The sequence below is a fragment of the Borostomias antarcticus genome (assembly GCF_949987555.1).
Source record: "Borostomias antarcticus genome assembly, chromosome: 30".
NCBI lineage: Eukaryota > Metazoa > Chordata > Actinopteri > Stomiiformes > Stomiidae > Borostomias > Borostomias antarcticus.
This window is the reverse complement of record NC_140263.1, coordinates 5297980-5368552: the sequence shown is the minus strand read 5'-3', so window position 1 is coordinate 5368552 and position 70573 is coordinate 5297980. Positions and strand designations below refer to the sequence as shown.

Here is a 70573-nt window from a genome sequence, read left to right as displayed (position 1 = left end):
TTACACAGAAACAGGAACCCATAAGAGGAAGTTTGTGTAGGCTAGTCATTAACATTTTACATGACATTACAGTCATTTAGCAGACACTTTCATCCAAAGCAACTAACAATAATTGCATTTAATGTAGGAAACCCAATGTACTACTACTTGCCAGCACTCAAAAGTGCACCTCCTTTCTAAAACAAGTGTACAAGTGGTTAAGTCCATAAACAAAAAAATAATATATAAACGCTATGGTGTAGTACATTGAATTGGTTCAAGTTTTTGTTGTTTATACACTAAATAATACATGCTAGTGAGTTTCCTCTTCAGCTACATTATGTTAAAGGTGCAGTGGAGTTTGGCTCAGAAGCACTTTTTGGTATATTTTTTTCAATTCTCATTACATCCTGACAGCAATCAATAAATAAAGTGCTCTGACACTAAAATGAAATAAATCCGTAATCCAAGTCGTAGGACTGTAATAAGTGCAGCCAATCATTTTAAGTTGCCAACTTGAAATGTTTGGATGGTTTACCTGCCTGCCAGCCTACCTACCCGCCTAGCAAGTGTCATTTGTTTGACCCCAGTTTGGAGGAGTGGCTTTAAGGGAGGGGTGGGATTTTGTCAGTTTTCAAAACCTTTTCAAAATGTTCCTAAACCTAACCGGAAATCACAAACCGCATACAGTACCTTTAAGTTGTATGGATTTCTCCTACTGTATATTATGTATCCCAAATTGATGCTTAAGTCAAAGCACTACTGTTTAACCATGCACTTTATCCTACACTGTTGAGCAAGTAAGCAGCTATGATTGTTCTCTACACCTCCTCTATTCCCATGTCCAGACGCAGTGTGCAGCCTGCCGGTCGACCACGGTAGCTGCTTCGCCCTGCTACTGATGTACTACTACAACACAGACGAGAAGAACTGCCGTATATTCCACTACGGTGGCTGCCAGGGCAACGGAAACCGCTTCGAGAGCAGAGAGCAATGCCAGGAGATGTGCATGGGTCAGTTGTGTCTAATAATAATAATATATAATATAATCTGTGGTCATGGCCTTTGAATTTGAATTCGAGAGTTGTGAGGTGTTTCAGTTTTAGACTTTCTAAAAGAAGACATTCTTGACTGTATCAGACCTGTTAATTACATTGATCAAATACTTGAAGGTATTTGAAAGTAATTGAGGTGCATTTGTTGCACAGTTAACACTTATGACTGGTTTATTTGTTTCATTGAACTGGGCAAGATAAATCCCAAGTATTTGACCGTGTTTGCAAACAGTATTTCACCCAGCTATCTGATTTAAGTATGAATCAAAATATGATACAAGCCAAATCATGTTGGTATTGTGAGAAATACCATGGCCCATGGCCACTCACATGACTGCAGTTCTTATTTTGTCCACTAGAGGTCAGACCTTAAGCACGGTATGTGTTTGACCTGTCCTTCCTTCCTTATTAATTGATGTGAGGTTTGTTTGTTTTCCAGCCAGATCAGGCAGGTTGGGTGGGGCCAGTGAGCCAATCCCTAACCCAGATGTGTCCACCACTAATGCAGGTATGAATACATTACATAGTCTTCAAGTCTTTCAACATCAGGTAAACTACTTGTAATTGGCGTGTTCTAATTGAACATTCATTATATTCATAGAGTAGTTATAATTTAATTCATACAGCTGACTTTAACCTCTGTTTTTTTATCATGAGAGTATATTTTCTGCTTTCTGAGTTGTTTTACTTCAGTTTAATGTGAGTTTTGTATTTGCCCTCTCTCAGGGCTGATTGTGGGCATTCTGGGAGGTGTAGTCTTCACTGTGGCGGTGATTGCCGCCATTGTTGTCTTAGTCAAACAAAGGTAAGAAAACAAGTAAGAATTAAAAGCATTAAGCAGTTGAAACTTTGATTGTACAAACTCAACCATCTTGTATTTGTTAGTTGATTAGATCCAGGAATTCAAAGATGTCGTTCTGTTCGATATGACATTCTGTGCATCATTCCAGGAAGCAGAAAGACAGTCGAGGAGAGAGGGAGCCAGTACCAGACATCGAGATGAAGTGAAGACAACTCCTCACACTTCCCCACCGCCTGTTTGGAATGTTTAATCTGTTTTAAACCTGTTTTTCTACCGTTTTTGTTTATTTTTCAATACAAATTAGATGTGTCAGTTTTGGATTCAACCTTTCGTCTCACAAACTGTGGGATATGATTCATAGTGTAAGTTTAGAGACCTTAGAGCTTAGATAATGTTTTATTCTGTAGGGTGGACTAGACATAAACAGGTGTTGTAAGCGCTGAGGTTCACACTGTGAAGCTGAAGGGGATGAATGGACACCTCACAACTCCACTGTAAATATATAATGCATCTGAGAAACATCTGGGTATAACATGACGTTTACAGTGCTAGAGTGCTCCCTGTGCTACTGTATATTTTGCACGGTCTTGTCTCAGCACTGTCATTTGAACTGTCCTGTCTTTGCACTGTCATGTGTGTGTAATGTTGTTAGTGCACCAACTAACCAGAACAATTTCCTAGTATGTGTAAAAACCTACTGTACCAGGCTAAATAAAATCTGATTATGAATCTGACAAATTATGTGTAGTTGAATTGGAGTTTTGTTGGTCTCTTGGCAGAAATGATGTGTACAGTACTTTAAAATAGTATACATCTTATTGCAGTGCAAGAATGTATGTTCCTTGTTTTAACTTTAAAAAAAAAATCACATACAATACAATCACAAACAAAATCACATCACAAAGCTCAATGAGATAACTTTTTTTATAGTTCAATATTCACCTTTACTTGCTATTAGTTTATGAATTGAATATCAGGAAGACAACTAACACTTTGCCCTGCGAATTTATCTACATGCACATAAAAGAAAGAAGACATACAGTATACTGTAGTTTCACTGAATCACTCATAGTCCATAAAACATCATACTACATTTGTAGCCAAATTCAAAAGCTATGAATGAATTAATGAATATTAACAAAATGTACAGTGTGTTACACTGTCGCCTCACAGCAAGAAGGTCCTGGGTTCGATGCCCTTTCTGTGTGTTCTCCCCGTGCTCACTTGGGTTCCCTCCACATACAGTAGAACCCCAATATGAAAAACATGCAGAAGAACAGATGCTCTTCAGTCCGGTCCCTGACCAGGACCTGGACTGAGCACTTGGTGCCACTGATGAGGCTGCCCACTGCTCCAGGCTGCCCCTGGAGGAGGACTGCTTGGATGGGTAAAATGCAGAGGACAAATTCCACTGACGACCACTGAAGGTGTGTGTGTGTGTGTGTGTGTGTGTGTGGCCACTCACGTGTGTTTGTGTGTCACGTGTGACTAATAAAGACCCTTGAGCTCCAGTATTAATTTAATTAATAATTAGCGCATGTAGTTCGTCAGTTTTACTCTTCGTCCACAAATAATCATACTGTACTACATTTGTTCTGTACACATCTCACACATAGATACTGTAGCTGTGAATGAATGAATGAATGAATATTATTAACAAAATGTTCAGTTGGCTATCGCACTCTGCTGTTTGAGAAAATTATGTGAATTAAATTCATGGACGCGGAGGGGAAAGGGTTAAAGCGCTCTTTAAGAAAGGGGAGGGGCAGATGAGCCTTCAGCTGCAGTTGTCCCCAGAGAGAGAGAGAGAGAGAGAGAGAGAGAGAGAGAGAGAGAGAGAGAGAGAGAGAGAGAGAGAGAGGAGAGAGAGAGAGAGAGAGAAGAGAGAGAGAGAGAGAGAGAGAAGAGAGAGAGAGAGAGAGAAGAGGGAGATAGAGGGAGACAGAGAGAGAGAGAGAGACCGTACTGCGTGTGCTGCGCTGCACCGATTCTTTCTACATCTGAACATTGTTGTTCTAGGGGGGAAAAGCTCACTCGGGAATCACGTCCGAGTCTCGTTTTTAATCAACTTTCGGGATTGTGTTAAGTGTGTTGTAGCCTACAGTTTTATTCACTTGAAGCAATGGAGGAGTCCCTCCACGATGACTTGGCAGACTTGTCAGACTTGGATGAAAAGAGTTTGTTGGAGTCCCTGAGTCAGCGTTTCAAACACGACCGCATCTACGTGAGTGAAAGTTCAACCCTCAGTATGTGCATGTCAATAAAGACAATTGAGATTTCAATTGATTTTTAGGACCGAGGGACATGCACTGAACTCACCGAATAAAGACAACAATTGCAAACAATTTCTTAACACGACAGTGGCCACATCACTGTCGTGTTGAGAAATTGTTTGCAATCTTTCTCTTTATTTGCTGAGTTCAATGCATGTCCCTCGGTCCTATTGGCACTTGTATAGGTCTTGATTGAGGTTGAGAAGGGAATTTGCCCGTCAGCATGTTCTCACCTGTCCTGTTTAAAACCTGTGGTTGCTCAGTCATTCATTGAATAGCCGACAGTAGGCTATAGCGTAGAAAGAAGGACAGACAAATTGCTGCACTTCCCACTGAGCAAAAACACGTCTAAAACACGTCTTTTAGATGTCTTTTTTGTCTTTTTCGGACGTGATCTGAACGTCTCCCTGACGTTGTGTGTTTGCTGGGTTTGCATCCCTACTGTATCTCGGCAGTAAATAAGTTGCTTTGTTCTAACACTGGTTTACTTAAACAATGCAAGCCAGATTTATGCTTGTTGTGCTTAGGATTGTTATACCTTGAACAAAAAAGTCCTACATAGACACAAGATAAAACATTTATTGTCAAGGTTCAGTTATGTCAGTTGAATAATAACTGAATTCTTTGCAAACAACGCCTGTCGTCAGGTTTGGCAAACAGGTTTTGATCAGCTGATGTTCTGCTGAGTTCCTCTCCTCCATAGGCCACCTCATGCCCTCGCATGTGACTGAGACTTCGGTGAAAACACCCATAAACAAGTCTAACATCACGCTTGCTTCTAAACCTTTTATACCCCTGTCTTCCAGACCTACATCGGGGACATCTTGGTGGCCATAAACCCGTTTAAATACCTGCCTCTCTATGAGAAAGAAGTAAGTAAGTTTTGTCTCAGATGGTCGGCTTTCTCCACCAGGCTGCTAGGATCAGTGACTCACTGTGACCTGTGACCTGTGACCTGGCCGTCTGGCACGTCTGCGGAGAACCACAAACGAGGCTGAGCAGCGCAGAACCTCCCTGGTTACACACACACACACACACACACACACACACACAGGTCCAAGAGAAGGCGAAAGAAAGGACGAGATGTTTTGAATCTTATCTACCACAAATAAAGCTTTGATTGATTGATTGATTATCTGTTTGTATCCGTCCAGGTGTCTGACCGGTACAAGTGTGGGGAGAAGAGCTCTCTGCCCCCTCACATATTCGCGGTGGCGGACCGCGCGTACCAGGCCATGCTGGGACGACTGGCCACAGGACCGCCCAACCAGTGCATCGTCATCAGGTGGGTCCCATCACACAACCGCATGGGTGTGACCCAGAATGTTCAACCTTGCGTAGTTATGACCAGACCAGGCCAGGCCAGACCAGACCAGGCCAGACCAGGCTAGATCAGACCAGACCAGACAAGACCAGGCCTATACCATCAGTTATGACCAGACCAGACCAGGCCAGACCAGACCAGACCAGACCAGACCAGACCAGACCAGACCAGGCCAGGCCAGGCCAGACCAGACCAGGCCAGGCCAGGCCAGACCAGACCAGACCAGACCAGACCAGACCAGACCAGACCAGACCAGGCCAGGCCAGACCAGACCAGACCAGACCAGACCAGACCAGACCAGACCAGGCCAGACCAGACCAGACCAGACCAGACCAGGCCAGGCCAGACCAGGCCAGACCAGACCAGACCAGACCAGACCAGACCAGACCAGACCAGACCAGGCCAGGCCAGACCAGACCAGACCCAGACCAGACCAGGCCAGGCCAGACCAGACCAGGCCAGACCAGACCAGGCCAGACCAGACCAGACCAGACCAGACCAGACCAGACCCAGACCAGACCAGACCAGACCAGACCAGGCCAGACCAGGCCAGGCCAGTCCTGTACCATCAGTAATGACCAGACCAGGCCAGTCCTGTGTCATCTGTTATTTCACACCAGTTCTGGGCCTCAATCCCGCCTTTCCTTCACCATGAACCTCTCGTCATAATATTCATAATGTTTAACAAAGATTTCCGGTGCTTGTGCCAACTAGACAACCGTGTCTGATTTGTGTTCCTCCTTGGCAGTGAAGTGGCAGCATGTTCAGTATCAAGTCATGTTCAATATCAAGTGTGTTTTTTTGGCCTGAATGGACTCAAATTTGACAGACACACAGTCTGACACACAGTAAAAAGTTTCTCTTAAAGCACAATCAATTATTCCTCCAATCTCGGCGAGACATATGCTAAGGCTACTTCCTGTACTAACCCTAAAGACGTCGCTCGTTGATTGGTCGTCTCGGCAGTGTAGCAGCTGAGCTAGCTAGTGTGTGTTGTGCGTCCGCGGCGCCGCAGGCGGAGGTGTGTGTCGCGTCTGCGGCGTGACCCCTGGGTAGTGAACAGGCGCCTGTGTGCGTAGCTGTCGAGGAAACACTGTTTTCCTTGCGTGCCCTTTAGTGACCGGCTGCCGTGTGTGCGGTGTGAGACGGGCTGCCGTGTCGCTGCACACCGACGTCTCGTTTACCCGCTCTCTTCACCTCCTTCCTCTCTTTCTCTCTGGCTTACTCTCTTTTATTCCGTCTCTTTGAACCTCCTGTTCCCTCTCCCCCTGTCTCTCTCTTGATCTCTGTCTCTCTTTCTCTCTCTCCAAATCCCTCCATCCAAATGTTATTTATACTGTAGCTCGCTTTCTTTTCCATGCTGGTGTGGGGTCCTGGGTTTCCGTAGTACAGAGTGGAAAAAAGCTCTCCCGGAAATTATATTTCAGCAATTTTGGGGCACTGTAATTACTATTCCACTGTTGGGTTGGAACTTGGTCGGGGTTGCATGTGACTCCTGCATCTGGTCCGAAGCACCGAGGTTTTCCACTACCGTAGGAGGATTTCTCCCCAAGGACTTGGGTTGACTCTGAAACTCTAACCTCACCTAATCTCACCTCAATGTGTTTAGCAGAAGTGAGAGGTTTGGTTGTAGCTTGCTGTCAGGAGGTGAAGGATATTCTTAATCTCCTATCCTGCTCTTGGGTTTTAGAAACACTTTTGCAGATTTTTTGCCTTTCCTCTGTTTTGAAAGATATCAACCCAAAATGTTCCTCTCCTGGCTTCTGTGTTGCTGTATAAATAACTTATGATTTGTCAGTTTTATTTTTTAAGTGCTCCAGATGTTCGCCTGCAGCGTTCTGAACTGAAGGCTGAAATGCAGCAACGACAAAAAATCAATATTGACCCATATTGTACAATTACGAATGTCCTCTTTATCTTCAATATTGTTTTCTTTTAGAGGCTTGGAAAGCTACTGTATGCATTGTGGTTTCTGGAGAAAAAAAACAGGCACTTTGGATGCAAATTACCGTTCGACAAGATGAGGGACAGTTCTGAAATCAGTCAAACTGATTCATCAGGCTACTCCTTTTCTTTGTGTACTGTACCGTATGTGCAGTTGTCTTTGTGTACTGTACCGTATGTGCAGCTGTCTTTGTGTACTGTACCTATGTGCTCTTTGGTGATGTGGTTTCTTAGAATTGGGAAGAGAAGGGTTGAGTAAGAATAGACTACTCTTATCATGGTTGGTATGGTACTGTGTGTGCTTGTGTGTGCTTGTGTGTGCTTGTGTGTGCTTGTGTGTAAGAGTGGATGTGTCCTTTTCTTCCATCCATGCCTCTTGCTTGCCTGTACATGTAGTATTGTACTATAGTCTTGCTTGTATAGTATTGTAGTATAGTACTGTAGTATAGTCTTGCTTGTATAGTATTGTAATATAGTCTTGCGTGTATAGTCTTGCTTGTATAGTATTGTAGTTTAGTCGTATAGTATTGTAATATAGTCGTATAGTCTTGCTTGTATAGTATTGTAGTATAGTATTGAAGTATTGTTGTATAGTCTTGTAGTATTGTAGGATAGTCTTGCTTGTATAGTATTGTAGTATAGTATCGTAGTATTGTTGTATAGTCTTGTAGTGTAGTATTGTAGGATAGTCTTGCTTGTATAGTATTGTAGTATAGTATTGTTGTATAGTCTTGTAGTGTAGTATTGTTGTATAGTCTTGTAGTGTAGTATTGTAGGATAGTCTTGCTTGTATAGTATTGTAGTATAGTATTGTAGTATAGTATTGTTGTATAGTCTTGTAGTATAGTATTGGTCCCTATAGTTGTTGGTCTTTCCGCCTCAGTGTCCATTGAATAGGGCCTGTTGCCCCAGGTTACGGCCATGTCACTGAGGAATGAACCAGATGGGGGGGGGTGGGGGGGGGCTGAACGAGGGCGATAGTTGCCCCTGGCGATGAGCAAAGAATGTGATTGACAACCTATAGAATGACAGGGAGAGAAAACCAAACAGGTCCTTTTGCGTAGATGTATGTCAGTGTTATAGCAGCACATAAATAACCATCTATATTTAACATGGGTCTGGGACAGACAAAGCCTTTTTAATTATTTTGGTCTTTAACTAGCTTCATTCAGACCTTTAAAGATGCTGTGGACCCTAGATTCTGTTGAAGCGGATAAGAAACGCCAGCAGGAAGCCTTATCTGCCTTCTCAGGATTTTGAAATACAAGTGTTGTGGTTTTTGGATTTAAACCTGCAGGTGATGCTAGATTTGGCGTGACGTTGTCATGCTGAAAGACGAATGTTTTAATGGAGGAAGAACCCTAAATGGGAAATGAGAATCAACGAAAGACTAAACATCTCACAGTCCTGTACTGTATCAGTGTCACTTGCAATCAGAGCTTATCAGAAGTGCCCTGTGCCATGGTCAGCTTTCTTCCCTAGGAAGTGCAATAGTAGCCTATGTTAACAGTGCTCGTGCAAACCAATCAGGGCAGCAACACGTGCACATTTGCAAGCCTCATGCAAAATCTTTTTTTAAGATTCCAATGTTATCAGTTTGCTAGGGAGGCATGTCCTCGCTCTGGCAATTTGTTTGCCAAATATCCCTCTGATTCTGGGTCAGTAGCAATCTGAACTTGTTTGTATACAAACACGTCCTGGTCTGGCTAGCCTAGGACTGGGTGGGTATAGTCGTTTTTATTTTATTTTATTACTCTTTAACACAGTGGAAACAAATGTTAGTCTTCCACTTTTAGGCACTACATTGTATAACTATATAACTTACCCAAGCTAATGTAAAAATGTTGTGTGTGTGTGTGTGTGTGTTTTTGTATAACTATATAACTAACCTGATGTAGGAATATCCTGTGTCTGTGTGTTTGTGTACAATATAACTAGCCTGAGCTAATGCCGGAGTGTCCTGTGTGTGTGTGTGTGTGTGTGTGTGTGTGTGTGTGTGTGTGTGTGTGTGTGTGTTTGTGTATAACTATATAACTAGCCTGAGCTGATGCCGGAGTGTCTGGTGTGTGTGTGTGTGTGTGTTTGTGTATAACTATATAACTAGCCTGAGCTAATGCCGGAGTGTGTGTGTGTGTGTGTGTGTGTGTGTGTGTGTGTGTGTGTGTGTGTGTATAACTATATAACTAGCTTGAGCTAATGCTGGAGTGTGTGTGTGTGTGTGTGTGTGTGTTTGCAGTGGAGAGAGTGGAGCCGGGAAGACAGAGAGCACAAAGCTGCTGCTCAGACAGATCATGGATCTGTGCAGAGCTAACTCCCAACTGGAGCAACAGATACTGCAGGTAAGGCTAACTGCACTAATGCTAACTTATACTGCAGACCTACCTGTGCTAATGCTAACTCATGAATGCTGCAGGCCTACCTGCGCTAATGCTAACTCATGAATGCTGCAGGCCTACCTGTGCTAATGCTAACTCATGAATGCTGCAGGCCTACCTGTGCTAATGCTAACTTACACTGCAGGCCTACCTGTGCTAATGCTAACTCATGAATGCTGCAGGCCTACCTGCACTAATGCTAACTTACACTGCAGGCCTACCTGTGCTAATGCTAACTCATGAATGCTGCAGGCCTACCTGTGCTAATGCTAACTCATGAATGCTGCAGGCCTACCTGTGCTAATGCTAACTTACACTGCAGGCCTACCTGTGCTAATGCTAACTCATGAATGCTGCAGGCCTACCTGTGCTAATGCTAACTCATGAATGCTGCAGGCCTACCTGTGCTAATGCTAACTCATGAATGCTGCAGGCCTACCTGCACTAATGCTAACTTACACTGCAGGCCTACCTGTGCTAATGCTAACTCATGAATGCTGCAGGCCTACCTGTGCTAATGCTAACTCATGAATGCTGCAGGCCTACCTGTGCTTATGTTATCTTGTACTGTAAATGCTGCAGGCCTACCTGCGCTAATGTTAACTTGTACTGTAAGTTAGGCCTACAGTACCTGCACGAATGCTGATTAGCTGATTATTAGCAAGCACTATAACGACGTGTAGTACATGTAAGACTGCACTATGACCAAACAACAGGTAAGGCGTTGGCACTGCTATTCGTTTACTGTTCTAATACTCAGTAAGCAAGAGATACTAAAGGTGTTGATGGCCTACTTATACTTAAGCATATCTAACAAGCAGATACTGAAGATAATACATAATGTACACTGCTGCCTGTAGCAACTGACACTGCAGTTGAGGGTGTGGCCTCGGTTTCTTCCTAATCCCGTACTCCTACTAAAACAAACAATTTGATTGGAAGAGCGATACTAGTCTACATTCCTATACTGAAACTTCAACAGTCAAATCAAGGGAGGAAACGGGTCTCAGCCCAAACTGTAGCTACCAGTATCTAGCTGTCAGCCTCTGAGGTAAAATAAGATGAAATCCACCACAGAGGCGGACATTACAAAAGCATTATACATATAGGAGTCCCGGGCACGCCTTGATGACATCATCCCCTTGATATCCACACATGCTGTTGTCACAGAAGGATTGGGGAAGGTGACATTGTCATTCCAATGTTCCAGGGCTAACCTGGTGTGACTCACTCGGTGGGAAACGGGTGGTTTCGTTGTACTTTGTTCCTTTCAAGTCACACGGTGATGCCTAGTCTGACGTGGCTTTTATGTCAAGAGTAACAATGAAATGTCACAGACGCTAGAAAAAGGTTCAGCTCGGCGAAAAATATGATATGATTGCGCGTGCATGCGCCTACATGTTTTTGGGAGCGTTGTTCTCAAGTTTGTTGACCTAACAGGTCCCCGTTCGCCATGCTACACCAACCGACAGAGCACACCCTGCTCTACGCTCCACACTGGGGAGAAGATTTAACGACCCCAAACCTCCGGTCATTACACGTCTACTCAGAGGGTCTACAGAGCTACGACTCAGCACTTTCACATTCCCTCAAGGCAAACTGTACGGTGCTGTGTAACTGACAGTCCAACGACAGTACCACACACACACACACACACACACACACACACACACACACACACACACACACACACACACACACTCCTCAGAAACGTGTTTTTCTGGTTGAATTGCTCGTTGTTTGCACTTTTGAGGGTTCAACCTCGCCCAGCTAGTCCAGGAATGCAACACATGAGACTGTCTACATTAAAAACCTTGACTTCATCACTGACACGATGCTGCCAAAATGATTCTTGGGTAGAAAAAGTGATTTAAAAAGTACAGTCAATGAGGTTTCCAGTCAAATTAATACACACTGAGCAGTATACTGTAGCATTCTGAACTTATTCAGTCAGATATTTTCTAGGGAACGGTTTGTGTAGTTTTAATAAGGATATCCGACATTACTCAGAAGGAAATTTGATATCCCAGAGACAAGACGGGATCCCAAGATGGAACCGTTAATTTGTTTTGTCTGGGCTGTTAGCCTCCTCGGAGGAATCCTTGAGCTATGAAAACAAACTCCAAGTTTCCATGGATTGAGTCTTGTAATATTTTCCTGTTCTCTCATATCTTAGTGGGATTTTTTTCTCTTCATCTCCGAGACGATGCTCAGTTGACGGTTGAATGTTTGAACAGCTTGTTAGAGAACGACAGCAAGAGAAAGGTGCTTCATCGTGTCTCGTGTCAGTTACACTATGCTGTGTGTTGACAATAGAACATACAAAATAATGGTGTTTTTCACAGATATGACATGGTGTTCAAAATAATAACAGGATAACCTTAATTGGCTAGCAGGTTGGTAGTTCAATCCATCAGTTGGGGATACGATGAAAATGCTTAATATATAACATGGAAGAATGTTCTTTCCTTCGCAACATCTTTGGGCCTAGCTCCCTTATAGGGGAGTAAAGGGAAATCACATATTAGGCTTGTTTTCTGAAATTGGACACTTGTTCATAGTTCTCTCTCTTGACAGTTGTTCTTCCTACACTTCCTGTGCTTGCTTACGTTCTAAACTCCTGTATAAAACATCACTAACCCCCCCGAGAGAGACTCAAGTTCCCACCATTTTGTAAAACGCTACCATGATATTCTAACGCCAACTATTCTCTCTTCACATCTCATCATCACCCACTCTGTCCTCTCTCGTCGACCGTGGACTTTACGGATGACTGCGGTGTCCGTTTTCTCATGGATCTCTCGCGTGGGGAGGTCTGTCTCCCGGCAGGAGAGGGGAGGGGGGGGAGGACAAGGCCCCCCCCTCCTAAAACCTGAAGGAAGTGTGGGAAATTCCTTTCAAGTCTTCCGGGGAATTGCATCACTCCGACCGTGGGAGTGACTGGGAGTTGGCTATGAGCTGAACCAGGGTCAGGGAAAGGGCTGTTTGAGAACTCGTGTGTGTGTGTGTGTGTGTGTGTGTGTGTGTGTGTGTGTGTGTGTGTGTGTGTGTGTGTGTGTAAGCGACTTCATGTCATGTGTACTGTACATATGGATGTGTTTAGTAGTACCATAGACAGAGGGCCCATTCTCCCATGAGGCTCTGGCTCAGTACACAGCCATACAGTACTAACCCTAATATCATGGACTGCTGCTTATTAAAGATAAACTCTCTTACCGCATGAACTCTAATCAGTGTCCTGAGTAAATACATAACAGACCCTCACATGGGCAGAGCCGTGTACGGTTACCTCAATCAATCAATCAATCAATCAATCAATCAAAGCTTTATTTGTATTGCGCATTTCATACCCAGAGGCAACACAATGCGCTTTACAGAGAACAAGGGAGGTGGGCATACGACCCACTCTCTACATATTCCAGAGCCTCAGTACGAGGTCACTGTCAGAGGGTGGTCAGCTGTGTCTGCATACACCCCCCGTCCAGATGGTAGCATCCGTCCTTGTATAGTAGTGGATGTCTGCGTAAGGAGTGTAATTATGGGGTGGTTGCACAGCAACTGGGAATAGCCAGGCTGGTCGTGAAGAATGCAGTGGTTGTTCCAAAGGGAAGTGATCTTCTGTAGTGAGGGATCTGAAGAAGCGTTTAAATAGATGTACGGTACAAAAACATTTCACGTGTGGTTTTGACACGGTGTGTGAACTCCTGGTGTTCAAGGTTGCTCCTTGCGGTATGCCAGACAATCCGATCGCCAAGGACAGAAATGCATATGGAGAGCAAATGTGAGTGTACAACTAGCGTGTGTGTGTGTGTGTGTGTGTGTGTGTGTGTGTGCGCGCCAGGACAATTAGAGAGGGTCAAAGAGAGTTCCAGCAGTCAAAACAAAATATATTTTCCACTGAAGAGTTTTACGTCCACCATTTCCTCCATGTCCTCTGGCGTTCTTCTGGTCTGAGCCCAGGGGCGGACTGGAAGTTTCCCGGTGGCCTGGCGCGTCAACTGGGCTGGCCCGCGGTGAACGGCCTGCCCCCCCCGTCAACAAATCGCGCAGGCCAGCGGTGAATGGCCTGCCCCCCCCCCCCACCGTCAACAAAACGAAACTGAAGGTGTTCCATTGCGTCGGCTCGGCTCGTGGCCTGACTGGGGCTACATTTCCCAGCATGTAATATTCACCCAGTCCGGCCCTGTCAAGCCGAGCCTAGGAAACAGCGTTTGGGTCAGCCTGGCCCATACAGACCAGCTCGGAGGAAGCCAGTGGGGAACACCTTCCTCACCAGAAGTTCACTATTTAAGCCGACATGTCATCCCAGCCTAAGTGGGCCTTGGTTAGGTCAACGATTCACAGAGGGCTTTAGACCTCAAAAAACAAGTCAACCTTGCAATTCAGAGAATTATAGAGAAGTGAGAAGTTTAGTCAAGAGCTTTGTGATGTTGAAAGACGAAGAGGAAATCCTGTGTTAGCGGCTTCACTGAGGGCGTGAAAGGATTTCCTGCAGACCAAGGACATGTTTACTGTCATAAACTTTACTATTTTGTTTAACTGTCACACTCAATAAAGGCAGTTCTGTGTGCGTCACTCAAGACGTTATGTGGCTTCGGAAGCGTGAACATATTTTTGCTCTTGTGCCTTAGCGAAGATAATGCTGTTTCTCTCTAGTTAAGAGATTCTAGTATCGCCCTGAGCATACTGGCATGGCTGTAACCCCCCAAAAGTGTGGTGATGATGTCGTAGCTCATTCGCATGTCATTAGTGTGGTGCTGATGTCATAGCTCATTCGCATGTCATTAGTGTGGTGCTGATGTCATAGCTCATTTGCATGTCATTAGTGTGGTGATGATGTTTCGGCTCATTAGCATGCACATCACACTTATTTTTCTTACCCACCAAATGATTAGATGGATGGATGGATTGATGGAAAATGTATAAAAAAAGTATTTTGAGTGAACTGATGTTGAGTGAAACACCTTTTTAAAGTTCCCTTCATTGTTTTCACCTCAAAAAGTGTTTAATTTCCTCATTATTATTCGAATGACCTTTGACTGATATTAATTTCCTACCTTGGAAACCGAAGCTCATGACCGTGCCGATGGTGGTATTATATGATGGTTTGGTTTCCGCGTATCAACGTCCGAACCTTCGAGGCTCTCCTGGCGAGGTGATGAATGGAAGGCTTCCCCTTGCGCGGTCATGGATTCTGTATTGTGCGGCGTTGGGGGAGGAGACAGTGTTATCATTGTTATCGTGGTGGATCTGAGGAAGCTGGCCTGACTCGGCTCGCGTGCCGCCCATCTAGGCTTTCCTCTCAGGGTGGCGTTGGCGTGTGATGGGGGGGGGGGAAGGTCACGGGTTTATTTACCCTCTGGTTCAAGATACCTGTGCTCTCAGGACATGTAGACAGTGCTCTCAGGGTCTGTAGACTGTGCTATCAGGGTCTGTAGACCGTGCCAGATGTGTGTCCTATTCCAGTCAGTGCTGGTATTGACATGGCCTGTCCTAGGATGTGTGTTGATGTTTTGTTCTGGATCGTTCCCAAGGTCAACCCTCTCCTGGAGGCCTTTGGCAACGCCCAGACCGTCATGAACGACAACAGCAGTCGCTTCGGGAAGTACATCCAGCTGCGCTTCCACAACTCTTCAGGTAGGTAGGTGTGTGTGTGCATGCGTGGCCATGAGTGTGTGTGTGTGTGGGGGGGGGGTAAGAGTATTTGTATGCGTGTTGAATTTAATTTGAGTGTGTTTGTGTGTGACCTGCATAGTAAAAGGAGCCAAGATCAACGAGTATCTCCTGGAGAAATCCCGGGTTGTCCACCAGGACGAAGGAGAGAAGAACTTCCACATCTTCTATTGCATGCTAGCAGGCATCTCCCCGGACGACAAGGAGATGTACGGTCTCCTGGACCCCGCGCAGTACAGGTACGTCACCCTGTGATTTCATCACCCCGCGACATTACCTCAACAAGTTTCATGGAAGTTACAGCACTTGGCCTTACATTTATTTTTTTTCTTTTACTAAAACACTTTTAGTTCTCAGACCCAACGTCCTGTGTTTCGGTCCAAAGTCCACATTGTGTGTCATCATTAATAGCTGTGATATCATCGCCATGTGACCTGGTTTCAGCCTATTACTGGTCTCCGCGGGGAAGATAACGACTTGATCTCTTCCTGTAAAAACACCTCTCCTTCCCTTATCTGTGCGTTGGCCCGTGTGGTACTTTAAACTTGAGTCAGGGTTTCTAGAACGATAGACACACCTTATCTCGGTTTCACGCCAGTTTGACCACGTCACTTCCTGGCCAGACATTTGCTTTGGAGTTGGGAATATATTCATGTAGTTCTAACGTTCCTGATGCCGATTCATAGAGAAATGTTTGAGCCTGTTCGGAAAACGATCTCGCCAATCAAGGAAGGAATGTCAAGGAAAATCCCAATAAATTATCAATATAAAATATAACAAGCTTTTATGTGACTGACAAAAACTATCTTAAGTCTTCACGGATATTTATTTTTGACAAAATATTCCAGCAGATTATTTCAAGGTTAGAGGGTCTGTTTGCCCCCCCCCTGATCTGGGACCCGGGGACAACTGCCCCCTTTGCCCCCCCCTGTCAGCGGCCCTGCTGATGAGACCTTTTCAGATTTTTTTCTAATTGCTCATCTAGAACCTTCCCTTTTCCAAACAGTTGCCAACAGACATTTCCCAGGTCCAGCACCATGGCTCCCGGACTCTCGCTCTTACCTGTTCCTCATTCACGAAGCGATTCTGTGTCGTAACATCTGAAAACACGTTAATATCTGTGCCCCCCAGGTATCTGAACGGTCGCTATGGCTCCGAGGAGACGGTGCGAAGGTGGAGTGAGAAGTACAGTGAGGTGTGCAACGCCATGGACATGGTGGGCTTCGAGGAACAGGTAAGACCTCACCAACTCAACCATCTCCCTGCTGTCTCACTGAACCAAAGACCCTGTTTCACCTCAAGAATATGAAATACAATAAAATGTATGCCAAGCACATCCACCACGCTGGTGCAGGACAAAATGACATCTGATAAAGTAGGGTTGAGGTCCGCACACAGCTACTCCACAGGGCTATTTATTAGGTAAAAGGTGACAACGTTTCGACCCGTGTGGGTCTTCGTCAGGTCTGGTGACAACGTTTCGACCCGTGTGGGACCTGACGAAGACCCACACGGGTCGAAACGTTGTCACCTTTTACCTAATAAATAGCCCTGTGGAGTAGCTGTGTGCGTACCTCAACCCTACTTCACCTCAAGAATATGCCATGAGGTATCGACAGTGAATATATTGCTACTTTTTATAGCTTATTCTATTGATAGTTAGATTGAGCAAACGGTGTGGTTGGTTGGTATATTTAATCAAGTGACCGATTGATGTGTGATTGGGGTTCTGTATGGTGTCATCTATCCAGGAGAAGGTGGATATGATGACCATCCTGGCTGGCATCCTGTCCCTGGGAAACATCATGTTCGAACCCACAGACACCGACGCTCTGAAGGTCACGGACGGCTCCGTGGGCTGGCTCAAGGCTACCGCAGTGAGTCCCTCTCTCCACGTCCTCCACCTCTCTCTCTGGTCCCATATGGGTTGGGTGGTTAGTTTGGTAGGTTGGTTGGTTAGTTTGTTTGTTTGGTTTGGTTGGTTGCTTTGTTGGTTTGTTGGTTGGTTCGTTTGGTTATTTGGTGGGTTGGTTGGTTGGTTGGTTTGGTTTGTTAGGTTGGTTGGTTGGTTGGTTTGGTTTGGTTTGGTTTGTTGGTTTGTTGGTTTGTTGGTTTGTTGGTTTGTTGGTTGGTTCGTTTGGTTATTTGGTGGGTTGGTGGGTTGGTTGGTTGGTTGGTTGGTTTGGTTTGTTAGGTTGGTTGGTTGGTTGGTTTGGTTTGGTTTGGTTGGTTGGTTGGTTGGTGGTTAGTTAGTTAGTTAGTTAGTTAGTTAGTTAGTTAGTTAGTTAGTTAGTCAGTCTGACTGACTGACTGACTGACTGACTGACTGTCAGTCAGTTAGTCAGTTAGTCGGTTGGTTTGGTTATTTGGTGGGTTTGGTTTGTTGGTTGGTTGGTTACTGCTGCGAGTCATTATTCTCCAGTCGAGATTCTCTTTATGTGCATGACGCAACCCGATTTCGAAATCAGTTAGATTTTAAAAATCATGTAGTGTGAGTTCTACATTACTCTCAGCTTCCTCATTCCTGTTTACCAAAGGAAAACCAGACACTCCTTTTTTTATTGCGACATTCAGTCCATTTAGTACTGTAGTTCCGCATGCTTTAATAGCCTAGCTAGATTTTATTGGTTTTTATTGGCCGACAATAATACATTGTGACATCACACATCACACTTTACAACCAAACACTCTGATGTCCGATTGGTTGCAAAGTGTTCCTTTGTGTACTTTCTCAAAAGTGCTAGTTTTGTCAACGTTTTGATCTGAACCATTGTATATGATCATAAGTAGCCTTAAAACAGGGCTAAACATGCATTTTCCCTTTACTACTCCTTTAACAAAGTGTAACTTATTTATTTATTATTTAGTTTCGTTGAGGCTGGGTATAGTTCTTACTGGACAGCGAGAAGGAGCTAGCGTTAAGGGACATAAACACTGTTCTTATCAGTCCTGACACACTGGCACACACCAGTTATGTAAACATGGTGAATGTTGACCCAATCACTACAGTCCTCCCTTCATACATTGACCCCTGACCTGTGTGTGTGTGTGTGTGTGTGTGTGTGTGTATGTTTTTTGCATTGATGTGTACACACACGCTTGTGTCGAACTTCCTTCTGTGTACATACAGTACCTGTTGTAGGTACGTCTGCCATTGTATCTTGCACTGGAGAACGCACGCACATGTATTTGAACAGGTGCCTTTGTTTGTGTGCGATGGAGCATTACGTGCTGGCTTCAACCCCTCTGGACAACCAACCCCTCTACAACTACCCCCCTCCACAACCACCCCCTCCACAACCACCCCCTCTACAACCACCCCCTCTACAACCACCCCTCTACAACCAACCCCTCTACAACTACCCCCCTCCACAACCACCCCCTCCACAACCACCCCCTCTACAACCACCCCCTCTACAACCACCCCCTCTACAACCACCCCCTCTACAACCAACCCCTCTACAACCACCCCCTCTACAACCACCCCCTCTACAACTACCCCCTCTACAACTACCCCCTCTACAACCAACCCCTCTACAACCAACCCCTCTACAACCAACCCCTCTACAACCAACCCCTCTACAACCACCCCCTCTACAACCACCCCCTCTACAACCAACCCCTCTACAACCACCCCCTCTACAACCACCCCCTCTACAACCAACCCCTCTACAACCAACCCCCTCCACAACTAACCCGTCCACACCCACCCCCCTCTACAACTACTGATGAATCACTGCCCTCCTCCTCCCCCACAGTCCAGCCCCCTGCTGGGGAGGGGGGCAGCTGGGGAGGGGGGCAGCTGGGGAGGGGGGCAGCTGGGGAGGGGGGCAGCTGGGCAGCGGTCACATCTGGTAGAAGCTGATAAGATTCCCCATTAAAGGTCATAGGGGCTATATTTGGAGTTTAATGGAGGGGCACCGTACACCAGAGCTCTTCAGATATATTAGGAGTTTAATGGAGGGGCACCGTACACCAGGGCTCTTCAGCTGTATTTGGAGTTTAATGGAGGGGCACCGTACACCAGAGCTCTTCAGATATATTTGGAGTTTAATGGAGGGACAATGTACTTTTTATTGTGGCCAGATTTTTTCCTCTCATTAAATCTGGCCTGGATACGTTTTGAATAATGGGAAAACTACAAAAATCTTAATAATCAACTAATTTAGGAGACACTACAATTGAATAGGATTTTTTTTCCTTTAAAGATATCCTCATGATCTTTTACCAGTTTAATCTTCACATCAAGAGAAATATTTTTTGTATTGCACTTTCTCAAAAATAAAAGTTTAGGTATGCAAATTAGGCATGTGACGTGTGTGTGTGTGTGTGTGTGTGTGTGTGTGTAAATGTGTGTGTGTATATATGTGTGTCTGTGTGTGTGTGTGTGTGTGTGTGTGTGTGTGTGTGTGTGTGTGTAGGGTCAGTTTGGGGTGCTGGAGGAGGAGCTTCTGAGGAGTCTGACCTGTACTCTGTCAGTGACGCGCGGGGAGGCCATCCGAAGACTCCACAACCAGCAGCAAGCTGAAGGTGAGAACAGACACACACACATATACACACACACACACACACACGCACACACTTACTGGACCTTTAAAAAAAACCATGACTGGCCCGGGAAAAACCCAGGCAGGTTCTGCCGGAGTTCTGGTTCAGACCGTGCTTCCAGACAGATGACACACCTGCACCACGGCGTCCTCTGCCTGTCTGCCTGTGACCGGCGCCCCGAGGGGAACGGCCTCCTCTTTCACGGGGGGTTGGAGAGCAACACACTTCTTTTGTCAGACACACGGCTGGGGAATAATGTCAGAACCTGTTTTGCGCCCACATCACTGCATCGCCGTATCATAGATGACTAATCCCAGGGGAACGGGGATGAAACCAGGACATGAACAGAAATGTGGAGGACCTGGGTTCAGATGACCCCAGAGAGTGATCTGGTGTTTGATTTGAATAGTCCTCCCTAGTAGGAAGAGTGACATTTGAAGCCGCGGCCATGGTCTGTGAGCTGGCTCTCTTGTTGTCCATGGGTAGGTTTGGTCCAGAGCTGTTTAAAAAGTGTGTGTGTGTGTGTGTGTCCTTGTGCATGTTTGTGTAAATGTGTATCTAAAAGTGACGTACAAAGATATGCCGATGTTGTGTGTGTACAGAATGTTGTTTGTGTGTGTACAGGTGTACAGGTGAGGTTTGTGTGTGCACAGATGATGTTTGTGTGTTGTTGTTTATGTGTGTACAGATGCCCGGGACTCCATCGCCAAAGTGGCCTACGGGAGGGTGTTTGGCTGGATTGTCAGTAAAATCAACGAGCTTCTGGCTCCCAACGTTGACTTCGACGTTGAGCTGAACGAAATAGGTACTTTAATATGAAAAAAAAAATCACAACTTTATATACGTTCCTTCCTCAGAGCTGTGTGTGACACTGACTGCTCTAAACCTGCTATTTTCCAGGTATCCTTGATATTTTCGGGTTTGAGAACTTCGCCGTGAACCGTTTTGAGCAGCTGTGCATCAACCTGGCCAACGAGCAGCTGCAGTACTTCTTCAACCATGTAAGTGATGACTGCCGCGCCGCAAAGAGGTCGCCCTGGCAACAGCGGCGTCGCTAAGAGTTCGCCCTGTCATTCCGGCTCCCTTAGAAGTCTGGAGTGTCTTTTCAAGTTCCTCAAAATGACAGCCTTCACGTTTTAAGACCCAAACAATAAAAAAAACAAAAAAAACAGCCAACTTAACTATTTCTGTAGTGACAAATGTTGTCTAAGAACAGGACATTTTTATAGTTGAAAAATGGTGATTTAAGAATTTTAAATCACGCAGGTGATTTAAGAATTTTTGTTGAAAAATATTATCTGTAGTCTGTATGAATGTTTTTCAGTGTCTGCAACAGAGTGTCTAAAGGAGTCATTTAGTGAGTGAGACTGTAATAAACGGCACACATGGTGTGTGTGTGTGTGTGTGTGTGTGTGTGTGTGTGTGTGTGTGTGTGTGTGTGTGTGTGTGTGTGTGTGTGTCGTCTTCAGCACATCTTCCTGATGGAACAGAATGAGTATGAAGAAGAGGGGATTGAGTGGGAGACCATCAGCTTCAAGGACAACAAGCCCATACTGGTAAATAGACCTTGACCTTTAACCCTAACCCTAACCCCCAGACCCGTTCTATTACAACAAGCCTATACTGGTAAATAGACCTTGACCTTTAACCCTAACCCTAACCCTAACCCCCAGACTCGTTCTATTACAACAAGCCCATACTGGTTACAACAAGAGATAATACCTCCAATACCAGGAGGTCAGAGTTCATCTCTGTGCTGTAGTCTGTACCCTGTCTGTAGAGAGGAGGTCAGAGTTCATCTCTGTGCTGTAGTCTGTACCCTGTCTGTAGAGAGGAGGTCAGAGTTCATCTCTGTGCTGTAGTCTGTACCCTGTCTGTAGAGAGGAGGTCAGAGTTCATCTCTGTGCTGTAGTCTGTACCCTGTCTGTAGAGAGGAGGTCAGAGTTCATCTCTGTGCTGTAGTCTGTGACACCCCCTGTCTGTAGAAGATGCTTATTTCATTTGACAAAGACTGTCGTTTCTCCCCATAGATGAAGGCATGAAAACAGCTGCTCTGTAATACGTTATGGGACAATATGAACACATAAGAGATGGTCTACATCTAGGATGTACTATAGATTGTACTTAAAGACTGGCTTATATCTTTACATTGTACATATTTACATGTGGTTTCAATATGCTATAATGTGACTATTAGACATGTAGCTTGGGAAGATAATCTTGCTTTGATGTTGAGTTCAAAGTCATAAAGTGAAAATATAAGTTGTATATATGTAGGTCTGATGTTAGAAGTGAGTTCAGTAATGAACATGTTATACTGAAGCTCAGTATGTAGCCACATTCTGTCATAAAGCCAACAGAGCCCTATAAAAACGTTTTACAGTTTTGGGGTCTTAGTCCATAAAATGTTTCTATGTTATTGTGGAAAGTTTAGATGGAAAAAACGTTTCCTCCTTGCGTTGTGGAAAGTTTTGGGTGAAACTAGTAAATTCATGTACTGGAGTTAGATGTAGGGGTTCATCTTTTCCCAGGCCTACCTAGAGGCTGTAGTCTGTGACCTCTGAACCTGAAACGTGTGTTTGTCGTCTGCAGGACCTGTTCCTCACCAAACCCATCGGCCTCCTCTCCTTCCTGGACGAGCAGAGCGCCTTTCCTCAGGTAACTCGGAGGACGGTGGTTTTGTGAGAAGAAGTGCTGCCTCGGATGAAGAAACTCATGGTTGAAGAGTCGCGACACTCTCTCTGGACAAAGCTTTAGTCTGGCAGAGGTCACGGCAAAATACCTACCTCCGACCTGTGTGCATTCGAGCTATATACCATTATATCACAGTTACCTAGTTATATCTATATACCATTATATCACAGTTACCTAGTTATATCTAGTGCATTCGAGCAACTGGGGGCTGAGAAACATATCCGAATTTGCGACGAGGAAGTGCGAGTTCACGCGGTGTTTTATTTAATTATTCCTAGTAGCAAGTCGTAATTTCCCACCTCCCAGTTATAAACGAACGAACTTTTCCCTCATTTTGTTTTCCTTGTCAGGCCTCAGACAGAGACTTTGTGGACAAACTGAACAACAAGTTGAAAAGCAGCCCTCACTACGAGGTGGTGCGCAGTCACAACCCGCTCTTCACTGTGCTGCACTACGCCGGGAAGGTGAGAGTCGTAGTTGTAGTTCTATGTTCTACAGTGTTCTATATTGTTGTGCGTGTTGTGGTTCTATGTTCTACAGTGTTCTGTGTGTGTGCGGTGCTCTCCCCAGGTCCAGTACACTGGCGGAGGGTTCCTGGAGAAGAACAGAGATACCATCCCTGCCAGTATCAGAGGTCTCTTCATCAACAGCGTTACGCCTCTCCTCAGCGTGCTGTTCGCAGGTGAGCCAGCAGGGGGCGCCAGAGGATGTCACAGTCCATGTAGCTAACACTTTAGAAGCTAAACGCTTATGAGCTAAACGCTTTGGGAGCTAGAAACTTCTAGTATCTAAAGACAGATAATTCCTGTGTTGTGTTTAGCGTGTGTCATTTTGTATATGTTCAGTTCAGTCTGACATTTCATTAAGTCTGTGTCAGAGGCGTCTTTGATGGAGAGGTTTTCGGAATATTTTCAGATATTTACTGTATCTGTGTTAAAACCGTCACTTATTATCTGTGAATTTGTATTTGAATTATCTGAGCCCCAAGTGAAATTCAGACAGCAGTCAGTTTCAGCGCTCTTCTCTGTTGAAACAATAGCCATGTTTCCATCCACACGTCTTATGCGAATTAAGTTATATCGAATTAAAAATGCCTTATGGTAACGTAACGGAAAGTAAAATTCGATTAAAAATCATGAAAATCGACAAAAAGTTTGTACTGTCGATCTCATCGGATTTTCTCTTGTTCGATAAAAGTCTTTTGCGATAGATGCTTTATCCGATTTAAAGCTCTAGACGTAAACGCACGTTCACCGGCTTTATTCGCATTCCTATTTTTAGCGACCCTCACACAATTCGATTGACAAGTGGATGGAAACATGGCTAGTGATCCCCGTCTGTCTGGCGTGGGCTAGTCTTTCATATCCATGTGATTCATGTGTTTTTCAGCCACAATCTCCAGGACGGGCACCTTGATGCCTCGCAAAGCCAAGGTGGGTCCTCATGAAATATTCACCAGGCTGACTCTGGCGTAACTTCACACAGGGAAGCATAATCTGATACGGACTGTAGATGAACTGACTCTGTAAAATATTAGGGGTCATACTTTACTGGTGTTGAGTTAAGAGTCATCGTAAGACACAGCGAACGTCCATGTTTTAAAGGATATTGACGGTATTTTTGTGGTATTTTTGACTCTAGCTCATGCAGAAAGACGATAACTTCAACTCGACCAGGAAGCACTCTGTCGGCGCCCAGTTCAAGGTAAGAACCGAAGTTGACCTCACTTATTTTCATATCTCCCTTCTTGGCTTATAGTTACAGTATATACAGTACAATTTTCCACCACATACATTTTTTTCCTACTATATTTGAGAGTGAATGAGGTCTAACGGCAGCGTAATCCTGCGTGTCCAGCATTCCCTGGCCGTGCTGATGGAGAAGATGTTTGCTGCCAGTCCTCACTTCGTACGCTGCATCAAACCCAACAGCACCAAGCAGCCGGACCAGCTGGACAGCGCGATGGTCATGGACCAGGTGAGGAGTCAAGCCTCATTATAACACTACAGTACTCTCTAGAATACTAATACTACCACTATACTACAGTACAGTACACAATACTCTCTCTACAAGACTTCTACTGTATTACAAAACTGTAAACTAGCGATGAAGATGATGAGGGCAGAGCTTCATAATGTACTTCAGACTGCAGTAACCAAGCCCACATTGTTTTTATATTTCCCTTAAGTCTGAGTAACTAGAGTCTGTCTTTGAACAGACCGTCTCTGTGCTCTCGTGACTGGAGTCTGTCTTTGAACAGACTGTCCTTGTGCTCTCGTGACGCGTTGTCAATAGACGCTCTCCCTCTTTTCACACTCTCATTCATTCACCTCTTTTTCGCCCATTATCTTGGACTCCATACGATGTACATGCGTCCAAAATCCCTGTGGATGGTACAAAACAACATTCCTACAAAGAGAATTTCAGCAACGTATGGATTTAAATGGTAAATGGTAAATGGACTGCACTTATATAGCGCTTTTCCACCTTAGCGGCACTCAAAGCGCTTTACAATGGCCTCTCATTCACCCATTCACACACACATTCACACACCAATGGCGGTAGCTGCCATGCAAGGTGCTAACCTGCTCATTGGGAGCAATTTGGGGTTAGGTGTCTTGCTCAAGGACACTTCGACATGTGGACAGTCGGAGCTGGGATTCGAACCGCTGACCCTTCGATCACTGAACGACCCGCTCTACCAACTGAGCTACAGCCGCCCCATTTAGTGTCAGACCAAGGCTAGGCAGGAGTGTGTGGTGCTTGCTCACAGTCCAGTGTGTTCCGTATGGATGGCTGGTTAGGTCACGTGGTTACAGGGAGACTGGCTTTCTGCTGATGTGAACAGGATTGGGCCTCAGGGCATCGGTCTCTCAGACAGGACATTGTCTACTGAACAATAATGTCCGGTCTGGTGATCTCTCTTCTATAAGCTATGGTTTGTTTGTCTAGGATGGGGTGGATATAACAGTACAGCTGTTTTACTCAAATTATTATTACTATTTAATACATGGTAATCTATGATTACTATACATCTTTACAGTGTGTGTGTAGACTGTGGCTGTGTGTGATCTCACAAAGTGTGTATTGTCTGTCTGTCACAGTGTAGAGTGAGACAACAGCCCAGCTATGATCAGTTAAACAGGTCTACTTTGCCCTGTGCTACATCGCCACCTACTGTTCAGAGGTTCACTTCATGAAAATCAGATCCAAACATGACCTGCGATCTCTGTGTAATGTTGATAGTGTAACAATGAACCACTTGCTCCTGTATAAGGTTGCTATTGTAGGTAGATACCCCCGTGTCTGCTGTGGATGTCGTAGCATGTCCGTAGAATGTTCTCTCTCCTATGATGCTTTTTAACCTCTCTTACTCTGAAATGTAATTTAATGTCATGTATTGCTTTATAAATGTTCTTAGCCGGTAGACAAACATACTCCTGGAGCTTGCTCGATCGCCTTGTTGAGAGGGGTCAGGGAAGAATTTTTACAGCTCACTTATCTGGCCCCCGGGTGATTACTGTTTTTTTGCTTCCCTCTGGAATATGTAGAGAGTGGGTCGTATGCCTTCCTCCCTTGTTCTCTGTAAAGCGCATTGTGTTGCCTCTGTGTATGAAATGCGCTACACAAATAAAGATTTGATTGATTGATTGATTGATATTGTAACCGTTAATCTAACATGTTACAGCTGAGATATAACGGCCTGATGGAGACCATCAGGATACGAAGAGATGGATTCTCCTGGAGGCCATCCTTCACTGAATTCGCACAGAGGTGTGTGTGTGTGTGTCTGTGTGTGTGTGTGTGTGTGTGTGTGTGTGTGTGTGTGTGTGTGTGTGTGTGTGTGTGTGCGTACTTGTGAGTTTATAACACTAGATGTATCACATTGTACAAACCCCTTGAATACATTTCAATGAGCTAAGATCTGACACTTATCGTTTTTGTATTTATGTGTTTTACTATCACTGGTTACGCTTAGATGCTTGTTTAGAAAGAGATGATTGATTTCTGTTGACTACTGTAGTCAACTACTGATAGCTGTTGACTACAGCTAAATGACTGTAATGTAACATTGTCATGCAGTTTTGTTAGTATATCTAACTGTCTGTCTCTTCTTCAGATACAACATACTGTTGTTGAAACCAGGGCTACCACTTACTAAGGAAAGGTAATTAAAGACATAATTTGTACTGTATTTTGTGCAAACGTGATGTTGTGGAAATGTGACAATAATATATCTGTGAAACGGTGCCCCTTGTGGAATAAAGGAGCATAGCTATTTGAGTAGAAGTGTAACAGAGTTAAATTGGTTAAAGAAACATGGCCCCCATCTTCTTCATGGTTTTGGTTGACCTGTGTGTATCCTGCTGCTCATATCCTGAGTGGATGGTCTCTCAAAGTCTTCAGAAAATGTTTCTCTTCTCGTCTTCTTCTTCTTAGCTGCATGTCCATTCTGAATACTACTGAGCTCCACGGATGGAAGTGTGGGTAAGAAATACACACACACACACACACACACACACACACACACAAACACATAAACACACACAACACACTACTGTATCTGTACAGGAAACACTGTGACATCATTGACCTTTCTTCTTGCTGTGAATTAGCCAAGCAGAAGTGATAAGGTCATATTCTCTCAACGCCAGACTTTGGAGATCTCTGCCTCCGAACGTCTTCCAGCTCAGACTAATGCTTACTGAGAGTCATTCAGAGTCATTCATTCTCAATGCATTGTACTCATCAAGCATTCAATAGTGTATGATAGTGTAAAATAGAGTTTTGCATCATTTAGGTTTTGAGATCTTTCAGCACTGTCTCCGCTCTCTCTCAATTTTCACATTTCTTTTCTTTTTGTCTTTCATTCTCTGCCTTTCCACTCATTATATCTTGTCGTGTTGTTTAGAAATAAAATGATGTTCTCGTAATGATTTTTAAAATGTCCTCCTCCTCCGTCTTTCCTCCGGCAGGTCCTCTCGTCTGTTTTTTAAGTACTGGCACCAGGAGGAACTCGCCCGTCTGCTGGACCGACTGGGAAGGGCAGCGCTGGTCATTCAGAAGAGTAAGATCATCCATCATAACAGACACAGCAGAACCTGTTTTATTAAGTACAATGTCCATGAAAGAGACTCGGTAGAGTCAGAAACACAAACTTATACAAACCCACAACAGGAAGGAGTAAAGAGTCAAAGTTGGAGTTGTGTTTATGCCAGTAACTTTTGAACTGTATGTCCTGCTTCAAGTTGCTGACGCGCTTTCTGGCTACCGAGGAATGCAGCTCTCGCAGACTCGTTTGCGTTTTGCGCTCGACATTTTACCACTTTAGAGTAACAAAGAAATGAAACGTGACAGTAGACTACAGCCTACAAGCAACATGTAGGTCTACATACAGTTCTGTTTTTATTCACAGTAGGATACAGTGTATATACAGTACATGTTTATTATGACAGATTTAAATGCAAGTACAGTACTGTAATGAAAATCCCACCAGTAACCAGATAGCAGGCTCAAAAAATAATAATTTGATTTGATCTTAGGGATCATTGTGGATAGTGTTGCATCATGGGCCTGATGTGCCAGTAGCCTTCCTGCCTTGTCCTCCATTTCAAAGAAACGCTGTTTAGCCAAAAATAACGGCTTTTGCTTGTGGACAATAAATTTAATTTGGTTACTAGCTTTTCAACAAAGTCCTGAGGGTACAAACACCTTCTGAGGGTTTCCATTGAGGAAGGCACTGACATAAATCCTGTTAGAGCATGATTATACAGCACATATAATAGAACATCTATGAAGGTGAAAAATAGCAACATGATACTACTCTGGCATCTAGTCATTTTGCAGATTTATTGAAACATGAGCTTCCTTTGAAATGTCGGCGCCATTAGACCGATCTGCGCTGTGGGGAGAAAAACAAGTGCTTCTGTCCTCGTACACTTGAAGTGCTTCTGTCTTCGTATACTTGAAGTGCTTCTGTCTTCGTATACTTGAAGTGCTTCTGTCCTCGTACACTTGAAGTGCTTCTGTCCTCGTACACTTGAAGTGCTTCTGTCCTCGTACACTTGAAGTGTTTCTGTCCTCATAGGCTTGACGTTCTGGATCTATGGAAGATCCTGGAGGGTTGAAATGTCCAAATTCTGGGCTCTAATCACCTCAGAAGCACCTCAAGAGACTGTTGTCTCTATATCTGTGTAACTAACATGAATGCTGCTGTGTTTTCAGACTAGGCTACTGCTCTGCGAAGCTAACATGACCGCTGCTGTGTTTTCAGACTAGGCTACTGCTCTGCGAAGCTAACATGACTGCCGCTGTGTTTTCAGACTAGGCTACTGCTCTGTGAAGCTAACATGACTGCCGCTGTGTTTTCAGGCTAGGCTACTGCTCTGCGAAGCTAACATGACCGCCGCTGTGTTTGCAGACTACCGCTCTCTGCGCTGCAGGAGGAGGTACCTCGCTCTGCGGGCGGAGGTGCACAGACAGAGACGGGCCCAGAGGGAGAGGGAGGAGAGGGAGGAGGAGGAGAGGAGGACCAGAGAGCTGCTGGAGAAGGAGGAGACGAGGAGGCGTCTGGACATGGAGCGGGAAAACAAGAGTGAGGAGAAAGGATGTTTCTTGTGTTCTTTCTACACTTGGTTCAATCTCTCTCATACTTGCTTTCTTTCTCAGTTTTACTTTTTCACGCTCAAAAAGAGAACTCCTTATCCCTTTCACACTTACTTCGCTCTGTCGACTGGTTCCATGAGAAACCCGTCTAATACCGTCTGAAATGTGCGAGAGCCTGCTTGCCTGTGCTGTCGTTCTGTGGTGTTTTGGGCCCAACTCTGTGTCTGTCCCTGTCTCCCAGGACCAGCCTCTCCCCCTGTGCCCCTGCCCCGGAGGAAGAAGCCCCAGCCCCGGCCCCGCTCCATCCTCACCGGGCTGAGGGGCCCCAAGGCTGCCCACCTGGCCCCCGTACCGCGGCCGCGCAGTAAATGGTTTGAGGTGAGCTGAAGCAGCGGAAAGTTCTGGACCGTCAGAGGAAGGCACAGGTTTTACCAACTACATCACCTCAGAAAGCAAATCTGTGGGTCACACATCTTTTATACTGTAATAACAATAAAATAATAGATTAGATTTATATATAGTGCCTCGCAGTCCGAGCCGGGGTCACCCTCGGGGTCACCTCTTCACTCTTGATGTCCACCTTAACTCCCGTAGTCTTCATGATCTACCTCACTCTGTATGACATCCACCTTACCAGTTCACCTCATGAATCCTTCCTCCTCTCTCTCTCTCTCTCTCTCTCTCTCTCTCTGTCGTCCTCGTCATCCCTCTCTCTCAGGCCACCCCGTTTGACAACGACCTGGAGGAGTTCCACAGTCACCTGGTGGGGCTGGTGGGGGCCGGGGGGGGGGAGGAGAGGGCCAGGGAGAGGAGCATGAAGAGGAGGAACACCATACGCTGGTTCAAAGAGACGCAGACGCGCAAGGTGGTCCGCAACGGAGCCTTCCCCTGCTGGTTCCACGGCATGATCAAGCGCAGGTGAGGCCCTCCTGACAGAGCGTTCATGGTCGCTCGCTGCTCGTACACACACTTGTGACTTCCTGCTTTCGCACGCGCTTTTGCTTCTCTGTAACTTTTATTCCTGTATTTTATTTTTCCTGCGTTTTGTTTTAAATGTCCTTTTTTTGCATTTCGTTTTATATGACCTTTTATGTGTTGCACTTTGTCTTGATGCTTTTAAAGGTACCCAATGTAGTTTTTCACCACTAGTATGCGCTCTAGAGCAAATTTGAGAAGGTGGTCCCCGAAAATCGTGTACTACGTCATTGCATCAATACGCGGAGCACATAATAGTGATGTTTCACACATCTTTGTTGTTTTCAAAACATTAGCGAAATATCATTTTGCGAAGAAATTACAAGGTTGGAAAGACATTTAAGTGATTCAACATGTTTATTAGACTACAAGGAACCATATAATCGAGGAATTTCGAAAATAAACAGAACTGATTGTTTTGATTCACGTTTCGTTGGGTACCTTTAATGCCTCATTTAAAGAACTTTGAATTGCCTTGTTGCTGAAATGTGCTCTACAAATAAACTTGCCTTGCCTGTGATTATACAAACTCAGACGTGTCTTAGACATTAGTACATAATAGGCACGTCAGGGCTTTGGCCTGTGAGTTATTTGTGTATTAGGGCGCTACTGATGATACTGTACACGATAACTGGTACATGAACAATACCTTGGATAAGTTAGTAAAATCAGAAAGATCAGGTACAAGTGCAGGCTAATGGATTCATTAGCCAAATAGTCAATCAATCAATCAATCAATCAATCAACCAACCAATCAACCAACCAATCAACCAATCAATCAATCAATCAATCAATGTATTCATTACAAAACATGCAGAAAATGGACAAAGGTACGCACATCCAAAATGCTTAAAACTGGGTGCTAGACAGAAAAACAAACTGATCCGGAGTCTGCACACCAGATATATGCTCCCAGGAATATTTAATTGGCACCGAGGACTCATTACAAAACATGCCTTTTACAATGGCGAATAAAACGTAGTAAAAAGGTTAAGCAATCCAAATGTAATTCAATGTGCTGCATTGCCCCGGAGCTTGTACTAACAAAAATCTCCAAAAACTGCTCATGTTACACTTCCTTAAAAACACAACGAAACTTAACACTTATATAAGAACATTCCAAAAATGCTCACCACAAGAACGTACACGAGTGACATTGTAATTTCTGTAAATCGTTCTGGGCGGGTAGAGGGCCAGACTAGTATCGCAAAAGTTTTTTTTTTTTAATCTTCACTGGTTTACAGTTTTGTCCTTCGAGAGTTCATGCTCACACAGAGTGTGTTAGTGACCGGTCTGCACGTCTGTCAATCAATCAATCAAAGCTTTATTTGTATAGCGCATTTCATACCCAGAGGCAACACAATGCGCTTTACAGAGAACAAGGGAGGAGGGCATACGACCCACTCTCTACATATTCCAGAGGGAAGCAAAAAAACAGTAATCACCCGGGGGCCAGATAAGTGAGCTGTAAAAATTCTTCCCTGACTCCTCTCAACAAGGCGATCGAGCAAGCTCCAGGAGTATGTTTGTCTACCAGCTAAGAACATTTATAGAGCAATAAATAACATTAAATTACATCCCCTCAGACAGGCCGAGGACCTGCTGACCGACAAGCCCGTGGGTTGTTTCCTGATCCGAGTGGGAGAGAGTCGCGAGGGATACACACTCTCATACAGGTACCTGAAGACCATACAAACACACTACAAACAAAAAAACATCGTTCAAGAATACTCAGACTCTACACAGAAGAGTCACTTTAGAAAATATCTTATTACATTACATTACAGTCATTTAGCAGACGCTTTTACCCAAAGCGACTAACAATAATTGCATTTAACGTAGGAAGAGCCAGTGTACTACTACTCACCAGAACTCACAAGTGCATCTTCTCTCTAAAACAAGTGACTAAGACTCTTATTGACCCTATCCTGGATGAAGACGTGTTATATAAACCCCCACCACCACCACACCTTGAATGAACGTCCCGTGACCTTCACCCTCTGACCTCTCTCCCCGTGTCCAGAGGCGAGAACCGCTGTAGGCACTACATGATCGAGATGCAGTCCAACGGGAAGTACGTGATCCTGGGGGAGGACAAGGCCCACCCCTCCCTGCCGGACCTGGTGGAGCACCACACCCGCACGGGCATCAAGCCCTTCATGGAGCTGCTGACCAGCCCTTGTGGACAGGTAGGGGTGTGACTAACCAATGTAGGCAGGGGTGTGGTGGTGTTTAAAGAAGTGGGTATACTGTGGGTCCATGGATAAAGAAGTGGGTCTTCTGTGGGTCCATGGATAAAGAAGTGGGTCTACTGTGGGTCCATGGATAGAGAAGTGGGTCTACTGTGGGTCCATGGGTAAAGAAGTGGGTCTACTGTGGGTCCATGGATAAAGAAGTGGGTCTACTGTGGGTCCATGGATAGAGAAGTGGGTCTACTGTGGGTCCATGGATAAAGAAGTGGGTATACTGTGGGTCCATGGATAGAGAAGTGGGTCTACTGTGGGTCCATGGATAAAGAAGTGGGTATACTGTGGGTCCATGGATAAAGAAGTGGGTCTACTGTGGGTCCATGGATAGAGAAGTGGGTCTACTGTGGGTCCATGGATAAAGAAGTGGGTCTACTGTGGGTCCATGGGTAAAGATGTGTGTCTACTGTGGGTCCATGGATAAAGAAGTGGGTATACTGTGGGTCCATGGGTAAAGAAGTGGGTCTACTGTGGGTCCATGGATAGAGAAGTGGGTCTACTGTGGGTCCATGGATAAAGAAGTGGGTATACTGTGGGTCCATGGATAGAGAAGTGGGTCTACTGTGGGTCCATGGATAAAGAAGTGGGTATACTGTGGGTCCATGGATAAAGAAGTGGGTCTACTGTGGGTCCATGGGTAAAGAAGTGGTTCTACTGTGGGTCCATGGATAAAGAAGTGGGTCTACTCTCTATACCCTCCACTACACTACTGGATGTAGGCTGGGGGATAATCTTATCATTCGTTTATTACCGTCATAATTATGCTATCTTGCCCAATCGGATTCAATCCAGACTATGTGAAACAACGACAACCTAGCGACCGCTCCGCTGAAGACGATTGTGATTGGTTTAAAGAAATACAGCGTCCCGCCCCTTCCCCCTATCCCTGAATGCTAGAGTCCAGACAGACTTTTCTCCAGTGTGTAAGCAAAGTGTAGAGGGTTATGCACATTGATGTTGTTATAAAGACTTATGGGATGTTATGATGAGTGCTATCAGTATTTTTTGAGGGGGAATTTGGCACCTCAATTTAATTTGTTGTTTGTTGTTTGTTGTTGTTTTTCCCCTCACACCGCTGGCTTAAATGTTCTAAATTGCCTTTTAGAAAGGTTTCATCCAAATATCTAAGCATATGGACATGGTTGTCCACATGGACATGGTTGTTCAAAACTCTGCATACGTGTGCGTTCTCCCAGACGTGCGACCAGGAGACGGACTACGAGGAGCTGAAGGGGTTCCCCCCCTCGGCCGTGCCCCCCCGCGGCCCCCACGCCGCCGGGCCCGGAGACCAGCCGGACGCCGACCCGGACCAGCTTCACCTGGAGCTCCAGCGCCTCTTCCTTCCCCCGGGTCAGAACCGCGGCCCGGACGCCCACAGACCCCCGGTGCTCCGCAGAATCTCAGAGCGCCGGCGCCGGGCGGAGGCCGAGGGAGAGACGCGGGGGGGCAGGCTCTGCGAGGGGGGGGGCAGCGGGGGAGAGGAGGACGAGGAGGAGGATCCGAGGCCGTTCCCCAGACTGTACCCGTCGATCCGACTGGCTATGAAGGAGATCCAGCAGATCCAACAGGTCAGAGGGCGAATACACAGCAGCAGGGAGAGGGGGAAGGAGGGAGAGAAAGAGTCGGAGCGGAGAGAGAGAAAGAGATGGAAGAAAGAGAGTAGAGAGTGACTGCAAGGGGAAAAGGCCATGGTGTTCTTGGGGTCATTTCACGATTCATTCACGCACGGACGGATAAACGTCTTGCGAAAACACCGCCAAGTATAACTCCAGCTGAGTTTGCTTTAACCCTTGCTCACATACCGTGTGCACTGTAGCCGTGCTGCCTTCTCACGCTCTCTTCTGTCCGTGCAAGTCCCCTCCGACTGATCCTGCCTTCATCCTGACACTCCTCACACTGCTGGGCCTCAGGCTGCTTGTTCTTGATGGATTCAGGAAGAAAGGCCTCAGCTCTTTGCCCGGGCATGACAGTGATCCAGCCCAAGTGTCTGTTTGATTTTGGCAATAAAAGACTTGGAAATTGGCAGCCTGTCAATCAGCGGGGGTACATTTCCCTCTCTCTTTCTCTCTCTCCCTCTCTCTCTCTCTATCCCTCTCCCTCTCTCTCTATCCCTCTCTCTCTATCCCTCTCTCTCCCCCTCTATCCCTCTCTTTCTCTCTCTCTCTCTGTCTCTCTCTCTCCCTCTCTCTCTCTTTCTCTCTTTCTCCCTCTCGCTCTCTCCCTCTCTCTCCCTCTCTCTCTCTCTCTCTCTCTCTCTCTCTCTCCCTCTCTCTCTCTCTCTCTCCCTCTCTCTCATTCTCTCAAGCACTGAGATTGTTGCCTTTAAAATGAGTGCTTATAGGAATGTTTGTTTTCTTATTTTCTCATTCTCTCCATCTTTCTCTCCCCCGCTGTTCTCTCTCTCTCTCTGTTCTGCAGCTCTTCTCAGGCAGTCAGGACCACGCCCCCTCCCCCCACAGCACCCCCAAACCCTCCTGGAAGACAACCGGTACGCCCCCCACTGTTAACGCCCCCCACCCCGGGGGTTATTAAAGGAGTAGTAAAGGGAAAATGCATGTTTATCCCTGTTTTAAGGTTACTTATGATCATATACAATGGTTCAGATCAAAACGTTGACAAAACTAACACTTTTGTGAAAGTCTGATAATTGCTCTAACACCCTTTTGGTCATACAATGGATGTGGGTGGGCACCTTGAAAAATCATTAAAAAAAACATGTTAAACTCTCGATTTCAAAGACAAGAAAGTTCATCTCATCTTAAAGAAAAACATTGCTGAGTTGTTATCCTATGGAAGCGACTCCTCCTGCCCCACATACCCTCTTGTGATTGTTTTTGTATTGTCCTTCTATTCTTATGACATGTTCATGTGTGTTTGTTTGTTTGTTGTTTACAGATTCATAACCCATGGGAAGGACAGCATTCACTCAAGGCTACTATTTATTTATTTTTTCCAAAACTGAACAACTGGACACATTTGTTTTTATGATCAAATTTCACGACAGTATTTTATTTTTTTTACGTTTTGTGTTTCACCGTTTTGTGTTTATTTTTCTGTGTATTTAATTGTAAATTATGATTGAGGCGTTTTTACATTCACTGATTTACACAATAAAGAGTTATTTTTATTTTTTAAATACATTTCTTCTTTTCTCTATTTTTATTGATACTGTTGCCATTCAAATATTTTTTTTTTACCAGTCCCGCACAGAAACAAGCCAGCCAACGCACATAAGCCAGGCTGGACCTGGCCTGGTTACTGTAGTAGGATAATCAGCCAATTAACTGCTACCTGTAAAAGGGGAGTGGTTCTGCTCAGATAAAGAGATCTAGACATACTAGAACAGACAAACTGGAGTCAGAGATAAAGACAGAAACGTCAACAGGTCTCAATCAGGTTTTTGTAGCAGAACGTCGGTGATGGATCTCCGGGTCGTGGTTCTGGTTCTGTGTGTCGCGGCGGTCTCCGTCCACGGTACGAGAACAGATCCCAGATCTTTACCTGGAGGGGGAACTTGTGTGTGGACCGCCATGGGAGCAGCAGTCTAACGCCAACAACAGAACTTAATCTAAAGATATTCATATTGTTTAGCATCTTTATTCTGGATTAGTTTCTGGATTAATTTATTCCGATCCTGATTGTAACTATAGCAACTAAAAAGAATCACTGTTGTCAGTAATTCATGTAAATAATGTTATTTTAGGAGCCATTCCAAAATGTTGTCTTTCCATCTCGAGGAAGATTCCGTTCAACATACTGATGAAAGTGGAACGATTTGACATCCAACACAACCACGGGGCGTGCGAGATCAAGGCTGTTGTGTGAGTAGACTCTCTCTCTCTCAATCATCCAATGACAAGTTACAATTCAACCTGCTGAACTACAGCACACATGCATATTCGTTGTGATACTTAACCCTTTTAATACGTCACCGGCAACATTTAAAAAATATCTAACAAATATTTAATAATATTTAAAAAATATCTAACAAATCTAAAAAATTCCTCACTCCAACACTTGCTGAAAGCTGAGAAACTGCGCTTTCTAGTATTATAGGGAAAATCCAATTAATATTCGAAATGTTGTCACTGTATTTTCAGGGTTAAAAGGGTTAACTAAGTACCCTCTGTTGTGCTTGTATTAGAAAAACGTCTTAATGAGTGGGATTCACTGAAGTAGAATTGTGACTCATCTCTATGCTATAATTGGCCTATTCTCCAGATTTTACACATCTTCTAGGACCTAATGTATACAAATACTAGTTCAACACCTCATCTCATAGCTGATCTTTCAGGATATGTTAACCTTTACACTCCTAGCCTCATAATGAGCCTCTCTCACTGCAGACTGTATGCCAACGGGAAGCAGTACTGCGCTGGCCAGCGGGTGATGAGGATCCTGATGGACCTGCAGTACAAGACTCGGAAGATACGGAGGTCATCCACGTGAGGACTGGTGTTACCCAGCAAGATGCCACGACAACTTTAACTATACTCTCATATTCTGTTCGTTATTCCTGTTCACACAATCCTCCTTTCTCCTCCTCCCTCACCATGTTACTTGTTAAACTCTAGAGTCTAGTGTATAGCCTATATCGTAGGCTACAGGCTGTATAACAATGCCTATAACGTTTAGGAATAATGGGGCATACTTGCCAACCAACCTACTAAATTCTTTATTTACCATTTCGACTATGAATTTTCATATTTATCATTCACTTTTATTATACACACTTTTATACTATAAATAAAAATCACAAATAAACCCAAACTGTTTGATTAGTGTCTTCGTTTTTGATCAAAAGCCTTAAAAGCTTTAAGTAAATATGTAGAAAATGTTTATGGTGCCATTTATTTCCACCGAGCAAAGTGTAAACGAGATTTTTGGTCAAATGGCGCCACCTAGCGGTGCGTCTGTTCCCGAACCCGGAAGATAACAGTGAAGGTCATTCTCCTTGGGGGACTGAAAGATGGCAGCAACTGGGAGAGCAATTGTGCAGGTTAATAATCTCTAGTATCCTAATTGAAGACATTTATTACCATGATTTTGAAGTGGTTTCGTTCTCAAAAGTGGTCTATAGATTAGTCTACACCCCACGCTTAGTCTAGACTACTATCCATGATAACGGCGCTAGTCTGTTCGTATTAAAAGTGGTTAAAAGTTCAGTCTCGGGATGTTGAGGGTTTTTTATAATCGTTCGACAACCGAGACTACAAATAATTGCTCAACATGAATCCCTCTAATTTAATAATGTAAATGAGGTTTGATTTTGATGTCATTTTGACTTCACAGTCTGTGCGTAATCATGCGCCACTGATCAAGTTTCCAAATCGTCTTGGTGTTCCCAGACCAAACGGTACGGTAGGTCCAGCACACCCAAGACCAGTTATATTTTATATAACTGTGTATATATACTGTGTATATAAGATATACACAGTAACGTTATGTTATTTTATGGTATTATGGTGTGGAGGTCCTGTTCAAGACCAAAACATGAGCATAAAAAACAGAACCACTTGTGGACCACTTGTTTTGGCCTACATCAGAACTTTGAATATTGACCCTGAGAATGATTGTACCGTGTAACACAGCCCAGGAGGTGCTGAAGACAGGAGTGACCCCAGCACAGCAGTCCAGCGGTACACACAGTTCACCCATGACCTCTGCCCCCGCCCCCCTGCCTCACCTCCCAGGGACCCCAGACACCGTTGCCAGCGCCAGAGAGCTCCCTCAGAGGTACCGCAGGAGGACGGTCCCGGCAGAGGAGATGGAGTACATCCAGGTGAAAATGGCGTCAGTAGGGCTGGACTCCTTTCCAGAAAGTGGTACTCTTCAATGTAGCCTACCCTGACCCTGTCACAGATATTTAGGCATCCTTCACAGATCTGAGGCAATTGGGCATCATAGCCCTTAGCCCCTAGTGACATCATAGCCCCTAGTGACCACATAGCCCCTAGTGACATCTTAGCCCCTAGTGACATCATAGCCCCAATCAATCAAAGCTTTATTTGTATAGCGCATTTCATACCCAGAGGCAACACAATGCGCTTCACAGAGAACAAGGGAGGAGGGCATACGACCCACTCTCTCCCCAGTGACATCATAGTCCATATTGACATCATAGCCTCAGTGACATCATAGCCCCAGTGACATCATTGTCCATAGTGACCACATAGCCCCTAGTGACATCATAGCCCCAGTGACATCATAGTCCATAGTGACCACATAGCCCCTAGTGACATCATAGCCCCAGTGACGTCATAGTCCATAGTGACCACATAGCCCCAGTGACATCATAGTCCATAGTGACCACATAGCCCCTAGTGACATCATAGCCCCAGTGACATCATAGTCCATAGTGACCACATAGCCCCTGGTGAAATCACAGTCCCTAGTAACATCATAGCTCCTAGTGACCACATAGCCCCTAATGACATCATAGCCCCTAGTGATATCATAGACCCTACAGATCACATAGCTTCTAGTCATCACGTCTTTGTTGACACCTGTCAGATCTGTGAGTGGAAGTGAATGACAGCTTTCTGGATCGGGGTGCACCAGTCTTTGTAAATGTAGACTACCAAGACATGCCTGAGTGTCTCTATGCAACTTGACAGATCTCTCTCTCTTCAACCTACAGCGCGGTGGACCAGAGTAACAGCGCTTCACATCCTCACTGACCGTCTACTCTGGACACGTAGCCTCGCAAAACAGATTCATCTACTCTGGACACGTAGCCTCGCAAAACAGATTCTTTTACTCTGGACACGTAGCCTCGCAAAACAGATTCATCTACTCTGGACACGTAGCCTCGCAAAACAGATTCATTTACTCTGGACACGTAGCCTCGCAAAACAGATTCATTTACTCTGGACACGTAGCCTCGCAAAACAGATTCATCTACTCTGGACACGTAGCCTCGCAAAACAGATTCACCTACTCTGGACACGTAGCCTCGCAAAACAGATTCATCTACTCTGGACACGTAGCCTCGCAAAACAGATTCTCATTACAGAACAATTCAGAATATACCGTCCTTTCTGCACTATATACTGTTGTATCACAGCACTGACATGTACACTTAGTGGACACTTTATGAGGTACTAGGTGTGCCTAAAGTGGCCTACCTAATCTAGCACCGGGGGGACCCCCTTTTACCTCCAGAACCATCTGAATTCTTTTTAGTATGGATTCAGCAAGGTGCCTTTCAGCAGAGGGGCAGTATTTCTATTACATGTATTTCAATTACTTTTGAGTATTTTGTAATTTGTATTTGACATGAAAAAACAGAAAGTAATTTGTAACAAGATACTGAGTGGAGTCATTTTGTTTTTTCAAAATACTTTCTCCATGATTCATAAAACCTTGTCCAGCAAGCATGAGACAACCATAGACAAGCTAGAAACAATTCAAACAGATACAAAGCAGGAATTTTAATTAAAAAACAAAACGCTAATCAGTACTACATACAATAATGTACAATTCAATTCACAATATGCATGATCTATATTTCTGTAAGTTCACACAAAACAGTTTGGCATTCCAGTGATTTAGGTAATTCATCTACAGTATGAAAGTAGTCTTCAAATCTTTAAAACAAGTATCAGTACGATCTCAAGCTACTGTAAGTATAAGGACAATGATCAAAAACTATTATTCTCAATCAAATGTATATTTTTCTTCACTAATTATTTACCCAACTGAAACCCATAAAATCTCATAATTAGTGTAATACGCAACACACCTTTTAACTAATATCTGCTAACATTCTAGAATGGCGCGGATAAAGAACAATCATTTTCTGATGTTCTTATTAATATTAATATATTTATCCTCATCATTAATTCCATACAAATCGAAATTCACAGCTCAATTTCAGTGAAAGGACACATCAAACCCAAATGAAGAAGAATTAGCGAAAGCATTGCCATCTCTTCAAAGTGTCAGACTAAATGAAGTATTGCAACTTGAAGAGATGATTAGTCAAAATCAAAAGCATTTAATTGCTGGAATATAGAATTAATTTAATCAATTCCTGCATTAAATTTCCTACAAACCTCTATCTTTTCTCAAATTGTCTTTGATCTTCAAGGATTGAAAATAACCAACATGTTTAGGCAAACATTAGACATTGATGCAACACTTACCAACATCAAAGTATTTCAGTCCAAGTTGCCTTATCTAATTGATGGACATTACAGTAGGTTAGATCATTAGATCTTTGTTTAGCTAACACCATGGCAATCAGCTAGTCTTCCCTGGGTCCATATCTGCCACCAATACCACAGAAGAAGCTACATAAGGGTACATATGTCTGTTCTGACTCGGTTCTAAAGAGGTAGGGTGTAGCGTTTTCCCATCCGATGACCTCATCCTTCAACACTTCATGGTCTCCATAAAAAAACTAACAGCTTGTCTGATTGGCATACAGATGGTGACATCTATGACGAACCACAACCCAAGTCAATACCGTATGTCAAGGAACTATACGTTTATCACAACAAACGAATAACACTGCTGTTTGGAGACTGTGTCGATTGGATTGTAATGTGACAACACTTGAGTTTAGGTGGTCTTCATTCAGAAAGCCTACGGGGGGACGCTACGTAACGTGTCCGTTGCGAACGGCTGCCATAAGCATGCAGAAGCTGCGCCAGAGTCCGGCGCTGTGACGGGGTTCATTACATGCATCATAACATCTCGTATTCCTGGCGGACGACAAAGCTCAGCATGCTTATGGCGAAGCTCTATGACGCACCACACAGACTGGGTAACGGCTTTACGAATGACTGCAGGACACCATCTTGGATACTCCACAGCCCACGACCACACCCCTCTCCGACATGTCCAGGGTTCTAAGCACAGGCACAGCTTTAGCGGTATATATAACCCCCCCACACACCCCCACACCCACAAACCCCTCAGTCCTCCTCCTCATACGCTTCCATGAAGTCACCGATCGTTTCCACCACATAGTCCGGCACAAAGTCCATCCTCTCCGGGTCGTCGCTGTCCTTGTAGCCCTGCGCCTCCGCCAGGGTGGACACGCCGGTCAGGGTCAGCATGGTGTCCAGGCCGCACTTCGCCCCGAACAGGATGTCCGTCTCCAGGCGGTCGCCCACCATGAGGGAGAGGGCGGGGTCCAGGCCGAACTGGCTGGCCATGCACTCCCACATGAAGCGGCTGGGCTTGCCGATCACCGTCGCCGCCCTGCTGCTCGCCGTCTCCACCGCCGCCGTCAGGCTCCCCGAGCCTGGGGGGGAGGAGCCACAAGGGGGAGGAGCCACAAGTTAAAGAGGAGGAGTCAGCTGTAGCACGGCAAAACGTCAATCCACAGAGATAGTAGTACAATATGGCCCTAACAGCATTAGTGAGAGGACACATTAGACTGCGGGTGGAAATTAGCTGTTTAGCTATAACCTTGTACAGTGCATCTATCCTTCTATAGGGTAAATGTCTACTGTACCTTGTCCCTGTCTTAAAAATAAATAAAAATCAATCAATCAGTGCTGCAAAACAATTGAACAGTACTCAGCAGTAGTACGTGTTGACGCTGACTGGTGCAGATAAACCCAGTATTTGTTTTTGTTTTTTAAACAAAGCATTCAATCGCTTTCTATAGTTGGCTATATCGAGCAGATGTGCCAGGGCTGCTGATCTGGCGTTTTCTCTGACAAACACACACACACACACACACACAGTTCTCTCTAACCACAGGTCTCCAGCAGGTTCTCAACCTGATGCTGAACTATGAGCAGTTCTGATTGGTCAGGGTATGAATAGGAAGAAATATGGGATGGTAAACACTATAGCAAAGACACTATAGCAAAACAAAATGTTTGCATTACCTATTTTTATGATTTCTCTCGTCTGTGTTGTGTTCAACGGTTCGAGCCATGTTAAGGACTTGCCCACGGCGGGATTCGAACCCATTTTCAACAAGCTGTCCCTTTTTTCACCATATTTCTGCCCTTGGTGCAGGTAAAGATGGATTTTTTTTTCCAGATTTTTTTTTTTAAGTTGGCCTAATGATGAGATCAAACATCTAAACTCGAAAAATTCCACATGCAATATGCTCTTTAAACTCACTCCTCAGTTAATAAACGGGCCTACCCGTTCTGTGGAAGCTGCGACGCAGTGACACAAAATCAAGTGGGCCCTAAAGTGTGACACCACTTTCAGCAGTCTGTGAGTGTGTGACACCTACCTGGTGTTATCCTTCCTCCTCGCAGGGGGTGCCAAGGGTCAGGGTCGGTGGCAAGAAACAAGCACTCGGGGTTTTGCAAATAACAACAAGCCTTAGCCAGTTTTATGAAGTTGAATTTCTCATCGTATCCAACCAGCACTGCCCTAACATCCGGGTCCAGCGGGTAGTCGTAAATGGTCCCCGTCTGTGCGTCTGCGTCCTCCTCCACCATGGGGACCCCTGCGTCCTGTAGCTCATTCACCACCCCCTGGCACCCGATCACATACACCTTACCCTGCACCTTCGCCACGTCGCGTAAATACGCCGCGGAGCAGTACGCAGAGCTGAAGATCTCCTCCTCGGCCACGTCCGTGAAGCCCAGGCGCGTAAACTTGGTCACGTAGTTGGCCCGGGGCCTGGTGCAGTTGTTGGTGACGAAGAAGACCCTTTTGCCCCGCTGTTTCAGGAGCGTCACCACCTCCGGCGCGCCGCGCACCGCCGTCTCTCCGTTCCAGATCACGCCGTCGCAGTCGAAGAGCACGGTCTGCTTGGCGTCGAGCAGCTCTCGGATCTGGGGGCCCCTGATTCTGGAGCAGCCTCGCTTGCTTACCGCCCCGGCCATTCCCGCACGGTGCGTAAAGGAGCAGCTCGACTCTACCCGCAGTCCAGGGGGGCTACGTCACTCCGGTCAACCGAGCGAGGACGGTTCCCGGTTCCCTGCTCTCACAACAACAACGGATCGGTACCGTATTTTTTAATTTAAAATATAATTATCCCTCTCCGAGTTTGATAGGCGTGGATCTGCCAGTCCGTAGGTTGTGTGATCGGTGTGGATCTGATACGAATCTACCGGTCCGTCCATCTCCCGCAGTGTCCACACAGAGGGGCGGGGAGGCTGTTCAGTGACCAACAACCACACTCATCCTATTCATTCCATTGGCCCGTGGCACTTTAAGACCCGCCTCCCCTCCCCAGACTGACCAATGCGATGGCGCGTTTATTGTAACCTGTATATTGATCATTACGGTCTTGCAACATTTTAGTTACAAAATGACTCTTATGAGAACACCACGGGCTGTAAAGCAAATGAACCTTGCCCCACTCCGTAGGTGTAACAGCGCACCCTTTGCTGAACATTTACTGTTTTATATCTAATTTTATATCCATGATATTTCCCCCGCCAGCCGGATGGTGGCGCTGTCGCATTACCAGGCTGTTTAACTCGATGGCAGCCTCCATGGCCAGATCATGATCAGAGCGACACTGAAAACCTTTCAAGACAAATGGAAGTCCTACCGTCACAGATTTGTCCCCTGGATTGCACTGAACCTCCAGAAAAACGAGAGGTAAATTCTGCAATGGATCTTTTGAGATGTCTGAAGTTAGAATGTAGTTTATAAGGTAAATAATCAACTTCAGAAGTCACCCCCCCCCCTACAATTCCTGTTTGAGTGTAAGTAGGTGAGGGCACAGCCATGACCTTTCACCTAGGCATGCTACAACTGTCCTGTCAATACAGATATGCACTGGTAGGGCAAGGTGAAGAATCAATGCAATCCATAGTGAAGCCAGTAGCTACAGTATTTGCCCCCTTTTTTTACCCTTAAGTGACTAGAACCCATTTCAAATGTACTTCAGAACTCTTCGCCAAGTCACAGAGCGCTCCCAAGACAAGCTTGTCTCAGACGAGGATGTGACGGAGACGCTGCTGGAGCTCTTCAGGGCGCTGCTCCGAAACGACCCGGCCAGACAGGCAGAGGTTTTCGGCCTGCTTCCCCCCTCGGCCCAAACACACTACCGGCACCACTACGGGGCAGAGGGGGGCAGCTTGGGGGCAGAAAGAGGTGTGTGTTTTCTTTATACTCTTATAGACTCTTATAGGTCTGTCAGTGGTGAGTTTGAGCAGTCTGCACAGCTCGTGGGTGTCAATAGTTAGAATTATACACAATACCCTTGTTTGTGCGTTGTACCTTGTTTTCTATTCTGCAACAGGAGGACCAGGAAGTGAACAGGAAGCTATGTTCCACACCGTTGGGTTCTGCATCGAGCGGAAGCCCAGCACCTTGCCGTTCGGTGGAACGGGCGTTTTTGTTGCCAAAGGGCGTGTGCCGAAAGGAACTACAGTGGCCATGTATCCAGGTACACCCTGACACATTCTACTGAAAAACAAATAATAATATGGATCTCATCTTTTGACCAGGCATGGCCGATACCACAGCAGCTAAACCACAGTCCTCATAATAATAGATTCCTAAAAAGAAATGGCCGTCGTTTGGATGATTAATTGCTCCGGACTGGGTCTGTTCTTCTGATCTCACAGGCACCGTCTACCAGACCTACGAGCCCGTCCTCTTCCAGTCCATCAGGAACCCTTTTGTGTTTCGATGCATAGATGGTGTTTTGATCGACGGCAACGATAAAGGCATCTCCAAGATGGTGTACAGGTGATAATTATGTTTTTTTTTATTTTTATGACGTACTGTACTCTAGCTCGGGAGGTCGAGTGCCCGGTTGGGGACTGGAAGGTCCCCAGGTCGGTGTGTCCTTGAGCAAGGCACTGAACCCCAAATCGCTCACGAGCGACAGTGTTGCAGTACTTAGCACTGTCGCCTTACAGCAAGAAGTTCCCTACGTTCCCATGTTCTCCCTGTGTTCGCAAGGGTTTCCTCTCAAAGAACCCAATATGAAAATCTCGCAGAAGAACAGATGCTCTTCAGTCCGGTCCCTGACCGGAACTTGGACTTGGTGCAATATCTTATCCACCTTAATTTCAATGTTCATCTTTTTGTCATATAAACTATTAATTGATCTAGATGTGAAACGTATTTGTGTCCACCAGATCGTGCAGTGGACGGGACAGACTGGGTCCTTTCAGGCTGAGTGACATCACCTGGCTAACAGCCAATCCGGAGAACCCGTTGGCGATTGGTCAGTACGTCAACAACTGCTCCAACGGTACGCCACGTCTGCTTCGATCTGCCAGACAGTCAGTCAGCTAGTCACCGTGTTGCCTGCACACTGCCCCAACCGACACCAACGTTGGGTCGGTGTACCATGTTGGTGACTGTTGGCGGTGGTTGGATGGATTTAGCAGCTGAATTTTAAACTTTCAACATTCTAACAACAGTTGGAGCCGTGTGCAGACACCTTAGAATGGTTTATTGCTTTTATACAACGGTTACTACAGCTATTAGTGTAAAATAAACACACAGCAATGTAAAATATTAACATTTATTCAAAACGAAGCATCATTCCCTCAATTCCGCCGCGCAAAATAGTTCCCCTTACAAAAGGGTTGCCAATCAACAACAACAACTACAATGCATTGGATCAAATGGGAGGCGCATTAATACTGAAAATGGAATGATATGCGGCCCCAGGTGTGTGTTACAAAGTATTTTAACACGGCTTCCAGCCAATCAGAATCAAGAACCAGAACTAACCGTTGTATAATTGTAGATATGTAGTGTAAGTGTACATGCTTCTCTTTCATTACCTTAGAGACCATTTTGGATCTTCAACATTAACTTTCACATGTTCCCCTGCTTCATAATGACCTTCCATCTTCCATCTTGTTCCCTCCACCCAGAGCGGGCTGCGAACGTGTGCTACCAGGAGTATGACGTGCCCAAGGGGTTTCCTCTGGAGCTCCGCCAGTACCTCCCTAATGTCAACTACAGACACGACACCCAGAGGCAAGGCCTGGGACACAACTCAGGTCATTCTGTCAGTAGAGAGCCTGACCAGAAGCAGGAAAACCCCCATGGGACCTTCAAACAGAACAAATATGAACAGTATTCAATGACTGGAGACAAATAATTTCTTGATCCTGATTGAATTGTGCCATGACCATACACATGTTGTTTGTCAATTTAAAACATACATTTTACTCATCTCTAACTCACAAGTTAGCTAATATTAGCTAGCTACACTCGTTTAACACTCACCAAAACCTGGTAAAGCCGATTTTACACACTAATTCTCCTTTCGCATAGCTGCAGCTGTCAACATAGCCAGACTAATAGTGATTTTCACCACTTTAAATACTTTTGAACTCGTTCTGGAATAACTGCTTTACAGTTTTATGACAAACTGACTTTCTTGACTTGCAAATGTATGATTTAAATTGACAAACATATGTGTATGGTCACGGCACAATTCAAACAGGATCAAGAAATGATTTGTTTCTTGCTGTTCTCTACCATACCAGAATAAGGTGCCATGGGATGGGGCTTCCGCTTAGGCACTCTATAGGGCTGCGTTCCGAATCGCATACTTCTACTACTTACTACCAGTACCTACTACAGCTGCCCTTAGAAAGTACGTACTTTGCAAGCAGTAGGCATCCAATTGGAACATACTACCTTGTCATAACATTGCGTCTTGAAATTTGCCCACATCCGTCGCTGTCCATAACGCAACATTCGTCTACAGCTGTCACGACTCGCACATGTGACGCACATTTCCTCTGCGCACAGGATTGTGGGTCAGAATAGCCAGAAAAGCCTGCTGGCTTGCATACTGCAAAATACCACCGGATGTAGTAGGACATCCTGGTATTTTTGCCATACTGCATGTGGCATACTATGTATTGGGACATACTACATCCTGTTTTGGCATACTATATAGTAGGGTAGTATGCGATTCGGAACGCAGCCCAGGTGTTTTTTGTAATGACAGTGCTGAGTCATCATTCCTTTATCCCGACTCTGCTGAGTCATCGTTCCTTTATCCCGACTCTCCTCCAGGTCTTTGCGATGTGTGGTCCTCGTCTCGCTCCAAGACCTCCGCGCAGGGGAGGAGCTGTTCTCAAACTACTACACCATAGTGCATTAGACAGTCTACCATGATTGAATACTTAACACTGTAGCCCATTAGGTCAACCATGATTGAAGACTTGGAGACATCAGTGGACCTTGTAAGCGTTGACCAGAAGGCTTTCGCGTAAATAAGGTCCCTCCAGTACCTGCCTACCCTCCTACCTACAGTACCTGCCTACCCTCCTACCTACAGTACCTGCCTACCCTCCTACCTCCAGTACCTGCCTACCCTCCTACCTCCAGTACCTGCCTACCCTCCTACCTCCAGTACCTGCCTACCCTCCTACCTACAGTACCTACCTACCCTCCTACCTCCAGTACCTGCCTACCCTCCTACCTCCAGTACCTGCCTACCCTCCTACCTCCAGTACCTGCCTACCCTCCTACCTCCAGTACCTGCCTACCCTCCTACCTCCAGTACCTACCTACCCTCCTACCTCCAGTACCTGCCTACCCTCCTACCTACAGTACCTACCTACCCTCCTACCTACAGTACCTGCCTACCCTCCTACCTCCAGTACCTGCCTACCCTCCTACCTCCAGTACCTGCCTACCCTCCTACCTACAGTACCTGCCTACCCTCCTACCTCCAGTACCTGCCTACCCTCCTACCTCCAGTACCTGCCTACCCTCCTACCTACAGTACCTGCCTACCCTCCTACCTCCAGTACCTGCCTACCCTCCTACCTCCAGTACCTACCTACCCTCCTACCTCCAGTACCTGCCTACCCTCCTACCTACAGTACCTGCCTACCCTCCTACCTACAGTACCTACCTACCCTCCTACCTACAGTACCTGCCTACCCTCCTACCTACAGTACCTGCCTACCCTCCTACCTCCAGTACCTACCTACCCTCCTACCTCCAGTACCTGCCTACCCTCCTACCTCCAGTACCTGCCTACCCTCCTACCTCCAGTACCTGCCTACCCTCCTACCTCCAGTACCTGCCTACCCTCCTACCTCCAGTACCTGCCTACCGACCTTAGAATTAGCATGCTAGCGATGGACAGTGAGACGGCTCAGAGTGAGAGGTAAATGAAGAGAGACGTCCATATATATTCATAAGAACATTTCCATTTATTTCTGCGTCTGTACATCCGGTATTGGACTGGAACATAAAATACAAAATAGTCATCAACAAAAAGAAAGTGTATATATGTACAGTTTTATGAACAATAAACTTTACTTTTGAATAGTTCTGGTATTCAATCCTTTCTTGATTGTCTACTTTTATACTAGTCTTTTAATCCCAAATGAACGGTGAAAATTCTCACAACTGCACGATGGAAACATGTCATTTTCAACTGGAAATTCAAACATTACAAAAGACAATCGAGATTTATCTAAAAACCTTTTCCTTTACAGATCGAGGGAGGGGATCATTACTGTACATGTAAGCCCCTGGAAGAAAATGGTCACGACTACATTTACAATTTCGCCTCAACCTATGTATTTTAAAATACAGCATTGGATATAAATTAACATTACTGCACCAATATTTTTTATTTTTCTAAAAGCTCTGGAAAATAAGTGTTTTTGATCCTTGGAGGACAATTGCACAACCTACCTACCCAAATGTAACATGGTTGTAAGTATTTGGCTAAGCCAATGGTATCGCTAAACATTCTTCAAGTAAGTTCATCGAGGAAAAACCAACCAGCTGCTGACTAATGGAAAGACCACCATTAGGGGACAGATTGGACACCATTTGGGGACAGACTGGACACCATTTGGGGACAGACTGGACACCATTAGGGGTGGTGATACGAAACTCATCGTTTCAGGTGTTCACATCTCACTGGACCTCTAGTGTAATTACAGACACTAGCTTTAACGGCGTTCCAGGAGGCGATGAATTACCCAGCGCTGACATGCTCCGCCCTCAACACACCTCCCATACACACCCAGGAGGCGATGATGTACCCAGCGGTGACATGCTCCGCCCTCAACACACCTCCCATACACACCCAGGAGGCGATGATGTACCCAGCGGTGACATGCTCCGCCCTCAACACACCTCCCATACACACCCAGGAGGCGATGATGTACCCAGCGCTGACACGCTCCGCCCTCAACACACCTCCCGTACACACCCATAGACGCAAGTCTCTCTGGTACAATTTTAATACTGCATACTTCACTCCCTGCTCAACAGTTCCATAGCGAGCTCTCAAGACACACCATGACAGAGCCATTCAAACCGTGACCTGTCCTGAATCCTGTACAGCGCAAAGTCCTTTATCAACGTTTTATCAAATTAATAAATAAATAATAAATTACGCTCTTTGTGAATACAAAAAAAAAAAATTCAAAAAAGGCTAAATACAAAAACGATATCGGCGTGTGGGTGTGGCGGTGGAGAAGGCATTTCTGTGGCTTACGCTTTAAGACTAGACTTGAGTGTTCGGACGCCACGGATAGGAGGGTTAACCAAGATCTCTGTACATATTTACAAACATTATTGCCATGAAAGAGGGAAGCAATACAGCATCATACTTTACTCAAGGGACAAAAAAAAGAAATGCCATGATGCGTCCGAGTTGAGGGGGAAAACTCAAACCAAATCAAAGTATTTAGGTGAATAAACCTTTATGGAGGTTGGGCCTTCATGTACTGGCTAATGACGCATCTCCAACCAGAGGGGTATGGATTCATCTAGAAAGTGAAATGTCAGATACTCCAGGGACCAAGGTTTCTCAATGACCAGGATAATTCCCAACAGGTGACGTCCAACCCTATTGTGAAACATATGGCACGCCCGCACCAACGAGCACCATGCACACAACCTCCCACATATCCTCAATTGCACTTCAAATCCCCACTCATCTTCAGCATTCTAGCAATCCACTTTCCTTAATGTAAGACCTGTTCCGTTCCAATGCATAGATACATTAAGTTAACACTGGTCAACAGAATATTGTCAGAGGGGGAGAGAGGCTGGAGTTGGAAGTTGGAGGCGGGACGTACACAGCAGCAACCTGAAACCCCAATCATTTGCATAATTAGTTGTTAAATGTTGGGGTGATATTCCAAAACAAAGTCTTTCAGCTACCTACAAGTGTAACTCGCTGGGATTAGAATAAACATGCATTGTTCAACTTAATATAAATAGCAATCATGGCAAACAAAGCTACTCTAGTGCATTTCAACATAACGCTCAAATGTGCCCATTTCTGCTTGCAAAGCATTTTCAGAGGTATAAAGAAAACAAACAAAAAAAAGCTTACGTTGATGACAATGTTGCAGTCCAATGTTATTTTTGTAATAAATACCCACCCAATCTAGCCAACCATAAGGAAAACATTTTCCAAATGTAAATATATATATAAAAAAAAAAAAAAATAACTTTAGCTGAAAAAAAACAACAAAAAAAGCACAAAATGGCAAATATGATGCCTCGTCAGTTGTAATGATCAACTTTCCCTACTCATAACTTGTTTTAGCATACTATATTACCAGCTAAACCTTTCACACATTCTTGTGGTTCTGCGTTACAGACCATGACGAAACAGAGGTGAAACAGGACCAGATTCGCCACAACTAATTATTCAATCATTCTTAAACGACTATGGGTTTAGTTCACATTGTATTAGGATATGGCAACTAGCAAAATAGCCAAGAAACTGTTATTTGTTTTACTGTCACCAATTGAGGACCAACTATTTGAGGGACATTACATTTGATGAGTGATTCATAATCCTGGCGTGTGAAATTCCAGTACCTACAGCGACGACAGAAACCACCAACAAGCAAAACAAAACATAACATTATGCTTTTTCTTTACCGTTATAGTATCTGAAGTGCTCATTGATAGTATACAGAGGGGCTCACATTTACTAGAAAGTATATCTTCCTTGCACTGGATGATAAGTGCATCTGTTCAAAATATACAAAAACCTAGGACCCTCATACAAAATGCTACATCCAGGGCCCGGTTGGTTGGGGGGTGTACCTGTAGACGCTGAAAAGTACCACTGTGGGGTTCGAGGGGCAGTTATCTCTGAAAGCCTCTTGTGCTGCCAGAGAAACGTTGTCATTGTGTTTCCCAGGTGTAGTGTGTGTGTGTGTGTGTGGGGGGTGGGGGGGGTGTAGTACTAACGTGGGCCGTCTCTCCCAGCGAGGGTCGAGCCCCCCCAGTAACAGACACTAGCGAGACAGGGCTGCGTTCTCACACTTCCCAGAGCGCAGGATTGAAAAATAAATGGCTATATTCAACTCTTGAGAAATCAAGATTTTTTCTTTTCTTCTTTAGTTCTGTACAAGAAGACATCACTGATGTCGAGGTAAAAAACAACAACTTATATTTATGTATTTACACATATATAGAACCAGAAATAGAATCTCCAATGAACAAATATGTACAGACAGTGGTGGGCGTCGCCCGCCAAAATAGTGGGAGGGAAGGAAGTCATGACGGTTGCCTAGCGACAGGCCACGGGGTCACTCCGACTGCAGCGGCGTGTGCTGCTGATGTTGGTGCAAAGTGTGTGAGTGAGCGTGCGCCCCCATGTAGCTGTTCGCCTCGCCGGGCGCCGCCGGGCGCCCGAAGTCCGTCACCGACACGGCCATCTTGGCGCTGGTGATGCGGTGCGGGCGCGCGGCCGCCTCGTAGTCCAGCCCCAGGCTGCCCACCGCCGCCTCGTTGAAGGGCTCGGGCAGGCTCATCTTCAGCCGCTTGGAGGGGGGGCGCTCGCGCTCGTCCATCGCCCCCCCCCCCGCCAGGTCCGAGTGGTAGAAGCCGGCGTCCAGCAGGCCGAGGCAGTCGGGGTCTCCCGGGCCGGCGGAGGGGAAGCCCAGGGGTTGGTCGTGGCCCAGGGAGGCGCGGTGGAGGCCGTCCAGCGGGGGGAAGCCGTAGGAGTCCAGACAGCCCACGTCCCCAGGGCTGCACACCGACGCCACCGTGCTGGTCAGCGCTGGGGGGTGGGGGGGCGACGACACGTTTACACTTCAAACACTCCACTTTCACATGACCTTCGCCAATATTCAATGACTTTGAATAACCGAACATATTTCCTCATATTAGTGTTGATTTACCGTTCAAGTTACCCCCCCCCCCCAATATTGTAAAGCTCAATCAAAACAACATCAAATCTAATCCACCCACCCATCATCTATTCACTCATCCAATCAGACTCATCCAATCAGACTCATCCAATCAGATCGTTCGTACCTACCAGTATTGTACTGCTGAACAAACTGTAAAACAGATTTCGGACCTTATACTATATAGAGCACTTTGGTGAAATGTAGTGCACAGGTCTGTGGTTATGTTGAGGTGTAGTACTGTCAAAGTGTTTGTGGGTATTGTAGTTGTCTGTCTGACAATGGCTATATGGCGAAATTATGAATTTCCAAAAGGATCAATAAATTATCAATCAATCAATTAATCAATCAATCAATCAATCAGTAGCAGACAGGATCCTGATCGTCCTCATCTCCAGTCTAGAGTCCCTCCGTTTGGACTGCAGTGGCGGCGTCTCACCAGAGAGGTCGCTGGCGGTGATGGAGTTGAGGAGGGAGAGCTGCTGCTCTGCCGTGGGCTCCATGCGGCCCCCGCCTCCTCCTCCTCCTCCACCTCCTCCGCTGCTCCCGGAGCACAGAGAGGAGGCGCTGTCCCCCAAACCCTCCGCCTCGTCCACCAGCCGGTCCATCAGGTCCCTGAGAGCGGCATCGACAACAAGGCTTCTGAACAAGTAGTGCTTAGTCAGCCCTAAACCCGCCATGTTCTGGCCTGCGCCTCCACGTGCGCCTTCACCTGCGCCTCCACCACGCGTCTCCTGCTCTGGTTGAATGTGCCGGGAACGCGGGAATTAACACGGCTGCAAAATATGCAGGACATACCGCGGGCTTTAGTGCTTACTTAAAGGAGTAGTTTGCGTTTGCTATTTAGCATCCTAAGCCCTGCAAAACTTCTCCTTTAAAAAGTAAGCACTAAAGGTTTTCTGAAAGTGCAAGGTTTTTCTGTAGCTGTGTTCGGAATCGCTCCCTATTCACTATATAGTGCACTATATAGGGCGTCAGCCATTTTGTTTGTAGTGTCCGAATTCTCCACGGAATTTTCATTCCCTATATAGTCTACTATTACCCACAATTCACCTTGATTTGCAGGGAACAGCGCATGTACCCTACATTTTCTCCGTTCCCTAGGTAGTTCACTACATGGTGAACCCTATATAGGGAATAGGGAGTGAGGGAACGAGGGAGCGATTCCCAACACAGCTAGTGTGTCTTCTAAATACAAGGTAGCTCTTCCTCATTGTTCTCTGGCTACACAGCGCCGATCTGGGGTGGGGACAGGGGACAATACCAGAGGTTTGGGGACAGGGAACGGTTACTCACGTTACGCCTGGGTAAACGCTGTACTTCTTTTTCCCAAACCGGTTCTGTTGGACAAAGAAGTCAAATCGCTCCGACTTCTTCCACATGTAGTAGAAGGCCACGCACTCGGCCACAGAGCGGGTTTTCACCTGGGAAGAGCAGGGTAGTCCGGGGTTAGACAGGGGGACAAGGCCTCGCAGGCAGGGGTGAAAATTAACTTTTTTGGCTCACGGTGAGTCACCTGCCAAGGGGACTGTAGATGAAAAAAATCTACCGGCCAAGTATATATATTTTTCAGATAACCTTCCGAAATCTAGTCGCCAATTGGAAATTTGACCTGCATTTGGCCGGTGGCAAGGTGTTAATTTTCAGCCCTGCTTGCAGGACGTTTGAGACTAACATCAGACGTGCACTCGATTCTCATAAATTGACACACACATACACAAAAAAAAGTGTATTTTGGGGGGTCTCACTTTGTGTTTCTGTACGAGGTGGAAGTTCTTCTCGTAAAGCAGCAGGGCGTGTTCAAAGTTCCGGCATTCCTCTTCGGACCACGGTGACATTTCACCTACAGATGACATTTACACTCATTCAACAGACGCTTTAACCCAAAGTGACTCTCAATAAGTACATTTGTCTGGAGTAAGTGAACCGCCTGTGTGGTTGGGCGGGGGGAGGTAGCCCAGAGGATCGGAACCCGGGTTAGGGTAAGGGATATGGTGGGGTGCTTACAGGGCAAACTTGTAAATTCCTGAACCTCCACGGTCTAAAATACACATCTGAGTCAAAGCGTTGTAAAGCCAGCGCACCTTCTGTGGACTTGCTGAAGCTATACTGCTCCAGGGCGTCTTGGACGTTGTAGTTGCACTTCATAAGCTCATACAGGGCCTGGGGAAAGAACAGGAAAAGGGCATTTTGTTAATCTTCTGTCTCAAGACTGTGTGTGTGTGTGTGTGTGTGTGTGTGCGCATGTGTGTGTGTGGTGTGTGTGCATATGAGTGTGTGCGTGCGCACATGCGTTAGAAACTTTACCTGCTCGTTGTCTTGAACCAGCCCCCCCTCAGACCCCCTCTTCGCGTCCGCCAGCAGGGCGGCGCTGTGGCACAGGAAGTCCTTCACCCTCTGCTCAGACAGCGCCTCCGGCCGCCACAGCAGCTGGTCTTCATTCTCATACACTGGACGAAACACAGCCGGGAAATGACCAATATGTTTACAGCACTTGAAGCCAGCCATATCACATATCATTATCTTCTCAGACTGTGATCTGTGTAGCTCCATGAAGTGATACTTGGCGTAAGAGAGAATAACAGAATACATGTCACTCACCTTTTTCATCGTCCCCATAGTTACAGACAAGAGGCGGGATTTCAGCTTGGTACTGAGACCCGACCATGATTTCCTGTGACGGGAACGTGCAAACAGAACACGAAGGGGTTGAGTACATTTGGAATTATTAGCGAACCGCCTCGGCTTAGAACGAGCGATGAGGTCACCGCAGCGGGAACGCAGAAACACGGACCTTCCTGGAGTCGTCAGGACACACCCCGTCGTCCTCTCCCTCTGACTCCTTGTCTCCGTCATATATCGCGTTGGCTGCAAATAAACAAACAAAGAAAAAACAAATTGGAACACAAATTAAGAAAAAGGGGGCGAGTGCGGTCGTTAAAACACTCCCAACGATGAAAGTGGAACACAGTGTGGATTATGTCTTACAGCGCAGTGTTCTTGGGAAGAAATCGCTGGTTTCGTGCGACGTGACCGACGGCGTGAGGTCATCCGCCGAGGACTGCGTTTCCTCGTCGTCACCCGACAGAAGGTCTTTAGCGATTTCCTCCTAATAAAACAAAAAACATTCAACGGCGGTTCAAAGACCCTTCGTGTCAAACGGCCACATTTATGACGTCGTCGTCCCCGAAAAAACGAGTTCAAGTGTCCCATCGTAGGAATTAGCGGCTTAGCTCACCTTGTCTAGTGTCATGTCAGGGAGCTCGTCGGTCAGTTCCACGGAGGAGCTGTCCGTGCTGGACCCCCCCGCCATGCTGATGGCAGCCTCATATCTGTACAGAGCCAGCAGGTCCTCGAGTGGCATGTTCCCCTCCTAGCAAGAGAAAGCAATCGAAGGCAGAGAAGCACTGATCAGGGCAGTCATCCTGGGCTTTGCTTTTTGATAAGTGAACACATTAACTACAATCGGGGACGCATTACACTGAAATAACTCATTCATTACCATGGATCTAATTAAAACGATGAATCACAAACATGATTAACGAAAAAAAGTAGTCATTTTGCGGCATAGCCTACAATTGTGTCAAATATTGTAGTTCCATCGTTTTAAAATCTATTTCTTATCTGACTATCCAACTCTTTTTTTCCCCCCCAAGATTTTCATAAATAAATGCAGTGCGTTTCAAAACGCCGTACCTTCTCTAGATCAGCGATCTCGGCGCTGACGCTGGCCGCGCCCTCCTGTAGCTCCTCCTCCTCCAGCGTCCGCTCGTCGTCGTAGTCGTGGACCAACATCTCCGCCGTCGGATCGAAGTCATGGTCTTCTGAGGACAGAGAGCCAACTGGGGAAAACGACACCGTAGAATTGGTTAAATTGTAAAGACAGGTGGAATTAAGAGTTAGTATTCAATTGTCTAGGAAGATAAGTTTCACAGTGCATCGTTTTAGTGTTCTGAACATGGGTGAAAGGAAAGAAGGTCCCGCACACTGTTGACAGCTTGCAAAACAGAACTCACTTTAATAAGACACAGACAACGCTTCGATCGGCTAGGATCTTCCTTAGATCTGGATCCTAATGGATAGAAACGTCTGAGCTATCAGCAGTGTGCGGGATCGTCTTTCTTTTGACTCGCTGCACTCCTATGCACACCTGCTAGCCAAAGCCCATTGGTCCAAAATTGCAGGTTTTTTTTTCTCCATAGTGTTTTGAACATGAAATGCATGCGTGTTGTTTCCTCAAACTGTAAAAAAGCAGGAGACAATATAACGACTCACCTGGGCTCGTACTTCCAAAGGAAGCCTGTAAAGGCAAAAATAAACTTTTCAGCTTCAGTTATCAAACTCTGCTCGTCAAAGCTAATGGTCACTGATCAATACACAATTGTGTTCCATCATCCAGGTGAGCTTGGACTAAGAGTACATAGACTTTACAATGTGCATCTAGTACTTAACAACAGTGATTCTCAGGGATCAGGAGATTGAGGACGTGCAAGCAACTGCTGCAATTTCATATTCAACAAGAGCTGAATCACCCAGTCAATCAATCAATCAATCAATCAATCAATCAATCACCCAGTGACCTTTCATAGTTACAAACCGGTGTAGTTACATGGTAGGGAGGGAAAAAAAGTTATCTAGCTGCATAGTATCACTCATCTACAGCAGTTTTCAGTGTTGTGTCTCTGTACAAACTGCCTTTGGATTGCAAACCGATAGTATTGTGTAACTGAGACCGAATACGAAGCTAAAAAGCAAAATAAAACCTGGATGTTCCTGCAGATACACTGATTCCACCCATACGTTTACTAACAACATGAAACTGGGTGAATAATACAACCCCAACCATTGGTGACATGTCCCACTAAAGGTGTATGAATATATAATAATATATAATGATATATACATAGCAGTGGGTTTATGAAGGTTTATTAGTTTGTTGATGCGAGCCGGGGCCTAGAACCCGTAACCTGGGACACCGCTATTTTCAAACATTATTTTTAACGTCTAATTAGAATTTTTTAATAAACAAACGACCTGTAAATATACATTAAAGTCTTATAAACAAAATCGATATGGGTTTAGTTGAATAAACCAGTAGAAATCAGGAGAAATATGCGTTTATAATACGACGCTCAGACCCCGGTTTCCCCACTCACCTCCGCCATCTTGGTACCTTTAAGCTAACCGAGCAGACACGGTGGGATACCCGGATGAACGCCACAGCCAATCAGAGAGGCCTATTACTTTTCCTTGATTGCGATTGGCTACTTCACTTAAAACGGATCGCGGTAAGATAATTAGTTCGGACAACTTGTGATATTCCCACTATTTCTTTATTTATTATTATTATTATTAGGTGGGCTAGCTTGTAGAGGCTAGGCCAACGTGTGATATTCCCACTATTTCTTTATTTATTATTATTATTAGGTGGGCTAGCTTGTAGAGGCTAGCCCAACTTGTGACATTCCCACTATTTCTTTCTTTCTTTATTAGTGTGAATGCTTTAGAGCATTCACACTATTGTTATCCAGTTCCAGGTGAGACTCCGCCCCCTCGGGTCAGAGCAGGTCAGGGGCAGTGCAGTGACGTCCGGGCAATCTCCCTGCATGCACCAGTGAAGACTGTGTGTCTGTAGCTCACTCAGGGTCTTAGTTGTGGTGTCTGTGGCGTGTTGGCGAGACTCCGCCCCCTCAGGTCAGAGCCGGTCGGGGACATTGTAGCCCTCTCTGGGCCTCCCACCGGCACCCAGCAGTGAAGACCATGTGTCTCTAGCCCACTCAAGAGTTAAGTTGTTGTGTCTGTGGCATGCATAGTGGCGGGGTGGTGAGACTCCGCCCCCTCAGGTCAGAGGGGGCTGGGGGCAGTCCAGTGACCTCTGGGCAATCTCCATGCACCAACCGGTGAAGCCCGTGTGTCTCTAACCTACTCAGGCTGGGTTGTGGGGTCCATGGCGTGGATAGGGGCGTGGTGGCGAGACTCCGACCCTTGGGTCAGAGCAAGTCGGGGACCCACCTGCCCCCACCGATGAAGGTCGTGTGTCTCTTGCCCACTCAAGGGCTGAGTTGTGTGGTGTGTGACATTCATAGTGATGATACTCCACCGCCTTGGGTCAGGACTCAGTTGTAAACATGTACAGGTTTGCAAATCGTTTTTGCAACTTCAACTCTGAATATGCAAGTCTACAAATCGTTTTTTGCAACTTCAACTCTGAATATGCAAGTCTGCAAATCTGATTTGCAACTACAACTGTCAATATACAAGTCTACGTATTTAAAGGTACCCAATGTAGTTTTTGACCACTAGTATGCGCTCTAGAGCCAATTTGAGAAGGTGGTCCCCGAAAATCGCGTACTACGTCATTGCGTCAATACGCGGAGCACATAATAGTGACGTTTCACACATCTTTGTTGTTTTCAAAACATTAGCTCAATATCATTTTGCGAAGAAATTACAAGGTAGGAAAGACATTCAAGTGATTCAACTTGTTTATTAGACTACAAGGAACCATATCATCGAGGAATTTCGAAAATAAACAAAGAACGGATTGTTTTGATTCACGTTTCGTTGGGTACCTTTAAGAGGGGTTTGAGGATGAGTCTGTCAGTCAGTACTCACTGAGGGGTTTGCGGATGAGTGAGGGGTTTGAGGATGAGTCTGAGGGGTTTGAGGATGAGTCTGAGGGGTTTGAGGATGAGTCTGAGGGGTTTGAGGATGAGTCTTTAACTCCATACGAGGCTACCTGCGACCAGCCGCCAGGGGGCGCCCTCCCTGTCCTCCCCATTCTCCCTCTCGCGAGATCCTCCCTCTCGCGAAGCATTGCGGCTGCGCCATTTTGGGAAGGTAGTTTGTCTAAAAGCGGCAAAATATTGAAAGATAAAAGAGTAATTTAACACATTTGACTAACTTCAAGTCATTAAAACGCAAGAACAGATACTACAGCACACCTAACTACCTTATAGTCGTTTAAAGTCTCGCGAGAAAAACAAAATGAGCGAGTAAACAACTTTCAAATGGAGACTGAGCTGAGAAAGGTAACGTTAACGGAACGGCTTCCTTAGCTAGCTATGCTAAGCTATGCTAAGCTATGCTATGCTATGCTATGCTAAGCTATGCCATGCTATGCTAAGCTATGCTAAGCTATGCTATGCTAGCCTGTTTATCAACACGAAGCGTAGCTTAACGTTAGCCATGAGCTAGCTCTGTGTTAATTGCAACCTAATACAGGCAAGGCTATGCTAGCTAATGTTTTCTGTATGTCTTCCAAGCTAACTTACTAGCTAGGTTAGCTCTCCTTGTTGTGGGTTGTGGTTTTAGTTTGTGGTGGGATACAACTGGGTTGTGGTTTGCATGCTAGCTAAGGTTAGCCAGCTTAGCCAAGCCAACGTTATTAGCTGTCAAAGTGGTGGTTAGCATGGCTAGCTAATGCTAGCGTGTAAACAGGCCTCTGTGTTTACCTAGTTGATTGACTGTCTAGCTAAGTTTCTTTTAGATAGACATCATCATTGAGCTAATGTCTGTTTTGTCTTTGGGGGTCTAGGTTGGTGCTGTGGCTGCATGGACTATCTCAGGCTGCTGGATCATTGATTACCCAGAGTTATAACAGCTATGGACGAGCTGAGAGGCTGAACTCACTATGTGGACTGGATCCCTGGACTTTCACTAGATACTTCTTCCTCAATCTGCAGTTTAGTTTCAATGGGTGCCATGCATTGAGCCCCTGTCTCATCTTCCACTCCACAAAGTCTTCCTTTCACTCGAGAAAAGTGCATCTTACCATGGACTAGAGTGAACTGGCAACATGTGATTTATTTTTCTTGCAATAACATTTCTGTAGTTGTCTACGTGTTGGGGAAATATCAATTAATTGATGGTATCTACAGAATAAATTCACCTTTTAAATACTCACCCTCATTTCACTTTGGCTTTTTTTTTTTTTAAATGGACTACAAGAAAGAAGCACCCTGATGTAACATCTCAAGAAACAAAGCTAGTGGATCTTTCTCTCCCCGCCGTTCGAGGAATCATTATTACGAGGACTGGAATTATAGGACAAAAAAATGGAGAGTTGATCGTGAATATATCTCGGGAGCGTTTTTGCGACACATCCTATCCGCCAGACACATGTGGGAAGGAGACTAAACCCACAGTGAGAAGAAGACCAGCAGTGAGGTGGAGAGACCACCAGTGAGGTGGAGAGACCAGCAGTGAGGTGGAGAGACCAGCAGTGAGGTGGAGAGACCACCAGTGAGGTGGAGACACCGACCTCGGGAGGACAGCTCTGCTGCATCCGGCGCCTCGAATCGCTCCTCCGTAGCTGGTTTGTATGAGCTCTTATCACAGTCAACGGTTGTGCTAGCGGGGCATGTGTGTAACCCATCAGTTTTGGCGTGCCCAGGGCGGGATTCGAACCCTGGTCTCCCTAGTCTCTTATTGGCGCCACTCGATTCCAGCAGAGCCAATCATGTTAAATCCCCCCGACACTGCTTTGCAAGGACACCGCTGAACAAAACCCCAAACAAGCTTAGACGCTTGTGATTGGTTTAAAGAAATACAGCACCCCCCCGGCCCCCCCATCTCAGAATGATAATCGGGTGCAGCCAGCCAGACCTTAGCCATGCGTCTGGCTATGTGAAGCTACTTGTCCCGAAACTCTGATTGTCAGTGACCTCTCGGTACGTCACTAGACGGCCCCCGTGTTAAGAATAGGCTTAGTCTGGCTTCTAAAATGAACAACGACAAAAAACATTTTCAGCCAGTTTTCATCTTTGTCATCTGAAGGGAGTAAAAGCGTGTCACTATTTTTAGCAGCTGATGAATATTCATGAAGCTCAAACGCTGGGATCCCTGTTGTGGTCTCTGGACCCAAGGATAATCATGTCTTTGCATACTGGAAGATACTGGAAGGCTATTGTTTGAACAAAGCGTTTTCCTTATAGTCAAATCGGCAGTAGACGTGATACAGACTGACCCCTAATAAGAATAAGCCTTGGTTATTGTTAATCACCTTCGAGGCAGCTGTCATTTTGAACGCCTCTCGTTTCACTGTCTTACGTTCGCCCCCCCATGACTCAATACAAGGATCGCTAACCATAACAACACCTCCAGACAAGCCCCGTGCTAACCTTGAGTTGGCTGTAGTCATATCCCACTGTCCTGGTGTATTTCTCCACGTTGCATCAGCTCAACTTCCTCTGAACTCACCGTTCATCATACACCATGGATGCAGCCGTCTACGAGAATATGCGCTTGTCACTTTGGGCTACCCCTCATGAGAAAGTGGAGGGTCTACCGGTAGCACTCCTCACTCGCCAAGTCATCTCCAGTCAGAGAGCGCAGAAATGAGTCAAGTCATGGACTAAAACATTCATGATTCATAGAGAGAACTCAACTTCTATCATTATTACTCCCCCTTTTCCTGAAAAGCCGAGTGCTGTTTTTCTCATCCTCTCTCTCTGTCTGTCTCTCCTCCTCCTCTTTCTCCTTCCCTCTCCATTAGGTCTGGGTATCGAGTCGAATTTCAAGAATCGATTCGATTCCGATTCACAAGGTTCAGAATCGATTATCTCGATTCGATTCAATATCGATTCGGTTAGTGTTACTAAAACCTGTTGTTTTTTTTAGCTAAAACCTTAATTACATGACTGCCAAGTTATGCAACACATCAATACTAGGGCTGGGTATCAATACTTTTCCAAAAATGAATGAATGAATGAATCATTGAATGAATTAATGAACTATTCATACCTCCAGGTATTCATTCATTCATTAAATAAAAGGTCGATTTTGGGATTCATGAATCGATTCTGAATCATTTGATTCAGAATCGATTCAGAATCGATGAATCGATTTTTTAAAAACCCAGCCCTACTCTCCATGTCTTTCTCCTCTCTCTCCTCTGGTCTCTCTGGTCTCTCTCCTCTCTCTGGTCTCTCTCCTCTCTCTGGTCTCTCTCTCCTCTCTCTGGTCTCTCTCTCCTCTTTCTGGTCTCTCTCCTCTCTCTGGTCTCTCTCCTCTCTCTCCTCTCTCTCCTCTCTCTCCTCTCTCTGGTCTCTCTCCTCTCTCTCCTCTCTCTCCTCTCTCTGGTCTCTCTCCTCTCTCTGGTCTCTCTCCTCTCTCTGGTCTCTCTCTGGTCTCTCTCTGGTCTCTCTCCTCTGTCCTCCAGGGGCTGGAGAGAGGAGGTGTTGATGTCGCGCCTGGCCCACTGGAGACGCACACCCTAAATGGCGCAACATGACTTCAGTCCAGCCTGGCTTAACTTTCCCACAGCGCCCTCACCAGCCAAGGTATGGGGGACCGGGATGGCCTGAGGGGGAGGTCAGGTGTGTGTGAGTGTGTGAGTGAGTGAGTGAGTGAGTGAGTGAGTGAGTGAGTGAGTGAATGAATGAATGAATGAATGAATGAATGAATATTTATTTTCGTGTCATGTCCGAGGACCCATCCCTTACGGGATTATAAGACACCATAAACAGTAAACAATAATTAACTATATCACATACACTTCTCACGGTTTGTAAGCTATGCAATGTATACCAAACAATAATACAATGTGTATGTGGTCAGGTGTGTGCGTGAGTGTGGTCAGGTGTGTGTGAGTGTGTGTGAGTATGGTCAGGTGTGTGTGTCTGTCCTCTTCTCAAGACTAAACTCTTGCCGTGTGTGTCAATTCAAGCCTCAGTGTTTATGTGTTAAGTTTGTGCGTGCGTACGTGTGTTAGCCCCCTCACAGCTGCGAGTCTCCGGCCGAACACCTTGACCAGCAGGGTAATGTGAGTCGCAGGCGCCACAACTCCTCAGACGGCTCCGAGACGGGCAGCGGACGCCCCGGAGGTACGGACACGCCGCCGACCGCTCCGTCTGACCGACAGCTCTCTCTCTCTCTCTCTCTCTCTCTCTCTCTCTCTCACACTCACTCACTCACTCACTCACTCACTCACTCACTCACTCACTCACTCACTCACACACACACACACACACACACACACACACACACACAGTCTTTCTCCTTGGCTCCATGTTTTCTCTAGCCTGGCTTCGCGTGGTATTACAAGTATATCCATGTAATGGCGGCGGATGGGGCACCGAGAATGCAGCTTCTAAAAAATCAATTTTCTGCTGCGAAACGGTTGTTTTCATCAATCTATTGTTATGAATCGCTAGTTGTGCTTGCATAGAGCGAGGGCTTGTTGTGGTTTTCACATGCCTAGTAATAGGATCTTTAGAAATGAAATAAAGCTTCCCCACTTGCATCTATAGTCAACCTGAGTGTAACTGTACGCGTCTATAGTCAACCTGAGTAACTGTATGCGTCTATAGTCCACCTGAGTGTAACTGTACGCGTGTTTCCCCAGGAGGCTACCCCAGGAGCGAGAGGAATGGATGGAAGGTTCGCAACGGCGGCGAGCGGGCGGGCGCCCCCCAGCAGGGCGGCGAGGGCGTGGCAGGCCAGCCTCGCTCCTCCAAGACCAGAGGCCCACAGGAGCGCGGACATGGGGGGGACGCCGAGAGACGCAAGAAGTTTGAAGCTGAGGACTTTGTAAGTCTGTCTGTTCCTAGGGGCTCGTGGGATTGGCTGTTCCTAGGGGCTTGTGGGATTGGCTGTTCCTAGGGGCTCGTGGGATTGGCTGGTCTAAGAGTCTAACCTCAGTATTTCAAAGGCTCAGCTGTTACTTATATGTCCAAGATATGTTTCATCTCTATCATTTTATATTCTGTTTTATATTCAGACTAATTTATGGTCTCAAGTTGTCGTTGGCGTCATATATGTTAGTGACTATTAGTTAGTGGCAATTCCAGCGTTATGCAAAAGTGTTACTATTTTTTCACGGTGAGGTTGACATTTACATGTAATTGCCCTTTGTATCATTTGTGCTGTAACGCCGTGTCGTCATTGCCCTCTGCAGCCCTCGCTGAATCCCGACGCCGAGCGAGAAGTCAACCGAAGCAAAGCAGCTGGGGTGTGGGGTGAGTTCCTCTAGAGTTCACTTCTTCTGGACATGGCTGCCTTTCCGGTCCACTCGTTAACCCTTTTAACCCTGAAAGTACAGTGACAACATTTCGAATATTAATTGGATTTTCCCTATAATACTAGAAAGCGCAGTTTCTCAGCTTTCAGCAAGTGTTGGAGTGAGGAATTTTTTAGATTTGTTAGATATTTTTTTTAAATATTATTAAATATTTGTTAGATATTTTTAAAATGTTGCCGGTGACGTGGTCGTATCGAAAGGGTTAAGGAAAACATTTATTTTGCAACGTGTATCGTCTACTCTCCAATGAGATAGACAAGGCACCCTAGAAGCCCAGCTTCTGAAATCGAAAAAAGAACTGTCCCTCCATTTTGTTTGTGGTGGTTTCAGAGCACCCTCCCAACCCCCAGTCCCGGGGCTCCAAGATGATGGTGATCCGACGCATCTCGCGGGAAGAGTCGTCGTCAGCCCCGCCCCTCGCCGCCCCAGCCCAGCAGCAGGTCCCGTCCCGCAACGTCACAGGCCCCGCCCTCTTCAAGGGCCCCGTTGCCAAATCAGCCAGTCTTCCAGTCAAGGTGAGACGCGTCTTTGTCCTCCGGGGAGTTTGATCGATCCGGGTCTTTCCGTACGTCTGGAGTTTTGATGAAGAGGCTAGAGGTCCGAGAAGATGGCGAAGCGCGGACCAGATGAAGCTTTCCTAGAGAAGACATTGACATCGCTTGTGTTTTATTTTTATTTAATTTTTTTAAAGGTATTTTTTAGGGCTTTTCAGCTTTAATGTTATAGGACAGTGTGGAGAGACAGGGAATGTGGGAGAGAGAGAGGGGAGGACATGCGGCATTGGACCCGAGCCGGGAATCGAACCCTGGTCCGCCGCGCGAAGGACTAGCCTTCATATGGGGCGCGCCTTACCCAGTGAGCTACCGGGGCGCCCCAGACATCGCTTGTGTTTTGTTCCCTCCTCTTCCCTCAGCATCTCGGAGGGCGTCTACATCACCTCCAGTAACTGCCGGGTTATATCAGTGTCCATTAGTTGGTTCGGTTAAAGTGGTAATCTCAAGGATTTCCGTTTCATATATCTTCATCGTTCATTGGCCCCACCTTGCGGCAATAAATGTCAATTGCAGGAGCGGCGTGAGTTTTTTTCAGAGCTCATTTCGAAGCCACCAATCGCGTGAACCTGTGCGCTGCTAATGAATGTCGCCACAGAAACCCGTTTCACAAAACTAGGCCATGCTACAAACGGAAAGGCTTTCATGAACGGGAAATAGGCTGAATCAGTACTGTTTTACCTCAATCAGCGATAAGAAGGTGAAACGGACATTTATTAATATGAAAATCCTCGAGATTGCCACTTTAAGGAAGGGGATATTGCCTGATTGGCTGTCGGCCGCGTCTCCTGATTGGCTGATCGGCCGTGTCTCCCCCCAGGCGAGCCGCTCCAGTTCGTCGTCGCCGGTGGAGCAGGGTAGCCAGCCGCGGCTGATGATGCGTCTCACCCGCATGCGCGCTGATAAGAAGAGCCACTTCCTCCGAGCCCTCAGACAGGACATGGTCGGAGAGGAGGAGCTCCACCTCCACTGCAAGGTAGATAACTGATGAACGCCACACTTGCTGCCGCCATCTTAGCCACTTGTTTAAAAAGGAGATGCACTTGTGAGCTCTGGCAAGTACTAGTACAACGACTTCCTACGTTAACTCCAATTATTGTAAGTCGCTTTGGATAAAAGCGTCGGCTAAATGATTAGTGTAATGTAATGCATCTGCAATGACTTGTATGACCTTTGACCTCTACCCATCTCGACCCCCACTCAGGACGAGGATGGCTTCCATCTGCAGAACAACAACGTGGGCAGAGGCGACGACAACCGCAACGGCTACGAGCACAGCGGCGGCGGCAACGGGCGCCCTCAGGAGAACGGCAACGGCAAGCCGGCCGCCCTGAGCGTCGGCGTGCTGCGCTCCTCCACCTTCCCCCAGCAGGAGGCGCTGTCCAGCTCCCTGGAGGCCGAGCACAGGTACGCACCGCAGGGGGCACTTTGGACATGGAAAGGTGTTTGCACACGGCCCCAAACCAGCGCCTATCAACTCCCAACACCCAACATTCTAAAGTTGGCAGTTGGTGGAATGTTGGAAGTTTAAAATTCAACTGAAAATCCAGCCAACTGACGGCAACAGTCACCGACAAACTTGGCACACCGATCCAAACTTGGTGTTGGCTAGCGTAGGTTGGGACAGTGTGCAAGCACCTTAAAGGGAAAGCAGATGTGGTTTTCGTTGAAGTTAAAGTTGGGGTGGATGTGTGTCTGGTGTCTGAGGTTGTGTGGATGTGGGTCTGGTGTTAATGAGGTTGTGTGGATGTGTGTGTGGTGTAAATGAGGTTGTGTGGATGTGTGCGTGGTGTTAATGAGGTTGTGTGGATGTGTGTGTGGTGTTAATGAGGTTGTGTGGATGTGTGCGTGGTGTTAATGAGGTTGTGTGGATGTGTGTCTGGTGTTATTGAGGTTGTGTGGATGTGTGTCTGGTGTTAATGAGGTGTGGATGTGTGTCTGGTGTTAATGAGGTTGTGTGGATGTGTGTGTGGTGTTAACGAGGTTGTGTGGATGTGCGTGTGGTGTTAATGAGGTTGTGTGGATGTGTGTCTGGTGTTAACGAGGTTGTGTGGATGTGCGTGTGGTGTTAATGAGGTTGTGTGGATGTGTGTCTGGTGTTAATGAGGTTATGTGGATGTGTGCGTGGTGTTAATGAGGTTGTGGATGTGTGTGTGGTGTTAATGAGGTTCTGTGGATGTGTGTGTGGTGTTAATGAGGTTCTGTGGATGTGTGTGTGGTGTTAATGAGGTTGTGTGGATGTGTGTGTGGTGTTAATGAGGTTGTGTGGATGTGTGTGTGGTGTTAACGAGGTTGTGTGGATGTGTGTGTGGTGTTAATGAGGTTGTGTGGATGTGTGTGTGGTGTTAATGAGGTTGTGTGGTGTTAATGAGGTTATGTGGATGTGTGCGTGGTGTTAATGAGGTTGTGTGGATGTGTGTGTGGTGTTAATGAGGTTATGTGGATGTGTGTGGTGTTAATGGAGTTGTGTGTGTGGTGTTAATGAGGTTGTGTGGATGTGTGTGTGGTGTTAATGAGGTTGTGTGGTGTTAATGAGGTTATGTGGATGTGTGTGGTGTTAATGAGGTTGTGTGTGTGGTGTTAATGAGGTTGTGTGGGTGTGTGTGTGTGTGGTGTTAATGAGGTTCTGTGGATGTGTGTGTGGTGTTAATGAGGTTGTGTGGTGTTAATGAGGTTCTGTGGATGTGTGTGTGGTGTTAATGAGGTTCTGTGGATGTGTGTCGGGTGTTAATGAGGTTGTGTGGATGTGTGTGTGGTGTTAATGAGGTTATGTGGATGTGTGTCGGGTGTTAATGAGGTTGTGTGGATGTGTGTGTGGTGTTAATGAGGTTGTGTGGTGTTAATGAGGTTCTGTGGATGTGTGTGTGGTGTTTCAGGTTACTGAAGGAGATGGGCTGGCAGGAGGAGAGTGAGAACGATGAGACGTGTGCTCCTCTGACCGAAGACGAGATGAGGGAGTTCCAGGCCATCAGTGAACAGGTACTAACACCCTGACTCTGTCTTACCTTGGCCAGTTGGTGGTTACTGTCGGGAAACGCCCTACGGGGATGCAAAACTTGTTTTTTTTGCGAATTACGTTTTTTTCACAATTTCAATTCAATTTGAGTGACTTGTGTGAATCGTCAACGAAATAGCTTCCTCACTTGCTCCAGCACGCATGCGCACAGCGTGCTGGAGCAACTCTTGCGCGCTGTGCGCATGCGTGCTGGAGCAAGTGGGGAAGCTATTTCGTTTCTAAAGACGTTTCTAAAGATCATATTACAGAGGCATGTGAAAAACCACAACAGGCCTACGCTCTATGTAAACACAACTAGCGATTCATCAATCAATCAATCAATCAAAGCTTTATTTGTATAGCGCATTTCATACCCAGAGGCAACACAATGCGCTTTACAGAGAACAAGGGAGGTGGGCATACGACCCACTCTCTACATATTCCAGAGGGAAGCAAAAAAACAGTAATCACCCGGGGCCCAGATAAGTGAGCTGTAAAAAATTCTTCCCTGACCCCTCTCAACAAGGGGATCGAGCAAGCTCCAGGAGTATGTTTGTCTACCGATTCATAAAGACAGATTGATGAAAACAACCGTTTCGCGGCAGAAAATAGATTTTTTAGAAGCTGCGTTCTCAGTGCCCCGTCCGCCGCCATTACATGGATATACTTGGCTCGCGCTGGATTTTAAATTTCTTCTACAGGCCTCCGAATTACACCAAAGTGATCTCGGTGAGTGAAACGTCTTATAATATGCCGTAAATAAGGTCCAGGTTGTCAAAAACAAGCATTGTCTTTTAAGCCTGTCCGACAGCCACTATAACGTTACCGTGAATCCTTAATCGTGTAACCGTAGCGTCCCTCTGCCTTCCACAGCTGCAGAAGAACAGTCTGAGGAAGAACAGCCCCTCCCTCGACCCCGTGACGACCCCCTGGAGGACTCCCGGCCTCAAGATGGCCGCCGACGCCACCGAGGAAACGGAGACCAGCAGCAGCAGCGACACCTCGGACGACGAGGCCTAGAACCCCCAACCCTCATCCCAAACCTCATCCCCCTAGAACCAACCCTCTTCCAAAACCCTCATCCCCCTAGAACCAACCCTCATCCAAAACCTCAGCCCCCCTCCCCCACTGACACTACCATAAGCTCACCTGAGGATCAAACGACCACCCCCCCACCCCACCCCACCCAAAAGCAGCCAAATGGGCAATTACCAAATGCCGTCTCACCATTTCACAGATCCACCCCCCTCCCCTGCACCACACCCCAAGACAAGAACAATGTTCTGAATGGACTTGATGAAAGAACACTGTTCTATGGTTCTGTAACGAAACAACCCTTTTGTTAAAGGGCGAATTGATGGTGGGAGATTTCAATGTTGGACTCCCATGTTTGCTCCATCACTGAAAAACATTGATAATACGTACCGTATGACGAATGTGAAACAGAGGTCCGTTCTGGAGGCTATTGAATAAAAAGGATTGCAATTCAAAGCGGGTGGTTCTCTGGTGGATATCTTTCTGGCGGAGATGGCAGGAGCACTGATTATGAACGACAGGATACAGTGTCTGGTTGTAAACACGTTTATACAGTAGCATAAACGTGTATATAGTCTGCACACGTCTTCTCTCTTGCAGACTCGTGAGAGCTCACTACTGAATGCTAATCTTGAATGCAGCCAAGCGAAGACCCACAGGTATTCAATATTGTATGGGAATTCATTTTTCTAATGACTATTGTTGGTAAAGGCAATTAGAAAGTCCTTGAGAACCAGTGGTTCTCGCCCCTAGTGGCCCATAGGGCAGGAGCCTATGTCTTGATTCCTTAGCGTGAGGCAGCTTGATGTACAAGCAGGGCTGAAAATTAACACCTTGCCACCGGCCAAATGCAGGTAAAATTTCCAATTGGCGACTAGATTTCGGAAGGTTATCTGAAAAAAAAAAAATACTTGGCCGGTAGATTTTTTCATCTACAGTCCCCTTGGCAGGTGACTCACCGTGAGCCAAAAAGTTAATTTTCACCCCTGTGTACAAGTACACCTGGCAGGGACTACCCCCAATCCAACACTTGGTGATAAAGGCAAGAATGAACCCTGCGTATTTGTGCCATAAACATTTAACCTAAGATTCAGATGGCTAGTTTGAGAGGCTAGACGTCTGTCCTCACACCCGCAGATTGTCAACACTGTTGTTACACTGGCCCGGATATATTATCTAGATATAACTAAGGTCTACACAACGGTCAGGCTTTCACCAATGTATCTGCAGCTTTGCTCTTTATTCTCTTTGATTCATTTTAAGATGATTACGTTTAATAGAAGGATCTATTCATTGCAAAGTTTAATTTGTAGGCTGGTATTACCGAAGAGTGACGTTTGCTAGAGTAGTCTGTACTTTAAGTCTTCCTGGTCTAAGTTGTGTTATTTACTGTGCAGAATTCTAATAACGTCTTCACATACTAGC

General features: G+C 45.9%; 7 protein-coding genes across 7 annotated transcripts; 5 read left to right on the top strand and 2 right to left on the bottom strand.

The window, feature by feature from the left end:
• Positions 1-3958: 3958 nt before the first annotated feature.
• Positions 3959-24948, top strand: LOC311327144 (myosin-IIIb-like; the record flags this gene model as incomplete). Its single annotated transcript, XM_084460171.1, has 19 exons — positions 3959-4060; positions 4916-4981; positions 5264-5394; positions 9614-9716; positions 15287-15389; positions 15508-15664; positions 16557-16659; positions 17177-17302; positions 19847-19955; positions 20662-20778; positions 20874-20974; positions 21443-21529; positions 22566-22631; positions 23018-23131; positions 23238-23349; positions 24057-24100; positions 24309-24371; positions 24525-24644; positions 24928-24948. 19 exons carry the CDS (start codon positions 3959-3961, stop codon positions 24946-24948), a joined length of 1845 nt encoding a protein of 614 aa, XP_084316297.1.
• A 5139-nt stretch (positions 24949-30087) lies between these two features.
• Positions 30088-34419, top strand: LOC311327143 (SH2 domain-containing protein 7-like; the record flags this gene model as incomplete). Its single annotated transcript, XM_084460170.1, has 5 exons — positions 30088-30191; positions 31835-31924; positions 32272-32437; positions 33691-34062; positions 34405-34419. 5 exons carry the CDS (start codon positions 30088-30090, stop codon positions 34417-34419), a joined length of 747 nt encoding a protein of 248 aa, XP_084316296.1.
• Positions 34420-37432: 3013 nt separating this feature from the next.
• On the top strand, positions 37433-39652 carry LOC311327046 (alpha-ketoglutarate dehydrogenase component 4-like). The gene is made up of 4 exons (XM_084460059.1): positions 37433-37493; positions 37787-37850; positions 38086-38276; positions 39135-39652. The coding sequence occupies exons 1-4, from the start codon at positions 37464-37466 to the stop codon at positions 39150-39152; spliced, it is 303 nt and encodes a 100-aa protein (XP_084316185.1). The 5' UTR covers positions 37433-37463; the 3' UTR covers positions 39153-39652.
• A 1763-nt stretch (positions 39653-41415) lies between these two features.
• pdxp (pyridoxal (pyridoxine, vitamin B6) phosphatase) lies at positions 41416-43302 on the bottom strand (the record flags this gene model as incomplete). Its single annotated transcript, XM_084460169.1, has 2 exons — positions 41416-41747; positions 42702-43302. 2 exons carry the CDS (start codon positions 43300-43302, stop codon positions 41416-41418), a joined length of 933 nt encoding a protein of 310 aa, XP_084316295.1.
• A 626-nt stretch (positions 43303-43928) lies between these two features.
• Positions 43929-47516, top strand: setd9 (SET domain containing 9; the record flags this gene model as incomplete). Its single annotated transcript, XM_084460095.1, has 7 exons — positions 43929-44026; positions 44319-44524; positions 44673-44819; positions 45001-45124; positions 45520-45635; positions 46270-46375; positions 47429-47516. 7 exons carry the CDS (start codon positions 43929-43931, stop codon positions 47514-47516), a joined length of 885 nt encoding a protein of 294 aa, XP_084316221.1.
• A 4324-nt stretch (positions 47517-51840) lies between these two features.
• mier3a (mesoderm induction early response 1, family member 3 a) lies at positions 51841-56340 on the bottom strand (the record flags this gene model as incomplete). The annotated part of the gene is made up of 11 exons (XM_084460079.1): positions 51841-52415; positions 52985-53160; positions 53842-53969; positions 54294-54388; positions 54630-54708; positions 54853-54995; positions 55147-55219; positions 55340-55413; positions 55534-55654; positions 55784-55918; positions 56242-56340. 11 exons carry the CDS (start codon positions 56338-56340, stop codon positions 51943-51945), a joined length of 1596 nt encoding a protein of 531 aa, XP_084316205.1. The 3' UTR covers positions 51841-51942.
• A 3050-nt stretch (positions 56341-59390) lies between these two features.
• LOC311327040 (vasculin-like) lies at positions 59391-69567 on the top strand. The gene is made up of 11 exons (XM_084460052.1): positions 59391-59576; positions 60083-60862; positions 62708-62828; positions 63260-63371; positions 63893-64077; positions 64445-64505; positions 64898-65082; positions 65939-66094; positions 66323-66525; positions 67995-68097; positions 68987-69567. The coding sequence occupies exons 3-11, from the start codon at positions 62766-62768 to the stop codon at positions 69131-69133; spliced, it is 1215 nt and encodes a 404-aa protein (XP_084316178.1). The 5' UTR covers positions 59391-59576; positions 60083-60862; positions 62708-62765; the 3' UTR covers positions 69134-69567.
• The last annotated feature ends 1006 nt before the right edge of the window (positions 69568-70573 follow it).

Excerpts from the sequence above, each read along its gene's own strand:
- LOC311327040 (XM_084460052.1), top strand. The coding sequence starts at position 62,766 with ATGGCGCAACATGACTTCAGTCCAGCCTGGCTTAACTTTCCCACAGCG. Across the intron at positions 63,372-63,892 it reads GGGCAGCGGACGCCCCGGAG|GAGGCTACCCCAGGAGCGAG; the intron begins GTACGGACACGC and ends GTGTTTCCCCAG. Across the intron at positions 66,526-67,994 it reads TCCCTGGAGGCCGAGCACAG|GTTACTGAAGGAGATGGGCT; the intron begins GTACGCACCGCA and ends GTGGTGTTTCAG.
- LOC311327046 (XM_084460059.1), top strand. The coding sequence starts at position 37,464 with ATGGCAGCAACTGGGAGAGCAATTGTGCAG. Across the intron at positions 37,494-37,786 it reads CTGGGAGAGCAATTGTGCAG|TCTGTGCGTAATCATGCGCC; the intron begins GTTAATAATCTC and ends TTGACTTCACAG. Across the intron at positions 37,851-38,085 it reads TGGTGTTCCCAGACCAAACG|CCCAGGAGGTGCTGAAGACA; the intron begins GTACGGTAGGTC and ends CGTGTAACACAG.